Raw genomic sequence first — 72,089 nt, forward strand, 5'->3', positions numbered from 1 at the left:
AACCTCAACTGATTTTTGTGGTTTTGGCTCCTTACTCCACCGTACAATATGTTAACCCCAAAATGAGGGCTTTGAAGGGTTTCTAGGCATTCTAGCCGACAGTGGCTAGTCAAGTTGGTGTTTGGGAATCAAATGGTTTTCTCAAGGCTTCTCCTTGCATTTGAAACTCATTCCCAACTTCATGGACCCCTCCAAAATCTTATATGGTGGTTTGGCATTCACCCCTGCACTTTGCACATCAATTTCACCCTATTTCCTCTAGTCGGGTTGCTCCTGGACTCACCTAGAACAAGGTGACAGTCATATTGAAAATAATCTCTAGCACTTTTCCCTACATAGGTACACTGTACAAGTTGTTAACCTTCATTTCCCAATATTTCATGATGGTAGTGCATGTGGAGTTCATGGGGCAACCATTTTACATAAAACTGCTATATACAAGCCAAAACAGGTTGTGTGCAAACCAAAACAAGAAAACACTAATGTAAACTATCTAAAAAGCTTGAAATAGAACTAAAAACTCTATAACACACCAAATAAACTCAATCCATTTCTGGATTAATGGATTCAATCCATTCGCATTTACAAAATGAGTAAAAACAAGCCAAAATGCTGCCAACTAGTCTGAAAATAAGTAGTTTTAGATTGTTGAACTTACAAAACACATTCTCCAACCTTGGTAACCATGAAAGAGAGGGTTCTTATATCATTTCCCATGTGTAGAGTCTATCTATGGTGTTGAACAATCCCTAACTCCATCGCTAATCAAATTAGGACAAAAGTTGTCATGACAATTTTTTGCAACTTTGCACTTTTTCACTTTTTGGTCGTCTCAACCTATGAGGCCTATTCTAAGTCATCACACATGACTTTTAAAATATTTCTAAGACTAATTTAACCCTCCCTACTTCCTATACCAAGTTTTGACACTTTTGACCATCAAGAAGGTCAACTACCTACTCAAACCACTATTTAGCACAAAATGCAAACCTAAGAAGAATAAACTCAACCTAGGCCTACATTGACTCTAAACACTAACTCTTGGACCCTCCTAGAGTCCTTATTCACTAACTGACTTGGCTAGGTTCAGTACAAGCCAAAATTGAGAAATCAATACTAGCCTAAGTCCTAGGTGCTCCTGCACCATTCTCCCAAACAAAAGAAAATCATGTCACCTCCTTGGGAATCAGATTTTGATCAATTCCTAGCTTCTTAAACTTTGTCTCAAGCACCCATGTAGCTTCAGCATCATCCATACCCTTCCATTTGATTAGTTGCTCCCAATAGGTTTGATGCCTTGTCTTCTTGGCGATCCTTGAACTCAACACCTTCTCGGCCTTTGGATTTGGTTTGGCTGGTAACTGAAGGTTGTTCACATCATATGATACCTCTGACTGACTACAATCTAAACCTTGAATTGGTCCCTTGTAGGCAACTAAGTTTGCTATGTTGAAAACCAGTGATAATCCTATGTCACTAGGTAGATCCACCTTGTATGCATTTTCTCCATACTTGGCTAGAATGGAGCATGGACCTATCCTTCTCATTTGCAACTTGTTAGGCACTCCTTGTTGTAGCCTTGCTTTTTTTACGTGCACCATGACAAGATCTCCCACTTGAAATTGTAGGTTCTTCCTTCTTTCATCAACTTTTTGTTTGAGTTTGCTTGTGTTTTCTATCAATGCTTGCTTGACTGATTCATGGACCTCCTTCATTGATTGAGCAAAGTCTTCTGCATATCCACTTCTTATTGATGCACTTCCTAAGTCTCTCGACTCCAAAATACCTCTTGGGTGCACACCATAGACCACTTCAAAAGGGCTCTTGTCGGTAGTCCTATTCATGATGTCATTATATGAATATTCAACTTGTGAGAGTACTTGATCCCATGTCTAACCATATTCCTTAGTAAGGCACCTTAATAAGTTTCCCAAGCTTCTATTCACCACTTTGGTCTACCCATCTGTTTGAGGATGGCAGGCTAATCCAAAAGAGAGGTTGGTGCCAAGATTTTGCCAAAGTGTCTTCCAAAAATGACTCATTAACTTTGAGTCCCTATCTGAAACAGTGCTCATGGATAAACCATGTATCCTCACTACCTCTTTGAAGAACAAATGAGCTATTTGGCATGCATCATGAGTAGTCTTGCAAGGCACAAAGTGAGCCATTTTGCTAAATTTGTCCACAATGACATAAATGATTTCATATCCATACTTTTTCCTTGGTAAACCTACTACAAATTCCATACTAATGCATTCCCAAGGTCTACATGGTATGGGAAGAGGTTGGTATAAATCGGAATTTGTAGAAGTACCTTTGGCCTTTTGGCAAACTATGCAAGTCTCCACATACTTTTTCACATCTTGATTCATCCTTGGCCAATAGTAATACCTTTGAACCAACTCTTGAGTCTTATTGACTCCAAAATGTCCACTAAGGCTTCCATTATGCTTCTCTTGTATGAGATTTTCTCTCATTGAGCCTCTAGGCACACAAAGTTGCCCACCTTTAAATAATAGTCCATTTTGCAAAGTAAAATCAGAATACTCACTATGGAAGTTATTCTGATACTCCTTACACACCTTGTAGGCGTTTGAGAAGTCTTCATCCTCTGGGTACAAGTCTCTAAAACTGTCAACACCTATGCTTCTCAATTGAATTTCTTGGACTGTCAAAAGTCTCCTACTTAATGCATCAGCTACCCAATTTAACTGCCCTTTCTTGTGCTTAATTGTGAATGTGTAGGCCTACATGTACTTCACCCATTTCATGTGTTTATGACTGAGTTTGTCTTGTGAGTTTAGAAAACTCAATGCTTGGTTTTCCATATAGACTACAAATTCCTTAGGAAGGAGATAGTGTCTCCACTTCCTCAAATCCTGCACTAAAGCATATAACTCAAGATCATAAGAGGAGTACTTCCTTTTGGCATCACTTAGCTTCTCACTATGGAAGGCTACTGGTCTTTTTTCTTGGCTTAGGATAGCACCTACTGCGACATTGCTTGCATCACATTCCACTATGAAAAGTTTTTCAAAACTAGGCAACACTAGCACCGGTTGAGTAGCTATCTTCTCCTTCAAGGTTTCAAAACCTTTGTTTGCTTGTTCACCCCACTGAAACTTTGCCTTCATTCCACCTCTAATGGTGTCTAACATTGGTGCACATATAGCAGTGAATTTCCTAATGAACTTCCTATAGTACTGAGCTAGTCCATGGAAGCTTCTCACCTTTGTTGCTGACTTAGGAGTAGGCCAATTTACAATGGCTTCAACCTTGTTGGGATCCATCTTGATATTTCCTTGAGAAAAAACAAACCCAAGTTAAACCAACTCCTTCTTGACAAATTCACACTTATCCAAGTTCATGGTTAGCTTTTCATCATACAATCTTTGTAATACATCTTGCAAATGATTAATATGATCTGCCCTATCCTTACTGAAAATGAGAATATCATCTAGGTATACCACCACAAATTTACCTATGAAGTCCTTCATCACCTCATTCATGAGTCTCATGAAGGTTCTTGGGGCATTGGATAAGCCAAATGGTATTACAAGCCACTCATAAAGACCCCCAGTAGTCTTAAATGTAGTTTTCCATTCATCACCCTCCTTAATCCTAATCTGGTGGTAATCTCTTTTAAGGTCAATCTTGGTAAAGTACTTGGCTTCCCCTAAACAATCCATTAGGTCTTCTATTCTAGGAATAAGAAACCTATATCTGATGGTGATCCTATTTATAGCTCTAGAATCAGTACACAATCTCCAAGTACCACCTTTCTTTGGGGCTAACACGGTAGGGACAGCACAAGGGCTAATGCTTTTCCTAATTAGGCCTTGGTCTACGAGCTCTTGGATTTGCTTGGAAATATCAACATTTTGTTAGGGAGTCATTTGATAAGTTGCCTTATTAGGAAAGGATGCTTCGGGAATGAACTGTATATGATGGCTTATGGTTCTTTTAAGAGGTAAGGTGGTCGGATCTCCATCACTTACTATGCCTTTGAATTTCTTCAACAAATCTTGCACCTCTATTGGCAAATTTGGCTGCTCTTTCTTATCTTTCTCTTTGGGCTTCATTACTAGTGCAAACCCTATACCTTCACCTTCCTCAAGTGTCTTCAAGAATTGCTTTTCACTTACCAAAAGAATATTAGGACCTGTTGCCCTCTTTTCACCTTCCTCAAGGATAGACTGAATCTTGAATGTGACTCCATCTTTCTTGAATGAGTATGCATTCTTGGCTCCATCATGGATAGCTTGTCTATCAAATTACCATGGTCTTCCCAATAGAAGATGGCATGCATCCATGGGTCGGACATCACATAACACCTTGTCCTTATACCTCCCAATGGTAAAATCCACCCATGCTTTCTCATTGATTAGAACATGTTGGCCTTTGTTCAACTAAGTAACTCTATAAGGATTGTTGTGAGGTATCCTTTGCAATTTGAGCTTACTCACTACCTCTTCTGACACAATGTTGTCTGTAGACCTTGAACCAATGATTACTTTGCAGAATTTGTCCATAATCTTGCATTTGATCCTAAATAAGGACCTTCTTTGGCTTGGCTCTTCTCTGACCAATTCTTTGATCAAAGTTCTCCTTATCATCAAGTAGTCACCTACCTCTAATTCTAAGGCGACCTCTAAAGTCTTGTTGCTTGAAGACTCTTCTTAAAGATAGTTCACTCTTCTTTCACTACCATGTGATGATGCTCCCTTCTCTGGACACCTATATGTTGGATGACTAAGTTGGTTGCAATGGTAACACTTCATTGTTGCAAAATATGAGGACCCTCTACCTTGGCCACTAGATCTTCCTCTAAAACCATTGTTGGACCCCCTTCCTCTATTGAATCCTCCTTTATTAGTGCCACTCTTTTACTGCTCAGTGAGTTTAGACTCTCCTTGTGTTCTTTGTTCAGAACTTCTTCCTCCAAAGCCTCCCCTATGGCCTATATTGTCTTTTCCTCTACCTCTGCCCCTATTGTTGCTTGAGTCATGTCTTCTTTTCAGTTTTTCCTCTACCTTAAGGGAAAGTTGATAGGTTTGATGGACTATTTTTGGACTCATTAGACTGATTTCTTCTTGGATGTTCCACCATAGACCATTTAGGTACCTAGCAATCTTGAGACTCTCTTCTTCCACCGCATGAGATCTAAGGCTAAGTTTGTGAAACTCCTCCATATAGCTACTGACATCAAGGTCTTTTTTTCTTAATTTTTGCCTCTTCCTATGAATTTGCACTTCATAGTCATCAGGGAGATAGACTTCTTTGATTTTGACTAACTTCCCTTTCCAAGAAGAGATGGGTGCTTTGCCTATTTTCTTCATCTCATCTTGCAAAAATTTCCACCATGTGAGAGAAGCTCCTCTCATCCTTGACTTGCCTACCTTGACTCTCTAGGCTTCATTTATGCCTTCACATTCAAAATGGTTCTCCATGCCTTCTATCCATTCTAGGACCACTTCTGCCTCCATCTTACCAGTGAACAATGGCAATCCTTCCAGTAATTTACCACTTAAGGCCTTCAATACCTTCAAGAAAGGTTCTTGTTCTAGGATGGGATCAGGTTTAGGTACTTTGTCTATCTCTGACACTTCTTTACCCTTCCATTCTACTCCTTCTACCTTTACCAACACTTCATCTGCCTTGGTTTCTACCTCACCAAGCTTACTCTCCAATTCTAGCAACTTCTCCTTCAAGAGACTATTCTCTTCCTCCTGATCATCCACTTTCTTTTCCAACTCTGCATTGGTCACCATGTTTTTATCTCCAACAAATTCCACTGAGGACATCTACTCGCCTAGCCCAAATCTTATAAGCTCTGATACCAATTTGATGGGGGTTCACCTAGTTTGCTCAACACTTCACCTAGCTAGTGTTGCTGAATTCCACCAACTCTCTAGGCCTAATGGAATTATAGACCTCCAAGTCCTTCTCAATCTCTTCTAGGGGTTTCTTTTTAACCACTCCAAGGTGTTTAATTCAAGTGTTTTAGCTAGGAAACCTACCAAGTTACAATGTTTCCGATGTGCTCAATTATGGCTTTCTTGGCTTCAACTTATCAAATTGACCTCCTACTATTGTGAGTTGATGTAGAGGTGTGGAGGTGGATACTAACTTTTTTTTAATGCCTTCTGGCTCCATTTGAGGTTTGCAATCTTTTCCCTCCCTACCGATTTCACCATTTTGCCTAGAAAAGGGCTACAAGGAATTAGCCCTATTAGGCCTCGAAAATCCAATTTTCTAGGGCTTGGAGAAAAATGGTCCAAAAGACCCCCTAGCAATTTTGGATTTTCTTCAAAGATACACCTAATCTCAAGTGATTTTTTATTTTGGCTCCTTACTCCGCCGTACAATATGCTAACCCCAAAATGAGGGTTTTGAAGGGTTTTTAGGCCTTCTAGTCGACAGTGGCTGGTCAAGTTGTTGTTTGGGCATCAAATGATTTTTTCAAGGCTTCTTCTTGCATTAGAAACTCTATCACAACTTCATTGACCCCTCCAAATCTTAGATGGTGGTTTGGCATTCACCCCTGCACTTTGCACATCAATTTCACCCTGTTTCCTCTAGTCGAGTTGCTCCTGGACTTGCCTAGAACAAGGTGACAGTCATATTGAAAATCATCTCTAGCACTTGTCCCTGAATATGTACACTTTACAAGTGGTTTCCCTTCATTTCCCAATAGGTTGTGATGGTATCACATGTGGAATTCATGGGGCAACCATTTTACATAAAACTGCTATATACAAGCCAAAATTGGTTGTGTGCAAACCAAAACAAGAAAACACTAATGTAAACTATCTACAAAGATTGAAATGGAACTAAAAACTTCGTAACACACCAAATAAACTCAATCCATTTCTGGAATAATGGATTCAATCCATTTGCATTTACAAAATGAGTAAAAACAAGCCAAAATGCTGCCAACTAGTCTGAAAATGAGTAGTTTCGGATTGTTGAACTTACAGAACACATTCTCCAACCTTGGTAACCATGCAAGATAGGGTTCTTATACAATTTCCCACATGTGGATTCTTTCTAGGGTGTTGGAAAATCCCTAACTCCATCTCTAATCAAATTAGGACAAAAGTTGTCATGACAACTTTTTGCAACTTTGCACTTTTTCACCGTTTGGCCTTCCCAACCTATGAGGCCTATTCTAAGTCATCACGCATGACTTTTAAAACATTTCTAAGACTAATTTAACCCTCCCTAATTCCTATACCAATTTTTGACACTTTTGACCATCAAGAAGATCAACTACCTACTCAAACCACTATTTAGCACAAAATGCAAACCTAAGAAGAATAAACTCAACCTAGGCCTACATTGACTCTAAACACTAACTCTTGGACCCTCTTGGAGTCCTTATTCACTAACTAACTTGGCTAAGGTCAGTACAAGCCAAAATTGATAAATCACTACTAGCCTAAGTCCTAGGTGCTCCTGCACCAGTCTAGCTAGGGATTTTTGGGCGGGGAAAGGCACTAGTGTGATGGTTTCATCTATGAGGTGATTATGTGCCCAATGGTTGACATCCTTGATTCCAAGGAAGCATGCATATAGATGATTGATGGCTTCCTAAGATTGGTCGATGGCCAGGTGGTAGCAAGTGCTATTGTGGACTTGGATTCAAGTGGTTGGACTAGTGTTTTAAAAATGAACTTCAATCTATAACATTACATACTGGATCAACCGAAGGAAGAGTCTGAGTCAGAGGACAAGGATGCTCGGGAGGCCAGAGTTGTGCAAGAAAGGAAGAATAATTTCATGGAAAAAGCTTGGGAGGAGTTCTGGGTGGGTGTCAAAAACCGTGACTTGGAGCCCTTCAGGAGATTCCTAAACTCAAATGATAATTAGCTTAGTGCGGCCTCGGCTGTGTATGTGGTGAAGATTGGTGAAAGGCTCGCTGCAATGTTTTGTTATTTAGAATAGTTTTTTTTTTTTTTTTTTCTACTATGTAGCCTGCATATGGGATGTAAGGGAGCTATCCCCTTTTGATAGCACTTAATAATAATAAAAAAATTATGTAATTGCAATATATGTCTGAGTTCTGATCTTACAGTACGCTTAAGGTTCCTAGTGACAAGACGCGTTGGTCGCCTTGCACATCACATATGATGTCTTCCCCTAACATTCAATTACTATCCATATACAAAAGAAATACTCAAAATAATCCCAACATTCAAAGAACATCCTTCAAAGCCTTCATAAAGCATACAAACCCTTGCAATACCAAGAACAAGTCCCTAAAAAACCCTAAAAGATCATTGGAAATGGAAACAAATAATTTTGATTATGTTTGAAATGCACATAAGATGAAGCTAAGTGATTGCTCAGCTGTAAAATAATTCCCTCCTATGAATCTCCCCTCTTGCACATGAATGAACTCTTCATTCACCACCATCTGCGAACCTGATCCTCTCCTGCTTTGCCTTGCGAGAATGAAGTTTTTCGAAGTCTTTTGCTTTGCAGAGTAATTTGAAATTCAAATTGACCTAGATATTATAATTACATGTAAATGTGATATTTCAATTACATAATTAAATGGGATATTATATGGGTAATTATAATTAAATGGAATATATAATTATATGTAAAAATAAAAATTGACCTATGGGATATTAAACATTTTATATGAAATTATAAGTAAACATTGCCAAGGTATGGGATATTATATGGGATAGTATACATTTCTATATGTAATTATATGTAAAAATCAAAATTGACCTATGAGATATTAAACTATTCTATATTAAAAATTATCTATGATATTTTTCAAAGGTCTATTGCTCACAACCAATTAGTACATTGATGCAATATTTTGTACCACATTCTATGTCACTATGTTATTTTGAGTCTTTTAGTTTTAAAAATAAGTAAGGCTAAACATAAAGACAAATATATTCAAATTTTATAGGGGTGATCAAGAAGGAAAGTTAAAGTTGACATTATGCTCACTATGACTAGTTCGTAGTTTGTTCCAAGGTGTTCCAAATAAATGCACTAGAGTATTGCGCTATGAACTAGATAAAGTGTGTGGATGTTCATGTCCCCCCTCTTGGAGTAACATGTGGGTTTTAGGACCTAGTTGACTAGACATTGTGATTGATAAACTAACTTGTGGATGGCTTGTAGATATCTCTCTCTCTCTCTCTCTCTCTCTCTCTCTCTCTCAGATGTCTCCATCCCATTTTGTCCATCTCTCCATGTCCCCCCTTTCTCTTTCTCTCTCACATCTCTCTCTCTTTTGCCTATTGTAGACACCTAAAAGTTGCACAATGGATTAAGTTAATTTTATTCATTTAATTATCCCTAATTCTTTCAATAAACTAAAATTTGGTTTAATTAATATCCATATTCTTCTAATTAGCTTATTAATCAAACTAAAGATTTAATTAATATTCCCCTTCTTCTATCTAATCCATTTAATTAAATTTACATTTAATTAAATCCCCCTTCAAGCCATTTAATTAAATCCCCCTTCTAACCATTTTAATTGAATTTAAATTTAATTAAATCCCCCAACTTGCAAAAATTCAAAAATTCACATTTAAATAAATCAATATTTATTTAAATCTATCAAATGCAAGTTGCAACCAACAATTGAAATAAATTAATTTTATTTTAATTAAATCCTATTTTTCCTCACCCACTTGCAAAATCCTACATCTCACACTTGCCTCCTAAACCTCTTCTAGAGCCTTCTAAATTCTTCTAAACCTCCTAATTGTGTCTAATATTCTAATCATGTCCTTTCCCTAAATTTGAGAAGGTCGCTTCTCAAATTTGGAAGAAAGTCTTCTAAATGCATTTAAGACTTTATTTCTTCAACAAGCTAACTTGTTGAGTTCCCAAAATTTGGAAGGACTCTTACAAATTTGTCCCCAAAGTCTTCCTAACCATTAAAGGTTAACTCAACCTTCCCACGTGGTTAGAGATTTTCTCTCTAACTTAACCTTCATCTAACCCAAGGGTTTCATCAAGCACTCATGGCTTACCCTGATTATCTTATTAACCCTTGTACAAGAGTTTATCCTTTGGGTAAAGGCTTTATCCATTAGTTATTCACTAACCTAATCATAACCTTAGCTCCTAAGGTAACCACCATGTCTCCTCAGGCATTTAATGCCTCTTGCCTCTCCTCTCAAGCCCTCTCAAGGTGACATTTGTCAACTTGGGATTGGATTGAATCCCTCACATGGATTGATAACTTTCAATCCTAGCCCTTGTTGAGATTATTCAATCTCAATCATTTATTGCCCTATTTTCCCTATAAATAGAGCCCATTCCTTCTTCAAATATCCAAGTCTTGTGTGCATCTAATTTATAGTATCATTTCATCAAGCTTTGTTAGCCTCTCATTGATAATAGCATTTTTAGATCATTTAGTAGCATCATAGCTTAGATTCGTCATGTTTTGCATATCATGTTAGTAATATCATGTTAGCTTCATTTCCAGACTAGCTTAATATCATTTTAATGTTATTTTTATCTTCATATCAATATCTTGTACCATATCATCATCTAGTTTCATATCTAAATCATTCATTAGGATCATAGTTGCATCCATTTTGATCCTGAAATCCTCTAAATCTTGTTCTCTAGGTTGTCATCCAAGAGATCAAGTGCTCTTCCAAGTGAGGGCCACCTTTAATCTTGAGGATCTTTAGAGATAGAGGAGCATGGAACAATTTTCAGAGTTTTAGATTCACTAACTTGTTTTTTTTATTTCTAACCTCTAATGCAATGTTTCATGTGTATGTTTGTGATGTTTTCTCATCTTGTAGGCTGATACCACATTTCCAGCATACACCTATTACTCTCTTTCTCTCTCAAGTCTCTCTCTCCTTCCCTCTCTCTCTCTCTCTCTCTCTCTCTCTCTCTCTCTCTCTCTCTCTCTCTCTCTCTCTCTCTCTCTCTCTCTCTCTCTCTCTAGCTTAGATTCATCCATTCATCTTAAGATGAATTCATTTTAGATACATTTAGTTAATTATATGCATTTAGGATCTTCTTCAATTAGGATTCATTCAATTCTTTTGAAAAGAATAGAAAAATGTCTTAGGGATCTGCTTCAATTAGGATTCATTCAATTAGATACTCTCCAATTGATTTGGCCAACTAATAGAGTGAACCTTTCAAGGTTGCTAACTCCATCACTTTAGGTTGTGCAGAACCTAGGCGGGTGTACCTACTCACCAATTAATTCTCCAAATTGGTGCTTGATGATGTTATTTTTTTCTTGAGTACCCTCTAGAGGGGGCATCATCCTCATTTTTCTATCCTACTATTGATACCCCAAAATCCAATAACAATACCTAATACCCCTAGCATGTCAGTCATCACCAAGATTTTGTATTTGGCATAAGTGAAAGGTTGAAGCTATAGAAGTTTTCTTTAACTCAATAAAAGAAGTAAAAGGATAATTTAAATATTATTATATTTTATCCCAAAGGTATATGCCACTTTGAGATAATCACCAGAAGTAGGAAATACAGTGTGTTAGATATGGTAAAATTTTTGTTTTATGCAGTGCCTATCACCTGAGAGTTAGGATTTTAAGGTTCCTAGGGGTTCTATGTCTTACGTTCTTCTTTTAGTTCTCCCAAGCTATGTTATTTCTTGTTGTTGACTTATGGTAGTAGGTTTCCATATCTTAAGTGATGATTGAAAGGGTTCTTTGTCATTTGATTACCGGCCCCTTGCGTTAGGAATTACCATTCGTAAAGGTTATTTTAATATGCAAAATACTCCTAAGTATTGTTAAAACCTTGGGTCTTGAGTCATTTATTGTCCTAGGAAGGCTCTGCACACAATAACTTAACCCATAAGGTTTTCCACATGTTCTAAATAATCACCTAGGTGTCGACCCCAAGTGACTTGATCGCGTGGGATAATGTTTACAAAGAAAGTGCCCCTTGTCCCTTATCCCGTTGGGTGCTTCAATGTGATTTTCAACCTCGCGAGATAAGGAAATGATAGTTTCCAAAGAGTGCATCTTATCCCATGAAATATTTGCATTAATGATCCGGCACCATAGGATAAGAAGAAGGAAATAATTACAAAGGAATCTTTATCCCGTGACAACTGCAAGGTGAGCAAAGAAGCAACATGAGATAAGGAATGGCTAACAGAAACAAGCAATAGAGGCCTATCCCGCAATGATCCAGGAGCACTGTGAGAGGCTCGCGAGATAAGGGTTGTCTTAGGCACAAAGGGTAAATCTTATCCCGTAGGGTCTCCAAGTTACTATAATAGCATTACAGGGCAATGCGAGACAAGTCAACAAAGAAGGATGTTATGCTTATCTTATCCCATGCGTTCTCGCGGGGATAAGAAAAGAGTCACAAGATAATAAAATAACTAAGAAAAGGGTAAAAGGGCTTATCCCGTGGGAGCAAAGATCCACAAAAAAGGTGAATGAAAGATCAACGAGTAAGACTCAAAGCTGCTCCGTGGTATAAGAGTGTTAAAGGAAAGAAGAGGAAGTCTTATCCTGCGATGTGTTCCTCTTGTTCAGAGAAGGCTAGGGGATAAGAGTTATAAGCTGGAAATAAGGGAAAGCTTATCCCGTGCGTTCCTGTGGGGATAAAATGAGCACTGAGGGATAAGACAAAGCCAGTTCAAAGGCTTATCCTGCAGACGGTAAGAACATAAAGGAAAATGGATTGTAGGTGGAAGGCTAGAAGCAATGCCAGATAAGGCTTCCAAGGTAAAACACATAAAATCTTATCCCGCAAGGATAGAAGGGGTAAATGACATCACAGGATAAATAAAACAAGGGGAATCTACAATAGAGGATTATCCCACAAAGATAGCTGAGATGGCCGAAGGATCTTTAGAGAATATAAATTTCTAAAGTGACAAAGGAGACTTAAGTATTGCTAAAAAATATTGGGTCTTAAGTCCTTTATTTCCTAGGAAGGCCCCACACATGACCAACTAACCCATTAATTTTTCCATTTGTTCTAAATGATCACTTAAGTGTTGACCCCAAGTAGCTCAATCGCGTGGGATAAGATTTCAAAAGGAAGCACCCCCTATTCCTTATCCCGCAAGTGGTTTCAATCTGAATTTCAACCCCCCGGGATAAGAAGAAAGAAAGAATTACAAAGGAGTCCTTATCCCACAACAACTACAAAGCGATCAAGGAGAAACATGGGATAAGGAGCGTTCAAAGAAAACAAGCGGTAAAATCTTATCCCACAATGAACTAGGAACACTCTGAAATGGTCGCGGGATAAGGTCTGACTTAAATATAAAGGGAGTTTTGCCCTGCAGGATTTCCATGCCACTAGAATAGCATTACAAGGCAATGTGGGATAAGTCAACAATGAAGGATGCAATGCTTTTATTTTTTTGTGCGTCCTTGAGGGGGTAAGAAAAGAGTCTCGGGATAACAAAATACTTAAGCAAAAGGTAAAAGGGCTTATCCCGTAAGGTGGAAAAGATCCATAACAACTATGAAACTCAAAAGTGCACCACGGGATAAGAATGTTGAAAGATCATAAAGGAAATATTATCCCATGATGTGTTCCTCTTGCTCAATGATGGTCCTGGGATAAGAATTGTAAACTGGAAATAAGAGAAAGTCTTATCCCGCGCGTTCCCGCGGGGATAAGAGAAATGCTCTAGGATAAGAAAAGACTATTTCAAAATCTTATCTCGCAAATGATAAAAACACAAAGAAAAGGGTTGGCAGGTGAAAGGCGAAAGAAAGGGCTAGGAGAAACGTGGGATAAGATTTCCAAAGTAAGCACATAAAAGCTTATCCCATAAAGATAGAAGAAAGGGTGAATGACACCGCGGTATAAGTAAAACAAGGAAAATTACAATAGAATCTTATCCCGCAGAGAAAGATAAGATGGCCAAGGAAGCTCCAGAGTATGAATTTATAAGGTGACAGAAGGGACTTTATGAGGATGCCACATCACTATTCGAGGAAGGCCAATGACCGATCCTGACCGTCTATTGCCAGATCAATAGATGAAATTCAAAATTGGTGCCAATGACTACCTCTATCCAACACGAATGAATTAACGGTGTCATAATAAAATGAGAATTCAAAGGAATTCTTTCATACCTTGCATACAGAAAGAATTCAGAGCATTACGGAGCGAGAAGAAAAGCGAATTCTAGCGTGCCTTCTAGCAATTTTAGTTGAAGAGAAACCAGTAAGTGTTTTTTCTTGCTTGTGTGCATTATCAAACTGTTGTTGTGGTATTTTGAGTTGTCTATGTGTGTGCCCTAGAAGTGAGTAGGTTTTATTCTCGCATTTTCTTTCCAAGTTTTTTCTCAGTCTCAAGTGTTAATATGGCTTCCCCTGTTGCGAAATTTGTTATTCTTGCTGCCAAGAAAGCCCATGCAATTGAGGCAAGCTCATCAATTCCTATCACTGAGGCTACGCCTATGGATATGGTTCCCCCCACGCAAGAAATTGTGAGTGCCCCTTCTATGCAACCAATGCCTAGAACCGTCCCACAAGTATCTAAGGAGGTCGAAGCTAGCTTCCCTCTGAAGGAAAAGGTCACGAAGAGAAAGAGAAAAATAGTCTGAAAGACCGTCACTGTCATTTTTGACAGTGAGTCTTCAGATGAGCCCTTTCCCACTCCTAAAACAAGGAAACCCACTCCAAAGAGAAGGAAGAGCACCAAGAAGGATTTAGCCAAAGCAACCTCTATTGAAACCCCATCCCCTACACATGATGCCCCTACTCCAATTAACCCATCTGTTGAGGAACCCAAAATTCCTCAAAAGCAAACCCCACAAGGAGAAAACCCTTAGGAGCCAACCAAAGAGGCTGCTCAAACCAAAGAAAAGACCCCCAAGCCTGCAAAGCACTCTAGGAAGCCATCCAAAGGGGAGTCATCAGCTCAAGTAGAGCAGCCACCAGCACAACCTACTACTCATCTTGCTCATGCCATGACCCCTGAAGAGTTGCAACATGAAGTTGAACAGAGATTGGAAAAAATTGCCCGAAGGCCAACTAGACAGACCAAGAGCCTATACCAAGACCTGTTGGAATTGTTTGAGGGATCCACAATGCAGGCTCATTTGAGGACTATTTTCAATGATAAAGAGGTAGGGTGTAGGGATGCTTTCACCAAGGAAAGGGTCTGGGACATTTTCCATTCATTCTATGGAAATAGAGACAAGGCCATCCCAGTATGCAACCCATGAAAACTAAATCTTGGCAAATTGGTGGTACCCAATGTTTTTGTAGATCCTATGCTCATAAGGGAGCTAGAAAATGCATATGATGCTCCAAGTCAGACTGTTGGGACTGTAGAAGGTTATGTCCTACTAGACATCTCTCCCATAGCCATCATTCAATGTTTTGAGCTAGATAAATCTACTCTCACAAGCATAAATAGGGATAATTTGAAGAGGGAGTATGAGAATAAGAGGAACAAGTATAGGAAGGATCTTGTTCCTCATTTCATGAGGAAACTCTACAAGGATTCACACAATTAAGTCATGCCATCTGAAAGGGAGTCTTTCAAGCTTGACTACTTTGAGCCTTACTTTGTCAAGACTTTTTATGCGCTAGGGCAAGTCCTTGGAGTTGATTACGGGCTCACAAAATTGCCCATTGATTTTATGATGAAGGCCATCAACATTCAGCACCCCTCAATAAATGAGTTGTATGACTTTGCAAGTGTTATTCATGAGAAGATTCATGAGGGACTGATAAAGGCTAAAAACAGAGATGAAAAATTGGAATTCATGCATTATTCTTTGGTATGCCACTTGATTCTTCATCAAAACAAAGCCTATTGGGGCCCAGAGTTGAGAATAAGGATCAATAATCCCTACACAGGTCTCCCTTGGCTAATGCAAAGATGGACCCAGGTGTGGGACAAGGGAACTAAATTTGGTGATTTTTGTGTTTTCTTTTATCACTTTGTGATGAAGATTTTGATAAGGCTTGGAGTAGTATTGCCAAGGTTTCCCAAGGAAATCATCAAAATATTGAGAATAAGGAGTTGCAGGGTTGATGGACTAGTATATCCTGAGGGTGCATTCACCCACAATTTTGGGGATTTCTTCTTTTATGGCAATTGTACAATCATTAGAATTTATGGGTGTGAGAAGGGGCCCCATGTGTTGCCAATTGTTGTCTTTCCAAGGTTAGCATTCCTTGAATTCATCTGGCAAATGATGTGGATGGAGAAGGAACAAATCAAATCTGATAGAAAGGGAAAGTTTCTCCCCAAGGTATCAGTTTTCAATGAATTCAGTGTGGGTTGTGATGCCTTGGAGAAGGTGCAAATTTTTTTGGTGAAGAATTACAGATTGAGAGTTGCCCAAGCTAGGCATTTTGACCCCAAGGGGTGTATAAATGATATTAGAGTGCAAAAATTGAAGGAGAAGGGGTATTTTCATTTTTTTGTAGAAAGGGAGGACCTAATTAGAAATGCCCATCTGTGAGGCGAAATAGAGGAGGAAGAAGTGGGACCTCACAAATAAATTTGAAAGAGAAAGGAAGCAAGAGGACCCCAATTTTGTAGGTTCTTTCCGACATTTCATGGATTATTTTGCCAGAATGTCTTTCATGCTAAGAAAGGCAGATGATATAATCAAAGATGAGTTGCAAAGAAGAGAGGTCATGGATAAAGAAGTTGAATACAAAGAAAAGCCAATTGATCCAGCTCCTAAGGCTCAAACTAAGGAAGCACCTGTAGAGTCCTCTAAAGGGGGCATACAAAAGGATAAGGGGGTGGCAACTGAGTACGTTAAGAAAATTGAAAAGGGAAAAGCCAAAATATCTGAATTTGTAGATGTCCAAGAGGATTTTGATACTTCAGTGCCACCACCTTCTCCTCCAAGGGAGACGTTACAAGATGATGTAAATGCTGAAGTTTTTAAAGATCTAGATAGGGCCCTCATCCCAATCACAATCCCTATAGAAGAAGTTGATGATGAAAGGATTGTTGCTTCAAAGAATTTTATGGCAGATGACAATTTTGTAAACTCCCCTAAGTTTAGATCTTTTTGGCTAAGAGAAAAATTGAATAATATGTCTGATGAAGAAATCAACAATTTTGATAGGAACAATTTTGATTGCACTCCTCAAGAGGCCAGAGAGATGGTGATAAACAGCGGAATTCTCCTTGTCCCAAGGTGGAATTTTGAAAGGATATTCTTGCTGGATCAGATCATGTGTCAAAAGGATCCCAAATTTGTAAGAGAGTTTGGAGAACATGGCTCTGGTGTCAATATAAGCTCAAAGGCTTTTCTTGTATGGTAAAAAGCTCCAAGCACTAAGAAGCCCATAGTTTTGCAGGGGGTACAACACAAAACAAGGGATGCTATTGTAAGGACCCTGGAAAATACTACAGCTTCAGAAGTTATGCCAATTTCCAAACATGTAGTCCAATTTTCTCAACTTGTAGTGGAAGATTTGGAGCAAAAACATATAAAGCTAAAGGATATGCATGTTGTTTTGAATACAAAATACAATGAATTATTTGTTGAGAACATTGCATTAAAGGAGCAAATAAAGAAGATGTCAGTTGATTCTTTTGTAGGGATTAGACCCAAGGAACTTGAGAAAATGAATAAAGAAATGAAAAGGGTCAAAGATGAAGCCACAAGCAATTATTTTGAAATTAGGAAAAATTCAATTTTGAGAATTTCAAATAAAATCATTGATAAATTGGATGAAGTTCACACTTCATATTCTTTAACATCTAAGCTCTTGAGTCAACTTGATGAATTCCTTTCATTCTTTCAACCAATTAGAGCTACGTGGCTACCAAGGGGTCAAAGCCTGAAGGAGGTCATGTTGGCAACAAAAAATGTGGCTCAACCACCTCAAATTGTATGGGTAACCTGGAAAAACTATAATTTATTAAATAAAGAGTTACCCAACATAGAGGAGGTGAGAAAAGAATTAATGAGAATGATTGATTCTTTCCAGAGGCTCAAAAAATGGCATGTCCCTACAATTTTGACAGATGATGGGCAGATTAAGAGCCTAGAAGATTGGAAATAGAGCTTCTAAGAAGCAATAAATGTAGTTCTGACATCCTTGGAAGGTGATCCAAACCAAGATTATACATTTCTTAATATTGTTGATAAGATTATGGACGTTGAACAAATTTATCATAGATTTGTTTTAGGAGCTGCAGTTGTGCCCACCCACAAAACAAAGGAAGCTATGAACAAGTTGCATAGATTGAAGGGTTTTTCTTGGCCAGTTGATGAGATTGAAGCGTTGCATAAAATATATTGCTCCTTAGAAGAAGAGTGGTATGAAGAGGAAGACTAGTAACAGTCATTCCATTTTTCCTATTCCTAAAAATTTTGTGTAGGATGTCTATTTTGGGGAGAATGATTAGAGCGCTCAGCCAGTAGAGACCAGTCTCCAAGGTGTCTGTCACCGCATGCTAGATTGCACTTTCGATCCTGACAAGAGAAGATTTAAAGTATAAATGAGAGAACATATTTTGCAAGACCGCAACCCAAGCTCCTAGGATGATGCCTTTTCAATCGCCATCATTCAATGCAGGTTGCATGTAGAAGTCAAAAACCTAGGCTTTAGGTCAATTTTGTAATTAGGTTTTGAGATGTGTCTTCTTCGGTCTGATGCTTGTTTTTCTCTCTTGTGTTATAAAAGGGACTTCAGGACCAAGAAGAAGGATTCCAAACTTTTTGATATGTATGCATTAAAGAAAACTTCAATATAACAGCAGATAGTCTGTTGGCAGTTTTGGGTGACTCATTGTAGCACTTTCATGAATGTATCAGTTTTATCTTGAAAATTAATAAAAAGAACATTCATTTTCTTGCTCATACCTTTTGTGATGTGTTGTATGAATTGTTATGTTAAATAATATTTGCAATTTGTCTTCTCTAATGGAGAATGTGTATTCTTTGATGGATTTCATTTCTAGCTAAATGAATTAAATTCTGTCTTGAATACTACAATAAATTCTAAGAGAGTGTGAGGAGGTCATGAATGCATTCTCAATCTAAGCACTTTAGTCAAATCTTAAATGTTTAGTATTGAACTTAAATGCTGATAATGTTACTTTGTTTTTCACTAGGACTGTGATTTGATTTTCTTTTCCCTTAGAACGGGCAGTGATCATACTTTCTTGAAGTTTGCGGGTCATCTTTATACTCTTATTTCACCTTTTATATTCATTTTTTAGTAGTTCTGTATTAGGAGTAGACATAGATTAGAGCCATTTTTCAATGCAAGCAAAAGTGATAATAAACTAAGGTTCAAGCCATAATTTGTGGTATGTTATGCTTTTCCTTGGTATATTTTTATTGAAAGCATATGTTGCATAGTGCATTGTCAGTTAATATAAAGCCAATATATGGATAACAGTGCAATAGGTAAACTCGCCTACAGTGTCATAAAATTGTGACCCTTGCAATTTTTGACCACATTAGGGTCCTCACGTTGGTGAATTGAATCCCTAAGCCTGATCGGAGACCCAAGACTTGCTCATCCCTGAAAACTACACCTTTTTCTGCCCTTCGCATTGCCTGAACCTGCTTCATGTCATGAGTTAAGTGCAGAACAGGGGCATAGTGCCCCTTCATTAAAATTGTGGATTGAACCTTGTGATTAAAGCAGTAAAACTTCCCCTATGTCGGCCTATGATGAAAAATCAGTCTATTAACCCTAATTGATGAATATATATATCACATTTCCCTCCCATTTGCATAAGTGGAGATAAGATTAAAAAAAAAAAAAGTGCATAAGTTTGAATACATGAGATCGTGCATTCAAGAGCATTCAAGTATTCATTTCAAGCATTAAGCATTCTCAAGTCTCCCTTCAAGGCTACATGTTGCATTCAAGTCAAGGATTCAACCATTAAAGAGGAGATCCCTTTCAACATTCAATTCCATACAAGAATATCTGCCTACATTTATATCACAACCTCCCTTGAGGTGAATTACATTTCAATTTTTCATTTACATTTACTTGCAAGTACTTTCTTTCATCATTTGGTTAATTCCAAAACTGGGGTTTGACCTAAAGGCAAACCCCCAATCCCAACCCCTTTTCCTCTCTTTTCTATGTGTAGGTTGTAGGTGTGCAGCTCTATTTGAAGATTTGGACTCCATTTATAGAGGTGGAAAAACCCTTTTCATTTCGTAGATTTTTTGGAGGACCATGTGCACTTTCAACGCGGTCCTGATAACTTTTCCTTAAATTCATAGGGTGACTTTGTCTCGACATATTATAACCAGATCCAGGTGCACAACTTTGTCCCTCTTGGCACTTGACTCACATGGTCAAGTTGATTTTGCACAAAAGAATATTGAGTAGTTGAGCAGTTTTGAATTGATGTGTGCTCCCCCTGAGAAGATGATCTCTACTTCTGGATTTTTCTCATCACACTACTCTCCCTTTGACATTTGACAAAGGTTGTCATTCACTGTCAGTGGAGTCCTGCCTAGATTCTTGTAACCAGTGGGTTACAATCTGAAAGATATTTGTCAACATCAAATTTATAGCATTACTGAATGTTTTGTTGTCTTTTATTGCCTCTTGAGTTCTCTACACTGTACCGGTGAGTATGTGCATTTTCTCTTCCGATGTCTTCAGTCTAGGAACCAGAGCCTCAGATATTTCTTTTCTCAAAGAAATGAGGTATTCTAGTCTTGGACCAAGTCTGCATTTCAAGTCCTTTGCTTTATCCTTTATTCTTTGTTTGTCATTCTCTAACTTCTTGATTTTCTCTTCTAGCTCTGCAATCTTCTTTTCTATCTCCAAAAATAAATCCGATGATCCTATCAGATTGTCAGTAATATTGTTAATCTTGTCTTGTGCTTTGCTAATCTCCTTGTCAAGGTCTTTTGTTAAGACATTTGTCTTGCAAGTGTCCCTGTACAGTTTCTTGAAGTCAAGAATTATTTCTCCAAGTTCCAATAATAGGGTATCCATTTTCTCCTTGTTCTTCTTCACAATATCCTCAAAGAATTTCTCTTTCTCTTTAATCAGTCTTTCCTTAAATGTATCCTCATTTATTTGATCAACGGTCAATATGTTGTCAGTGATGAACTTAGACAATGTGTCTAGTTGACCGAAAGAAACCTTATTTTCAACAATGCACTTCAGTGCTATCAATTTAAGAATTGGAATTGTATCATCAATAGCCTTATAGGCTTGTGCATTACATTATGTGATCTTCTTTATTGAATCTAATAAGACCTCTGTTACATTTGTAGGTCTGAATTATATCATAGATGTACCAGATGTTTGTCCAACAGTCTTTACAATAGCCATGCTACCGGTTGTGGTAATCACTTTGCTTGATTCGACCTCTGGTAGGTTAGTCTGTGTTTGCATTTCTACAAACAAAGGTTTATGCTTTTTAGTTTGGGTCGGTGGCACTGTCTCTGTCTGAACCTGTGCTTCAACCTGTACCTGTTCTATTTTCTCTAGTTTTGTCTCAGAAGGTTTCTCTGAACTTTCAACTGCCGGTTTCTTAGATGTAATCTCAGTTTGTACCTCTGAACTCTCTTTTGTCGGTTCTTCTGATGGTTTTTCTATTCTGTCTACCAGTTTCTCTGCCTGTGTAGGTTTTTCTATGTTTATCTCAACCTCTGCAGCTGGTGACTCAATAGTCACATTTTTCTTCTTATCCTTAGTGGTTTCTCTGTCAACCACAACATTAACTTCCTGTGTGTCTACATTTACCGTATATAGAATTTTAGATTTAGGATTTGTATCCTCTACCAGAATCTCCATACTCTCTGTGGTTGGTTGACTGTCAATAGTATCTACTGATGGAGTATCTGAAAGAGGTGGGGGCACATTGTCAATTATTTTCAGGATTGGTGGTCCACCTACCTTACCTTTCCCCTTATCTCTATCCTTTTGATATACTTTGATAGTCTTTGGCCTAAGTAATTCTTCCTGTTTTTCTTTTTCCACAAAGAATATATCCCATGCATCTGTTATTTCCTCAGAGACTTCATTTACTCTTTTTGCCATCAGTGCTACATGTCGATGAGTAGTAGAGAATACTGTCTGGTTTGCTTCACTAATAAGTTTATCAATTTCATCAGTTGAGTTGACCAGATGTACTGCAAGTAGTTTTTCAATCTTAATTTTCTTGTCCAACTCAACAATGGCTAACCTTCTAGCTTCAAGTCTCCTATACAAATCATTTGGAATTTCATCAAAAACTTCCATTAAGAATTTCTTGTATATATCTAAGTGTAAAATTACACTATTCTCTATGTTTTCCTTGTCATCTGTAGATAGTGTGTTGTATATTTTGTTGATGTTCTTTAGCTTACCATCCTCTATAATTTCACTAATAAGTTTGTCTATTGGAGCGATATCTTGTTTTACCTTCTTCTTCTTAGGAGTCATTTTCTTTGCTAGAGGCCTTACTGCCTGTTGTTTTTGTCTGGTTCCTTTTGGTGAAGGAGAGGGTACTGGTGTGGGTTTTCTTTTCCTTTCTACCCTTTTAAATACTGTCACTATATCACTCTCAGAAGAAGTTCCAACTGGTGAAAGATGAGTTTCCGGTTGAGGTGCTTCCAACTCACTTTCACTTATACCAGTTTGTCTCAAAACATCTTGATTGCTTTAGCCTGTCGAGTTCCTTTCCTTACGATTTCTTCAACCTTCTTAACCCTTTTCCTTGATTGAATTCCACTTTCTATTGTTTCAGCATTTCCAAAAACTTCCTCAGTAGGTTCATTGGGTGCTTCAAAGAGGGATTTTGCATAAGTTTCAATGATATTGCCATTTGTTTCATAGCCCATTTCAGTTACCCAGATAGTTCTAGGGACAACTGCCTCCATCCAGATTTCATCTTTCTTGATCACAAAACAAATTTCCTTCTGATATTTTTCCACAATAGCTTGTGACAGTCTTACTCTAGTTTTCATTCGAGTCTTCAATGCTTGAAAATATTCATTTAGGTTTTTCTCTCAGTTCTCTTCCATGTTGTTCAATAGATCCAACAGTTGTTTTCCTACCAGAATGTCAAAGCCAAAATCTCTAGCACCAATACCAGGCACTTGTTTGGTTATGTACAGCGTCAAACAAACAAGTAAGTTTCCAAATCTGAATGTTCCTTTCTTATCTCTTTTAATCTTTCCCAGATTGTCTATCAACTCATCTTTAAGCCATTCACATATATCTATTCTTGCATTATCATTGACCATATCATAGGCATTTTTGATACATAGGCTAGAAAATAAGTTCAACCTATTTGCATGTGTAGCCTTATAACCTAAGATCATACTGATAAATCTGACATTTATATCTTTTACATTGTTTACCCTTAGAGATATTTTATCAAACGTTGCACCGGTTAGGTTTATCACTATGTCATTTGAGACCTTCTTTGTTTTGTCAGGTCTGTTACCAATGGAAGGTAACCCTGTTACACCTTTTACCGCTTCTTTTGTGATTTTATGAATTGGATCTAACCAGAAAAATTTGCCATGTACTCTGCTTAACACAATCCTTATGATATCCTTCGGAAAATCCGGACAACTAAGGATTTCAGTAAAACCTAAGGTTTCTACTATCTTATGTTCAGGTTTGATATTTCTAGATTCATCACAAATCATAGTCCTATATATATTTTTAATCTCATCATCACCTAGTTCCTCAATATGACAATGTATATACATCCTAGGGTCTTCAGCATATACTACTCCCTTAGGAATTTGAGAAAATGCACCTATGCTATGATCTTTCTTTGCAATTTTGGGAACCAATTGGAATACGGGTCTAGGGCGCTTAACAACTTCAACAATAGTAGGGTTTGTAATAAATTCAGGAGTGGATGAAGATGCCATAGCTATAAATACCTCAATCTTCCTTAAGGATGAATGCTTTGATGGATTGCTTCAATTCTTCGCTAAGGATGCCTTCGCTGGGAATTTTCGCGCTCTCAAAGATTTGAATGCTTGGTGAATGAAAAAGGAGCCAAAACACTTGCTTTATAATTTTATTTTCTCAAACTACCACATTTAATTCTCGCTCGTTAAGTCACAACTTAACTCATCTGTCGGTATAGAAGTAATTTCAACTTCTCACCATCAACCGAGGGAATAATAGCATGTTTTTCATTTTGTTGCTAGACCCTCAAAGGATTTTCCTTCAGTTAGATGAAGAGTCTCCTATCGGTGGAGTGATACTTTGTTCTGTTGGTGGAGGGGTATTCCCTTCATCATTTTGATCTGACTTTCTGATCCATTGTTTTGAGAATTCTTTCTTTACCTCTTCAACCTTTTCTTTACCTTTCAAACTAGGACCTTTGGTATTTGTCGGTGAGGACTTGCTTCTACAAAATTTAGAAATATGTCCAATCTTGTTACAGGCATAACAAGTCACATTGTTCTTCTGAATAGCTTTCCCATATCCTATGCCGGTATGTATTCTGCATTGATTAGATAAGTGTCCAAAACTTCCACAAATATAACATCTTACATTCATTCTGCAATTTTTCAAAGTTATGACTAACTTTGTTGCATTTAGAACATTGATCGGTGGGTGTGTTAGTTTTCTGATGATTTCTAGATCTACATTTATTTTCTCTATGACCATACTTGTTACAGTTAAAGTATTTGCCATTAAATTTATAAGCAGTAGGTTGTCTTACCGGTTTTCTATGATCATGATTGTTTGCAGTATCAGAGCTTTCACCAACTTCAAAGCCAAGGCCATTTGTATCACCATTAGGTTTCTAATTCTTCAGCATGTCACCAATTTCTTCTGAACTTTTCTTGAATTTCTCCTTGTGTTGATTTGCAGCAGTCAATTCATTCTCCAAGGTTCCTTTCTGTCTTATGAGTTCAGTTCTGTCATTTTGTGTGTGCATTAGATCTGTCTTCAACATATCATTTTCATGACTAAGTCTTGTGTTTTCATTTCCAGCATCATTTAGTCTTCTAACCAAGTCTTCTTCATTCTTCTTTTTGTCTTCAATTTCTTTACAAAATCTCATAGTCATATCCTGCATCTCATTCTTTGTTGTACTGATTTCTTGTCTTAGCTTGTTTACCAAATGATTAAGAGTTTCCTTTTCATTTTCCTCATTGTGCATCTTTTCACAAAGTTCTCTCCTCTTGTTTCTTGCAATAGTAAAATTCTCTTGAAGTGCTTGAATAATATCGTGAGCAGCCTTCAGATCATATTCAAGTTTGATATTCTTCACTTTTTCTGCATCATAGTCTGTAAGAGTTGTTTCCAGTTGCTTTCTCAAGTTTTCCATCTCTACCAGTGAAAAGATCTTCCTCGAGTTGTTAGGCTTTTGAAAATAGAGGACCAGGCTCTGAGACCAATTGTTAGGATTCCCAAAGATACTGAGAGGGGGGGTGAATCAGTATCTGACTGGTATGTATATTTTCTTAACTTATAACATGAAAAGCATATTAAAACTGAGTACCGGTAAACTAGAAATAATGCAGTAAATAAGAACAATAACAACAACATGAGAAGCACGCCATAACATAGTATTTTAATGAGGAAACCTAGTGTGGGAAAAACCTCAATGGGATTTGTGACCCACAATATTCGCTTACTGGCCAATAAGGGAATATTACTTTTACAATAGGGGCCTGCACATGCAGGAAGGCTAAGTGCCTAGAGCTCACTGCTCAAATACAAATGAAGTCACACTGACTTACAAAAATGGATTATACTAATCCAATGTCTTGTACTACTTTAGATTAGCATCTACTATTCCAGATCCAATACCGGTTTAAGCTCTGCTACAACATAAACCCTTAACCAATAATTCGCATATTAGGTCTGCATAATTTTGCATCCTATCTCATCTCTTCTCTCCCTTTCTCTTTTTAAAATGATCTACAATGATCTCATACATATATGAGTCATGTTACAATCTGTCATGTCGGCTTACAAAATATATTAATACAAAATTCTTGTCGACCAAGGTGTCGGTGTTCTATGTGTCGGTGTAGAGTCTACCGGTGCCAGTGCCTGCCGGTATCACATGATTGCAAGGTTGCCATCAATGACAAAACCTTCAATCACCTACAATTTCTCATTGGAGTGTGCATTTGCCAATAGTCTACATGGCAATGATTAAAGACATCGGTCTTGAAGTTTAATGAATTTATTTTTGCTTAGGCCAACATGTAAATAAATTAATAATATCATTGTAAGTCGACATAAGGCATTTATGTTTGTGTTTGGAAGGGTATTTATGTTAGTCTGGTTAGGTTATTTTGAGAATGAGAAAGAATGTAATGGAATATAGTTATGTGATGTTGTCAGAGCGATCTTGATTGACTGAATGAGAATGTAATATTCTATAGTTGGTCTTGGATATTGGTATAGAGGTTTGGGAAGCGAAGCAAGATACCGGTAAGGAAGGACATGGTGTAAACTGATACAGATTGTGCTTTAACCGAAACTCATCCAGCATAGCAAATGCACTCTTAGAGTTTAGAATTTTGTTTGTAACTCCATATGTGGTGTTTGTAGTCAGTGGGGCTCCTTTTGTGATGAGTAGTATGTGCTCTAGGCTATTGGCCTTCCTACATGTGCAGGCCCCTATTGTAATATTTATTCATTTGGCCAGGGATAGATATTGTGGGTCTCCAATCCCACCATGGTTTTTCCTCTTTGAGGTTTTCCACGTATAAATCTCTGTGTTATGGTGTGTGCTCTTATGGTTGCTTCATTTCTATTTGATGTTGTATTCTTTTATGGTTACCAATTACTGAATTGCATTGTGAATAAGATTAAAATTGATTATACTAGCGGAACATTAATCCCCCCCCCTCTCGGTGTTCTTGGATTCCAACACATCCCACACTTCTATCTCGAGTTATAATCAGTTCTTTGCTACTTGCACTTAGTCCTAAAATACATAATTCAACCATTACTCATTCTAAAAGAGGGGTTAACTTGTCATTTCATACCATTATCAATTCATTTATTATTCATTCTCTCTCCTCAAATATTGGATCTAGTGAATTATCCCCCCTCTTTTAAATGTAATGTGCATGAGGTGATTGAAGGGAAGTTCGCAGTGAAACTTTCATCTCTCCTTGGAGGGAAGAAAAGCTTTCCTCTTGATCTCTCTGTCATTCACTTTTCACCCCATTACAATTTGGTGAACCTGGCATCTTGCATGCTTTATTCTGAAAATCATTGCATATTTTTCATTTACAAGTTTAATTTTTCTACAAACTTAGTGGTTAATTCATTCAAAACCCTAGTTTTTAAAAAATTAAAATTGAACTTATGCTTTGTAAAAAATTGCTTGTTATTGACTTAGATCTGAAAATTGCATATTTTGTCAAATTCAATTTATTCATTGTCTTGTTCAATTTGCAAATCAAATTCATAAAATTAAGTGGGTAATGGTCAAAACCCTAATTTTCAAAAATAATATTGAACTTGTGCAAAAATTGGATTTCCATTTAATTTTCAGATTTGTGATTGTTTTCAAAATTATCCTCTTTCTTAAAATTCAAGTTCTCAATTTCCCTCCTTTTTTCAAAATTCAAATTTTTAAAAATTAAGTGGTTAGGTCCTAAAACCCTGATTTTCAAATTTAATTGGATATTGTGTAAATCTCAATCAATTTCATCCATTTTAGTTTTCTAAGCATATTTCAAGGTGTCCCTATCCAATAAGTTTGACCCTTTTCAAATTTGCAATTCAATTCCTCATTTTTTTTCAAAACCCTAATAAGGTCCTATTTTCACATTCAAACCTTAATTTCATCTATCTAGAGATCGTAAATTCCACCAATTTTGGGGGGTTAGCTTTCAAATCATCATAGCTTTCATCCTTGAAAAATTTAGAAAAATATTGGTTGGACCATGTGCACTTTCGGCACGGTCCTCGGCTTTTTTCCCAAAATATCGGGAGATTGTTATGACTGTATTTAATAGCTTAAATCCAAAAGATTGGTTGATTTTGTCGATTTTTTATCTCTCTAAATCAAAAATACCTTCCAAATTCAACATTTCAAATTTCAAGAAAACTTTTGAAATTAAGGGGTTGATTATAATTTGCCCTGATTTTAAAAATTCTGATTTTATCAATTTTAAGATTAAGTGGTATCCCCTTGGCCCTAATTTAAAATTCCAATTTCCTTTCATTTATCATAAAATTATTTTTGGAAATTGTGTCATATTTTTCTTTCAATAAAGTTCAAATTGTTTAATCATTATTTTCTTAAATTTTGCATTATTCAATTTTGTAACTTTGTTCTTATAATTCAAAATTCAAAATCAAAATTTCAAATTTTCCCTCTACTGCATGAGTTTTACCACTATTAGTCCTACCTATACTATCCCCATTAGATGAAGCATTATAATTAAGGCTTCCCAAGGTTTAATTACCGAGGAGATGGAGATTAATTTGGGTAACTTCTTTAATGAGGATAATGCTAATTCTTCCCATCCTAATCAATTCCCTATCTATCCCATTAATGAATCCCATGATGAAGAAGAAGCTTTGACTAGAATTTTCATAGATCAACTTTCAAAATTGGATAATCTATTTGATAACTTTCAACAATGGATGTCCCAAGAATACCCTAATAGTGAAGATCTTTCATTAATTGAAGGCCTTAAATGCATGATTCAAAGTGATAAGAATGAAATTGATATATTGTGTGGCATTTCTTATATTGTTGATTCCAATGCCATGCCTATAAAGAGTTGTGCCAAAACCCTAGGTTATTCACAACCTCCTACACAAGTCAATCCTTCTATTCCTTTGACTACTCCTATGACTAGTGTTCCTACTTTTACTTCAAATATCATGGCTACTTCAACTCAAAATGTCATTCCTATAACAATTAGTCATGGGGGAAATCCCTCTTCTTCCATTCATCCTCCATCTTTACCTATGTCTTCAATAAGCATTCCTATTATCCCCCAACCAATCAATGTGACACAAGGGGGCAATTCTTTCAATAATTTTATTCCTCCTTTAAGTGTCCCTTTTCCTACTCAATCATCACCTATGCCTACTTATCATAATGTCCCACCACCTTATTCTCAATCAACGCCTTCCTTCAATAACATCACACCACCTTCTCAATCAACCATGTCTAACATCAATTATTCTACCAAAGCGACCATTAACAATCTTGCTTCAACTATGTCTTCCTTACAACAACAAATTGCTTACATGAGTCAATCCAAGTTTAGTGGGCCCATGTTCGATGTTGTGAGCCCACTTTCTCTTGATATTGTTAAATTTGTTCCACCTAAGCATGTTGAGGTCCCTCAATTGGAACTCTATAATGGAAAAGGTGATCCTCTAATTCATGTCAAAACATTTCAAACCTTGTGTACTGATTTTGCTTATGATCAAAGATTGCTTGCAAAATTGTTTACAAGAACTCTCAGAGATGAGGCTTTACAATGGTATTGTTCTTTTCCTTCTTATTCTATCACTTATTTTCAACAATTAGAAAATGCTTTCATTCAACAATTTAAAAACAACATTGGTCCTAAAATTACTGACTGATTTAATGCATTATAAACAACGTGATCAAGAAAAAGTGATTGATTTCATTGGCAGATACAAGCATTTGTATGCTCAAATTTCTTTTCCTGTACCTGATAATGATATTCAAATAATTTTCATTTCTAATTTGCAAAAATATATTAGGGAAAAGCTTCATTTGTCTAAGTTTACTTCCATTCTGTAGTTGTGTGCAACACTCCACAATTACCAACTGTTATGAGTCAAATGGAGCAATCTACTCCTATGGCTCCAATTGATAAGGGGGAGAGTGTTCAACAACCATTTGTGAAGTTCAAACCAACAAAAGGCTTCATCAAGTTCAATGATACAATCAACAACAATAATGTGAATGCTACAACAGGTGTGCCTCCTATTTCTAATTTTTTCAAAAGAGAAAGACAATTTACTCTTTGAATGAATCTTTACATAGTATTGTGTCTCAATAATTACAAAGAAATGTTATCAAACTTCCTCCTATAAAACCAGTTGATCCATCTACGCTTGCATCCCCTTATTTTGATAACAATTCCTTTTGTCAATTTCATCATCTGCCTAGTCATGATATTGAGAAATGTTTTGCATTGAAAAGTAAGATTCAAGATTTGATTGATAATAATACTATATCTCTGTCAGGTTTGAATGATAAAGGAAACAAACTAGTAGCTCCTCCTAATCAAAATCTTAATATTTTCACTAATCCTTTACCTTCTCATACCTCTAACGTGATTGAGACTAAACATACCTCTTTTTCTCCTCATGACTTCACCTCTACGGCTCCGAATTTGGTGAACATGGTAGAGAAACAAGTGACACCTAAGGATCCTTCTATTACATTTGACCCTAGTGAGACTATTAGAGCACCGATGGCCCTTTATACATAGTTGTAAAGGTTAAGGACATACCTTGTTGTGGTACTCTTGTTGATCCCTCTTGCATGATTAACATTATCACTAAGGAGTATTTTTCACCTTACGATTGCATAAACCAATATATAATGATTCTAATGTGGTTGTGAAGTTATTTGATGGATTCTCTTGTCCTACCATTGGTTCTATCACCCTTCCTATTGAAGTTCACACTAAATCTATGGATGTCAATTTTGTTATCATTCCTTCTTCCGAGAAATTTCATGTGAAGTTAGGCTATCCTTGGTTATCTTCCATGAGGGCTATTGCTTCTCCAATCCATAAGTGTTTGAAATTTCCCCACAATGGAGAAATCATCACCGTGAATCATAGCTTATTTCGTCCATCCGAAATAAGCCCTAGTGTTCCTATTGATTTCTTGTGGCCTAAAAAATTTCAATCTCTTCCACCAAGGAGTGATGCTCTTTTCCAATCTTATCAAAAATGGAAGAAAGATATGATTTTGTCCTTGAGTCAACCTAGATCCCCAATACTTGACATTCCTATCAATCTTGAAGATGAAGTTCTTCCCCTAACAGATAGAAGTATTCTTCCTCCTAAGGAAGATCCTAAACCTATTCCTATGGATGTATCTATGCCTTATCCTAATAAGACCAACAACATTCCTCTTAAGGTTAGACATGCACCACCTCCTCATGATGGACCTAGCCTCCTTCCTATACCAAATATTCCTCCTTTATATGGTATAGTTCCACCTCCTTCCTCTTATAGAGAGAAGAGTCCTATCTCTCCTCTTGTTCAACCTAAACCTTTAGTTATCAAAGAGAAGAATATTCCTCCTTCAACAAATGTTCCTCCTTCTTCTCATCCTTCCACTAAGACTCGACGAAATCATTGTGAGAGAGAATGCCAATGAAGATGTCGTGTTTGAGCTCATGAAGTTGTTCCTCAAAATATTCAATCTCCTATAACTCCACCAATTGAAATGATTCCCTTTCCTCATGAGCAAGACGTTCAACCTAAATCTTCAAATAGTTAATTGTAAAAAATATGTGATGGTTTTACTTATATTCATGTGAGAGCTCCTCTTTCCATAAATCTTGATGAGGAAATAGGTGAAATTGTTATTCATGATGGAAATACAACTCCTAACACTTCTGATAGTGACTATGAATATGTTGATGTTCACAAGTATTTATCAATTGAATTTTCAAAAACCCTAATCCTAGCTCCTAGAGTCAAACAAAGTGACTTACCACATGAACATAGTCCTTGTTTGGATATTGTGATAGCTCCATTTGTTGTGCTCGATGTCGCTCCTCTGGCATGTTTCTTGCGTTCTTGAAATAGTGATCAACAAGATCAGGAGGTCGATGTCGTGCTAGATTAGCAACATTAGCACAATAGATCTTCTCTCTCTCTCCTTTCTTTCTCTTTTGTGACTATTCTTCTATGTGTATCCATGCTCTTCTAATTTTCCCTTAATGTCTATTTGAGGACGATGCAAAGCATTGCGATATCTTTTGGGTCTCTTTCTTGTTGACTCAAAAGACACCCTTATATTCCCTTTCTTCCAAGGAAGTTTCCTTTCTTTGGGGAATGACGAGTATTCTATGCACATATAAATATGATATAAATGAGTTATCATACAGTATGTTGACCCTAAGAAAATCAAAACTACCTCATGTTTTATGTTCATTATCCTTAGGTTGATTCCTTGATTGGGGGCTAAATCCTTGTGATAACGTGCTCCCTCTCTTTTCTCTCTCTTGGGTGTATCCTACCTTAAAGCAATCGCTCCCGATAAGGCGTATGTGATCGCTTTAACATGGGGGCATACACTCTACTCATATTTTCCTTCTTGATACTTAAATTTACTTGGTGAACTTGGCTTCGCTTTGTAATTTTGGTATCCTTGCTTTTCATGACTCATAATGAGGGGAACCTTTCTACTTGCAGTCATGGTTCTCTCTTCTCAATCTTCCCTTTTACTTTGTCAATTGAAATCTTAAGATCCTTAGTCCACTGGGGGCTTGGTGTATCTTTCCTCCTTGATGTGGTAGAAGTCTTTCAATCTTGTTTCCTTGTACTTTACCGATAGTATGGGTGTATGCTTATACTCCCGCTAAAGTGGGGAAAATGTAGTGTCATAAAATTGTGACCCTTGCAATTTTCAACCATATTAGGGTCCTCACATTGGTGAATCAAATCCCCAAGCCTGATTGAAGACCCAAGACTTTCTCATCCCTAAAAACTGCACCTTTTTCTGCCCTCTGCATTGCCTGAACCTGCTTCCTATCCTAAGTTAAGGGCAGGACAAGGGCATGGCGCCCCTATCCCCCCTAGGATAGGGGCATTGTGCCCCTATCACTGCCCTATCTTGGGGCCCCTTCATTCAAATTATGCATTGAACCTTGTGATTAAAGCTAGAAAACTTCCCCTATGTCAGCCTATGATGAAAATTCAGTTTTTTAACCCTAATTGACAAATATATATGTCGCAATTTCCCTCCCATTTGCATAAGTGGGGATATGGTAAAAAAGAAGTGCATAATTTTGAATACATGAGATCGTGCATTCAAGAGCATTCAGTCATTCAAGCTTTCCTTACAAGCATTGAGCATTCTCAAGTCTCCCTTCAAGGCTAGGTGTTGCATTCAAGTCAAGGATTCAACCATTGAAGAGGAGATCCCTTTCAACATTCAATTACATACAAGAAAATCTGCCTACATTTCTATCACAACCTCCCTTGAGGTGAATTACATTTCAATCTTTCATTTACATTTACTTGCAAGTACTTTATTTTATCATTTGGTTAATTCCAAAACTAGAGTTTGACTTGAAGGCAAACCCCCAATCCCAACCCCTTTTTCTCTTTTTTGTGTGTAGGTTGTAGGTGCGTAGCTATATTTGCAGATTTGGACTCCATTTACAAAGGCAAAAAAACCCTTTTCATTTCATGGATTTTTCGAAGGACTGTGTGCACTTTCAACACAGTCCCAACAACTTTTTCTCAAATTCATAGGGTGACTTTTTCTCGACATATTATAACTAGATCCATGTGCATAGCTTCATCCCACGCTTATATCTTGATTTATAATCAATTCTTTGCTACTTTTACACTTAGTCCCAAAATACATAATTCAACCATTACTCATTCTAAAAGAGGGGTTAACTTGTCATTTCATACCATTATCAATTTATTTAGTATTCAATCTCTCTCCTCAAAGATTGGATCTAGTGAATTATCCCCCCTCTTTTAAATGTAACGTGCGTGAGGTGATTGAAGGGAAATCCATATTGAAACTTTCATCTCTCCTTGGATGGAAGAAAAGCTTTCCTCCTTATCTCTCTATCATTCACTTTTCACCCCATTACACCTGTTAGTCCCAACCGGTGCTGAGAGGGGAGGGGTGAATCAGCACTTTACCAGTTTTAGCCAATTGTAACTTTTACTTTAAGTTTGAATTAATTCACCATTCATCAATGTAAACATTTACTACAGAATATTAAGCATACATGAAAAGATATACAATGACACATAGATTTATCTCGTGGAAACCCAATAGGGAGAAAATCATAGTGTGAGTAGGAACTCACAAAATTTGTACTCTTATGAAGTACGCCCAGTTAAGAGCCATCCCTATTAGGAGATTGCAAAGACATTGTTAGGTGCCACCCAGTTAAGGGATTTTGAACAAGGTCGGTTAGTGCCTTTACCTTGTTAAAGGTAGCCTGGTTAGAGGACTTAGAACATCAGTTAATATGTCACCCGATTAAGGGATTTTACAATAGGGACTTGTTAAAGTCCACCCAGTTAAGGGATTTATGTTGCAGTTGTTAGAAAGAAACAGATGGATGATCTGCTAAAACTGCTACTCATTAGCTTGGTCACATCACATTGAAGAATCACACTAGATCTGCATCAATTGTGTCTCTTCTACACAACTCTGATTTGTTGAATGCTCAATCAACTCTGCCTTATGCTAATTTCTTGATCCTAGAATATCACACTGTCGATCCTCTATTACTTGAGTCATCACTCTGTAAAACTCCACTCTACCGATCCTCTATCATTTGTCTCTATAGTCTCTTAAACTCCCCCTGAGTCCACTTTCACACTATCTTCATTCACCTTGACAACAACAACTTCAAGAGCAAGATATGTGTATTTATAGACCCTTTAGTCTATCGCCATCTTTCCCTCCAAAGCATAACATTCAAAATTCCATTATTAGGCCTTAAATTACTCCTCTGAAATCATGCAGGAATCTTTGTCAATATAGTCGAACATGACGATAAGTTTGTCGGTTGACTGGAGAAGACTCCCGATTTAGTTGGATGTAACTAAACGTTACCAGTCTATCGGTTACCGACACTTCTGATGAACCGATCAAAATATGTCTAGTCAGTTTCCTCCTGAATATTGGTCTGTTCTTTGCTTAGCCGATGGACCTCTTCTGTGCCGATCTACTCAGCGCTACATGATCTTCTTACTGTTTGTCGGTCTACTCACTGTTTTCTAGTCTACTCATTGCTTGTCAGTCTGCTCATTGCTTGTTGGTCTAGTAACTACTTGTCGGTCTACTCATTGTTAGGTCCTAGAAACAACTGAGAGGGGGGGGTGTGAATCAGTTGTCTACTAAATTCAAACCAAAAACAACTTAACCAACTTAATGCTTAATACCGGTAAACCAGTTCAGTATGTCGATAGATAGTTTTAACAATTAATTGCTATACCGGTAAAGATTAATGCATGAAACATAAACACAAAGTCATCCACAACACATAGAACCAATATTTGTACGTGGAAACCCTATAAGGGGAAAAACCATGATGGGAAACCTTACCCACAATCAGATGATACTACTACAGATAGTAAGTGTACATAAATGGGATCTGCACATGCAGAAAGGCCAACAGCCTAGAGCTCACTGCTCAATCACAAAATGGGAGTCACGCTAACTACAGTTGGATGGTTAAATCCAATAAGAATGTACTGCTCAAAATAGCATCTTCATATGTTGGATTCAGTACCGATGTAATGCTGATATGCTTCCACAAAAACCTTGCTTCACCTTCAAATGATGTCTTCATTTATAGCTCTGCTTAATCTCGCATATACCTTCACACAATTCTTTTTTGCATTCCACATTTGATCTTACAAATAAGATCTTACATTTATACCATAACCTAAGACCAATTTTAGTAGGTCGCCTCTACAAGATATTACAATAAAAACATTTTACAAACAATATAATATCTGATGCAATAACCAATTGAACAAGTTGGCTTAATGCATTTACAACAATAATTAATCATCTCCATAGCGTGCCATGCTGATCTGGAAAAGATAAACTTGTCGGTGTAACCCTAGACCTATTTGTCGGTAACAGCAAATATGCAACTGTGAATATACCAATGATTAATTCATTAATACAAGATATCCACATGATGTCTTTGATATTTCCAAGTGTCTTCCATATCATTCCAAGTGTCGGCAATCATTATATCCTGCCAGTGAACCATATACCAGTAACTGTGCAATAGTTACTTGCTTGTCGGTGAATGCTGTTGGATCTCCAAAGTGCTAGTGTTTTAGTAGGTGTTGACATAAATGAAAAAACCATACCAAAATACCAACACTCACTACTTATCTTGTTTACTTATTACTTAGTCGGTGTATCCTAGTCTACTTACTACTGATGGATTATGAAGACTTAAGAGATGATGTTGCCAACAATGACAACCATATCATTAACCAATCATACAAAACTACATCATAATGCCAACAAACTCCCCCTTTGGCATGGGTGGAAAATACTACTAGCTGCTACACAACTATGTTGGTTCTGGCCCCTATTCATGACAAAATTCCAAATTCCCCCTTTTGCCATCAATGGCAAAGACTATCCAAAAAGAGATCAAAATAATGTAAAAATCTCTTTAAAGTTTTCTTGAGCCACTTTCAAGGAAGATTCCCATGAGGTTTGAATTTGTTTCATGGTGGTGAAATGGCCATGTAAAACTACAATGAAGACCTCCATATCATCAAGTGTCTTGCAGTCAGGTTCACTAATTAGGCGGTCTGCTTCTTTGATATTTAGTTGCATGAAGTCAATGATTGGTGCTAGATAGCACTGGAACTCTAACAAACTAAGAATTTTTTGGTCTTCTTCTTCTTTCAACCTTTTGAATTCAAGATTGAGTAGTTTGACTTTTCCAGTGAAGTTTGATGTTGAACTGGTAAGAGGATCAAAAGAGCTTACCACATCTTGAATCTCCTTTTGAATCTGATGTCTTTTATCTTCTAAGTCTTTGATTAAAGTAGGAATACTTGAAGATTTCACCAGTAGTTGACCAACTTGCTGCAGTATATTTTTAACTTCTTATGTTCTGGTGGAAAGAGAAACTTTTCCAACTATGATCTGCTCCATTAGGTTATCTCCTCACTTTGTTTCATATCACCTTACAACTGATTGCTTTAACTAGAGTGTCCAATTGATCAATAATGGGTGCAGCATCATCAACTACAATGTCTGGGATGAGATTAGAGAGAATTGTTTTGGTAGAAGTAAGGATTCTTGCCTTCGTTTTCTTTTCTCTCAGTTTTACCTTTTCAGCTTAGATTCTCAGTTTTTCTGAGAGTTTCATCAACTGCTTGGGGGTCATTTTCTTTGTATCAATGACCGAGTCACCTTCTTCTTCCTCCTTTATTCCTTCTTCCTTTTCTAGAGTCTCAACCTCTGAGCTAGTTGTTGTGATGATTCTTACCTTTTTCTTTTCACTTTCATTGTCTAAGTTTAACTTCCTCTTTGCCAAAGGGGTATTCATCACTGGTGTAGTATCCTTTATTATCTTCTCTTCCTCTTTTCCTTCCTCTGCTTTCTTCTCTTCCTCTTTTCCTTCCTCTGCTTTCTTCTCTTCCTCTTTGCCTTCCTTTGTTCTCTTCTCTTCCTCTGTCTTCTTTTCTTCCTCTTTCCCTTCTTGAGATAGAATAGGATTAGGTGACAATAAGGTTCTATGAGGTGTATCTTCATATGGAATGTCTTCAATTAACACTTCATCTTGATCGGAAAGATTAGTTTTATCATCTTCCTTCACTTGTGAAGTATGAACCGGTTTTTTGATGCCCTTTGTCAGATTGGGGATGTCTGACACAATAGTTCCTAAGATGTCCTCAACTATGAAAGAATCAAATCCTTCATTCAAACCTTTTTCTTTAGCTTTTCCTTTGTCAAGAACAGCTGCACCTTTGTCCTATTTTGTTTCTCTTTCAATTTCTTCTTTAGCCTCCTTTTGCTGGACCATAATTTCCTTACACATGGCAACACCTTCAATGTGCACTGCTTCAACTTCGCCAATTACTGCTCTCCTGGTTCTATTCTTGATTTTGAAATATTGAACACATGCTTCAGCCACTAGTGAATCTTGATCAACATCTAACTCATGTTGTACTTCCATGAGTGCTTTTATTATGAGCTCCTTTTCAAGAGCTAGAGCTGACTTCCATCTCCCTTTAATTTGATCTTGCAAATCTGATGGGATTATGCCATACAATTCACTAGGGGTTCAACAAAAATTATGTAAGTTCCAGATCAGGACTTCCTCTATTTTTCTTTTGTCTTCTTCATTGCAGAGGGAATTGTAGACACCTAAAAATGTCTCATTGATAATGTACTAATTATTCTTTTAATTGATTAAATAATTCTTTAATTATTTGATTAATTTAATTAATCTTATTCTTCTAATTTCATATTTCCTCATCATCTTACTAATTATTCTATTTCCTATTCTATCATCATTTAATCATTTTAACCATTTTCTAATGTTAATTAAATATTTATTATTTAATTAATTCTGATTAATTCCCCAATTTAAATAATCTTTATAATTTAAATAAATTAATTCTCGATTTCTATCTCAATCCTATCATCATCTAGTCATTTAACCCTCTTCTAAATATTAATTAAATATTTATTATTTAATTAATTATGATTTAATCATTTAAATTAAATAGTCTTTATTATTTAATTAAATTTCATTTCTAAATAATTAAATAGTTTCTTTAAATAATTTAATTAACTAATTATTTCTTTTAATTTCATGAATTCTTCCATTTCTACATAATTAAATAGTTTCTTTAAATTATTTAATTGACTAATTAATTCTTCCATTTCCAAATCCCCAAATTCTAATTTTATTTAATTTCTCATTTCTTCTAATTTCTTCCAAATTCAATTACATGTGCATGATTTCAAAAACCAAATTGAAAATCAAAGTCAAGTTCTAAATATATTCAAATACTAAATTGAATTAAATAAATTCAATATTTGAATTAAAACCTCATGCAAAGATTAAATTGAAAATATAAGTCTAAATGCAAGCACATGCTAAATTAATTAGCTAAATCATTTATCTCTCCAGTCTCTATTTTCATCTTCTAGTTCTCTTGGTCATCTTCTTTATTTCCTCCAATCATTCTTTTTCTTCCTTCAGATAGCTTTTTCTCAATCAGTTGACTCCTTTAATCTATTCAATCTATTTTGTTTCACCTCCAAGTCGGCAGTTCAACTATCAATCAGCATGTGAGCTCACCTGAGTTCCACCTCTTGATCAATTTGTTCCACCTCTCAATCAATTTTCTCCAAAAATCTATAAATTGAACATTCAATCTCCATTTTCAATAATCACGAACTTTGAATCTTTGTGTCACTTGCAGGTTACCAGCGCAATATCTGAGAGTCATCATACCATAGAGAAGAGAAGAGAAATGGAAGCTATATGCGATCTTGGAATAGGGAGTTTCATTGAATGATTTTAATTCCTCTTTGTTTGATATTGCATTATTTAATTATCTATTTGTTAGAATTCTTTCATTAGATAGGGATTCGTGATTTCCCTTTGTTTCTAATTGAATACTTGTTTTCAAGATGAATTTTACTTGCACACATTTTGGTGAACCCGACGTGTAAAACAGCTAATTAACCTTCTTTGTTTCTGTGTGATTTTTGCAGGTCGTACGAATTTTTTCATTTTTTGCAGGTTTTGCATGGATTTCAAAGCAGATCTCATTATCACTCAATCGCGTTTACAGAATCACACAATTGCATAGATAGATTTACGCACTCATGTAGACACCAATAAACATTCATAGTTTTTCATTTTCTGGTTTGAGTCACGCATTCGCCAATATCTTCATGCATTTGCCAATATCTTCATGCATTCACCATATGTGTCACGCATTCGCCATAAGTGTCACGCATTTGCCAAAACTATCATGCATTCGCCAAAAGTGTCATGGATTGGTCCTGATAGTATCGCACAATTGTCCTGTCACTGTCACGCATTTATCCGAACAGATCACGCAAGTGCTCTATCAGAATAACGCAATCACCCTGTCAGAATCACGCGTTCGGCCTGACAGAATTACGCAATTGCTTATCTAGAGTCATGCAATCGGGTAGGTATAATGACGCATTCGCTTCTGCCAATTTTTCATTCTCTGTTTTCTATTGATTTGATTTTACTTCTAATCATCTGTTTGTAGCCTGTGGCGAATTTATAGAAAGGATCGGATTAGTAATAGATCAATTGCACTCATAATCTCACACTTCATCTTTTGGTGCTTAAAATTAACATTGGCTAAAATGGACATGCATGTAGAATCTCACACTTCATCTGTTGGTGCTTAAAATTAACATTGGCTAAAATTGACATGCATGTATAACACTTCAATTTGGGCTTAAAATCAACAATGGTTAAAATTGACATGCATGCCTTCATATTTCAATTTGGTATTTAAAATGGACATGCACATGCGTATTCAACACCTCAATTTGGGCTATAAAATGAATGTGAATCAAGCTGCATTAGATTAAATCATATTTGATTTTCTTAAGGTAAAGAATTTTTATCATGTTTGGGGTGGACCTACTATTGCATTAATTAACTTTCCACCCGCCTTCGGAGTCTTGGGAGAAAGGAAGGAGGTGACAGCGACATCCAATTTTATTTTATTCCACGTAGTGAGGGGTATCTTTGACTAGGGGTTTCATCACCCCACAGAGGTATTTTGAATTGCAATGCGTTGGGGATATCATCTCTCCCTGTGTACTCTCGAGCGGATTTTTTGAGCCATTATATAAATATACTAGTTAGGCGGCTAGAATTTGAGTGAATTCGACGTATGCAGGGGCCTTCCCTGCATCGATAAGCTCAACTAAAGTCTTAAGTGGCTTGCTCTAAGAATCCGTCGTTGGATCGGGACCCCTCGAAACCTTATACTATGAACCAATTTAGTAGCCCAAAATCCTACATTTAGAGATTTTGGGAGTGTGGATCGTACCCCATAGATACCCTTCATGTACCTTACACTATGATATAGGAATCCCTTGGCTATAAGATCCTCAGATCTTCGGGGTAAGAGAGACTAGCATGCCCGAGAAGTGTGTGTCATGGAGTGGAGCCAGTGCTGCCAGACTCTCTATCTGTTCATTTTGTCTCGGTATTCTGTAAGGGCCTCATTGAATGGTGTCCACTTTCCAGCCTAAGATTGTATTATGTGCTTTTTTATGTATCGTTGTGTCAGACTGGTATTGAGTCAATCCTTTGGGCTATTTCAAGCCCTATCCTATGTATCTCTAAATTCTCTGAGATTGTTTGAAAAACTAGTTCAATCAGCTATATCTACCTCCAAACAATTGTTCTTAGACTTGAAAAACCACAAAACTTGTCCTACACACAGAATTACTAAAAAAAAAAGGGGTCCATTTTTGAAATGTCAAAAGTCAAATGTTTATACACTTGTGACCATAGGAAGTCCTTTCATAGTCCTCATTTACATCCTTATTATCATCCATAGTCATTGCATAGTCCTCATTTACATCCTTATTATTGTCCTTAGTCCTTGCAAAGTCCTCATTTATGTCCTTTTATCATCCTAAGTCCTTGCATAGTCCTCATTTATGTCCTCATTATCATCCTAAGTTATTGCAAAGTCCTCATTTACGTCCTTTTATCATCCTAAGTCCTTGCATAGTCCTCATTTATGTCCTCATTATCGTCCTAAGTCCTTGCATAGTCCTCATTTATGTCCTTATTATTTTCCTTAGTCCTTACATAGTCCTCATTATCGTCCTAAGTCCTTGCATAGTCCTTATATAGTCCTCATTATCATCCTCATATACGTCCTTGTCTAGACCTCATATACATATGTCTTAGTTCATCATCATTTGCATAATCATCTTAGAAAGTCATACCCCAAACATTCAAAACACAATCAGATGATCAATCAAACTTAACCTCAACTCAAACAAGTTGGTCAAGTTCAATCAAACGTTATCACATCCAGAGAAATGGAGAAAACTGTGTATGGTGAAAATGGATAACAATAATAACAATATTGAAAGGCTAAATGAATTCAACCACCAAACCCTAGCCTAACAATCAACAAAGATCCACCATAACATATGAAGATTACCTAAGACAATGCAAATCAAACGAAATCACAAAGATTATACCATCACATGTCCAATAGGGTTTTGATCTCCATTCTTCCTATCTCCATTGATCTTGCCTAATATATTTGCTCTCAGATTTTATGTGCATAAGAGCTCAACAAAGAACGGAATGTGGTTGTAAGTAGGATCGTAGTGTAGTCAAGTCCTCCAAATTGTCGATTAGGGTTTGATAATGAGGGAAGCATCTCCTTATATAGAAGACACAATATGAAATGGAGGGATAAGATTGAGAGGTGTAAAAGGAGGTCGGCTAGGATTAGAGGGTAGGTAAAAGAAATAATAAAATAATGAGAGGGGTAGGTAGTGTATGAATTAAGAGATGAATGACATGTGTCATGTGTACAAAAAGCTAATGAATTAATTAAATAAATAAATATTTATTTAATTAATGGAAGAAGTGGGATCAATTAAATAAATAAGATATTTATTTAATTTAGGCAAAAGGATAATTTAAATAAATAAATGTATTTATTTAAATGAGAAATAAGGCTAGAAGAGGATAAATGAATTAATTAAATAAATAAAGATTTATTTAATTAATAGAAGAATTAAGCTTAGATAATTAAATAAATAACATATTTATTTAATTAGACATGACAATTTTAGGTGTCTACATTTTGCCCCTCTTTGAGACAATGCGGCTTGTCGCGTTGTTTCAAAGAAGATAAGATGAACTGATACAAAGTTGCCCCAGAATGGGAATGATATGCCCCCTCGAGAGATTGGATGAAAATGCCTGAAAAGATTGCAGACAATCTCTCGATAAGAAAGACGGGATAGAATGGACTGACTGGATAAAGTGACAAAGTCACGGGATGAGGAAAACTGACTCGGGAAATGAAGGCTAAGGCTAGGGTAGGCTATAAGATAGACCACGGGCAAAAGACATCCTCATTGTCATCTACACCTTCACGAGATCAAAGTGCAGAGCAAGAAAAGAGCAGCAGCAGTTAGCAGAGATGGCTTCCATGCACAAATTCGACCGCGTTCGACGATTTCAGAGGCCAGCAGAGGCAGGAGAGTCGGTAGGTACCACCAAGCCTCCTCGTACTTTGACGCATTTATTTCTATCATTAATGCATGCTAGTTAGAGAAATAAATGCGCTTAGGAATAGGGTACAAAAAAGTTTGAAAACGTGCAACCGCGTCTGCGTCGGTGCCAGGCGCGTCTGTGTCCAACAAGCGCATCTGTGTCGGTGCCAAGCACGTCTGTGTCTGGAACCGCGCCTATGTCGAATGCGGGCACATCTGCGATGTGCAAGGGCGTCTGCGATGCGCAGGGGCGTCTGCATAGTAAAGTCGCGTTTGTGCACAGCTTAGGCACGTCTATGTCATACAGGCGCGTCTATGTTTTTCAGGCGCGCTTGTGCAGTCTGTAGGCGCGTTTATGTCAGTCAAGCGCGTTTGCGTTGAAAAAAAATGCAAGTTTTGGTCTTCGAGGTCAAATCGGCAGTTCTGTGATGAACATACGCTGTCGATTGGATAAGCTGCTGAGAGGATACACTCAAGCAGGTCCTCTAGGAAGACTAGGATAGATCAAGGCACTTTGTGATGAACAGTGAGTACCAAGATAGAGTACTTTGTGATGAATAGTGAGTACCCAAAGTATGAGCAGCACTTTGTGATGAATAGGGAGTGCAAATGTGAGTAACACTTTGTGATGAACAGTGAGTGTCACACACGTAGTACTTTGTGATGAACAGGGAGCACTACTAGGATAGAAGCAACACTTTGTGATGAACAGTGAGTGTCACTAGGATAGATAACCATATGCATTTAGATAAAGAAGTAGAATTTTGTGATAAACAGTGAATGCCACCATGACTGACATGATTGATTTGCTTGACTACAGGAGTACTTGCCTATGTTGGAGTCACGGGAGAGATTCCCGTTGACACAGAGATTGCGACCAGAGCTATCATTTCAGGATAGAGCTGCCATCGAGGAGATGGGCTTGAGACATGTATTGTACGTGGCTGAGTTTCGGGCAAACATGGGTTTGCTGACTGCACTTGCCGAGAGATGGCATTCTGAGACATGCACTTTCCATTTGCCGATGGGTGAGATGACAGTCACCCTTGAGGATGTCTATAGGATTCTGCGGATACCGATTGATGGAGAGTTGATTCCATATGATCGTGACGGAGACAGGGAGGCATTGAGATGGGTGTTCCAGGATCCCGGACTAGAGATGAGGGCAGGACACGTGGCATGGGACACCATGACCGCCACAGGGTTAGCATTGTCGGCCGTGATCGGAGGAGCGATCAGTGGATTTCTATGCCCAGATAGGGCAACACGGGGATTGGCTGTGGGCTGGGGGGGAGCACTGGAGACACTGATGACATAGCATACCAGATACGCTTGGGGACCATGTGTATTGGCCCACCTGTACTATGAGCTTCACCAGTTTGTATACCATGGGTCAGTGGGATTGGGCTACAGGGTGACACTACTGCAGGTTTGGGCCTATGAGCATCTGCCAGTGACGAGGCCGATACACTTCCGAGGCAGGGGACATGGATGCAGTTTTGTTCACTTATACGACATGATCACCTCGCAGCCGCGGATTGGCAGGTTGGAGCATTGGTGGCGAGTGCTGGATGATATTGATGCGGTCATCTAGAGACCGTATCTAGGATGCGAGGAGTGGGAGGATGACGCCGTGGAGCTACCATACACCTTCCAGAGCAGGTATCTGATTGGGTGGATGCCCTATGTTTTAGAGAGGCAGCTTGTGGACAGGGTATGTAGGCAATATGGCAGGATCCAGAGGATGCCACGAGGCTCGGGTATGTATGCCTGTACAGTTAGGGATCAGGTGCAGTTTGGGCCTCTATTGTCATATGATTAGGTGGTCACTCAGCTGGTCGAGATGGTACCCCTACCCTGGGATATGTGGCCAGAGGTCGACGATGCCGGGATGGATGTTGAGTATTCAGCATATTGGGCAGAGCATCCATTCCCACGACTGACAAATCCAGGGGAGCTGGTGGAGGGAGATGGAGGAGGAGATGAGGATGATGATGGCGGAGGTGATGGGGGGAGAGGCCGACGGAGGTGGAGGGGAGTAGTTGGGGAGAGGAGGGTTGCACCTCAGAGAGAGGGTGGAGAGGAGCAGCAGGCTCAGGTGGTGAGGGGTCGCGGTGGCTTACCCCTACAGGTACCAGCAGCACAGGGTCCCAGGCAGAGATAGGGACAGAGACAGGTACAGGGACAGGTGTAGGGACAGAGACAGGTGCATGTACAGGCACCAGCACAGGTACAGGGGCAGGCACCCGCTGAGGGAGAGCCACAAGCAGCGGCAGAGGGTGGGGATCCAGAGGAGGATGAGCTGATTGAGCTCAGGGAGATCTGCCAGGGTCAAGCAGATGAGATACAGGAGCTGGAGCGGGAGAGAGACCGACTCAGGATGAGGCTCAGGGATACTGAGCGGGAGAGAGACTAGGCGATTCAGCACTACACAGAGGCTGAGACAGCACTGAGGGCAGGGAGGTAGGCGGCGGAGGACACAGGGGCAGGCTACGCATATGTCCTGCGGGCTGGAGAGGAGATAGGGTACTGGAGGGACCTCTACTACGGTGCAGTGCCGATAGATCAGCGAGCAAGGAGCTTCCATAGACCATCACATACAACGATAGCTACGGGAGGGAGTCGGAGGAGGCAGGCATCGAGTGGTGGGGTCATGGGTCCTCCACCACCACCAGATAGAGGAGATAGGTAGGGTGATCCTGGGGCGGGTCCCTCAGGGGCTCAGATTCCACTGAGGCGAGGCGGCTCCGAGGGAGGGAGTTCATCATAGCCTTAGAGGGCCCCCATTGTATCAGTTTTGTACCATTATTTTGTATTGTAGACACCCGCGGGTGCTTTTGTAGCCATATGATTTTTTTGACATCATTGTATCATGACACTTTATATATATATGAGATGATTCATCTTTGCAGCAGCTATATGCATGTGTACCTATGTGATGATATGTTTAATGATGTATGTTTCTATGTGATGCTTATGATATGGATGCAAATATGTATATGATGCAATGCAATATTTATTTTGTTCTTTTATGTTTTATATATGTATGCATGATGCAAATGTGAATGTAAGTAATGCAGATGAATATGATAATGCAAATGTAAATTGTGCTAACAAGTGTTGTGTGCAGAATGTGATGCAGTTGTGGTATCTATATGTGTGTATGAAATACTTATATGTGGTAATGCAGGTGCAACTACATGAAATGCAAATATTTTTGGTGTGTCATTATACTCAGTCATGTGATAGCAGGCTACGTGGACTCGAGAAGGACAATGGAAGTCAATCAAGAAAGGGGGATGGAGGACAGAAGATATGAAAGTGAAAGAGCTTCTTGTGCATTATCATCATTGAGCTTTATTATGGCAAAATAGGTTATGACAATCGAGGCATATGTTCGACCCAGAAAGTCATTGTACCTGTTTGCATGGAGATAAGACAGTCACAAACAAGGAATGCCCCAGTTCATACTAAACTCACAGTGTCCTCATATCCTTGGACAAGTCATAGCATTACTAAGAGACAATCCACAGACAGCAAAATACAAATAGGTGACGATACCCCATCCTCGCCTTTCTAGTCAAAGACATCCTGGAGATAGAATATCTAGTTAGAGACATCCTGGAAAAGCTAAAAGACATGTCACCAAAAAAGATGAAATCAAAAGAAAACCAAGACTCGACACCAACACCCATTGTAGTCCTCAAGTTTAGTGTCTCTTGTCACTTGTATAAGTCTTATTTGATTGTGGTCACAATGTTTACTTTCACAGAAAGGATAGATAGCACTGAACCATAATGTTGTCTGAGTCTGTTGAAATATTTGATTTGTTGAAGCCCATTGTTGCTGCTGTGTCTCATCTGAAACTGACTGAATCCATGAAACTGATACTTTATTGCGGAGAAGATGAAACTTTATTGCGGATCTGTGATGCAAATGTTGCTTTATTGTGAATTGTGCGCGGATAGACTGAAGGAAGCTGGAAGAAACTGTACTCCTTGAAACATGTGATGTTCTCAGTTCCACACCCATCACTAGACGTAGGATTTTGCCTTAGCCACAGATAGGATCTGATTTATTATGGATGGAAAGGGAGGCGAAAAGGGAGATTTATTATGAATGGCTAACCAATCTTGGGTAGATCAATAACAAGCCATGATGGGAATGGGTAAGTTTATTATGGATGAATAGGTTGTGAGTGTGTGCAAAGTGAAAGGATGAAAGTGAATCCTGAAAGAGGGAGGAGCAATGTCTCTACGCATGGCGCTGGTGACCCAGTTTTCACCATGGTACTTGCCCAGGGTGCCACCGAAGTGGTTTTCACCGTTGGACGAAATTATTTCTCTTTACTTTTTTCGATTTTTCAATGTTTTTTGTGTCACAAGGCGCCTGTTTGTCAGGTTTTCACCAAGTAACGATTTTTTTGTTTTATGATTTTTTTTGTATTTTTGAATTAGGATACTCTGAAGAGCTATGTGTAGAACCTGCGAAGGTGCATGTTGTTGATAGGATCCTCCAAAGGTTCACCTTCTGTAGTTGAGAGCTGATATGCCCCAGATTCATATGTTGCTGTGATGATGTAAGGACCAAGCCAGTTTGGTTCGAACTTGCCCTTCTTCTCTCTGTCTTGCTGATTCTTGGGGTTTTCTTTGAAAACCAAGTCACCTACCTCAAATGTGCGAGGCTTGACCTTGTGGTTGTAGCTGCAACTCATTCGTTGTTGGTAAGCCTTGAGATGATTAAAAGCAGTTTGTCTCCGTTCATCCAGCAGTTCTAGTTCTTGTAAGCGAGAGACCCTGTAGTCTTCATCAGCGATGATGTTTTGCAAAGAGACCCGTAAAGAAGGTAACTCGACCTCAATAGGCAAGATGGCTTCAGAACCATAGACTAGTGAATAGGGTGTAGCTCCTGTAGGTGTGCAGACACTTGTGCGGTAGGCCCAAAGTGCAGGATTGAGTTGGATATGCCAATTACGGCCAGCATCGTCGACTGTCTTCTTGAGGATTTTAAGAATTGTTTTATTAGACACCTCAGCTTGGCCATTACCTTGGGGGTAATATGGTGTGGAGAAACGATGGGAAATATGGAAGCAGTCACAGAGTTCACGAACATCCTGATTTTTGAAGGGACGCTCGTTATCAGTAATAATGGAAACAGAAATACCATATCGGCATATGATATAGTTAAGGATGAAGGTAGCAATCTGTTTTCCAGTGACTTGTGTGAGAGGTATGGCTTCAATCCATTTTGTGAAGTACTCTATGGCTGTGATAATGAATTTATGACCATTGGAAGAAGGACGGTGAATCTTGCCTATGAGATCGAGTCCCCACTGACAAAAGGGCCAAGGAGATACAAGTGGTTGTAATTCTTGTGCTGGCGCATGTATGAGGTCTCCATGAATTTGACATTGCTTACATTTCTTGACAAACTAATATGAGTCCTTTTTCAAATTGGGCCAGTAATATCCAGTCCTAATGAGTTTCTTGGCCAAGGTAGGACCACTAGCATGTGGACCACATATCCCTTCATGCACTTCATGTAACGCAATCTGAGCTTCGTCGCTTTCTAAACATCTAAGAAGAGTGTCATCTAGACCTCGTCGGTATAGGATATCAGCTAAAATGACATATCGAGAGGATTGGCGAATGAAGGTGCGACGTTGGTTATTTGATAGATCGAGAGGTAAAGTATTGTCATGTAGGTATGTGAAAATGGAACCATATAACTGGGATTCGGGACCAACAACACATATCATTTCAGTTGGAGTAATCTCATATGAAGGAACCAAAAGTTTATCCACCAAGAACTCATAGCAGGTCTCATTTTGAGGTAGATCAATCAGTGAGGCAATTGTAGCCATGGCATCTGCGGCACAATTATGCTCTCTTGGTATCTGCTCAAAATCTATCTTTGTGAACTGTTGTTTCAAATCGTCCACCATTTCCTTGTAAGGCAGTAATTTTTCATCTTTTGTTTGGTAATCATCAGTTGCTTGACGGATGACAAGTTGGGAATCCCCAAAAACATGAAGTTCCTGGATCTTCCACTGAACTGCAATTCGTAATCCTGTTGTTAATGCCTCATATTCCGCTATATTGTTAGTGCAAGGAAATGATAAGCGGTATGATTTTGGTATAGAATCGCCTTGAGGAGTTATAAAGAGAATACCAGCTCCTGCCCCATGCTGTGTGTATGAGCCGTCAAAATACAGTTGCCATGGCTTTGCATATGATATTGTTAAAATGGATTCATCTAAAATTCTGAATTTAGAGGAACATCATCAATCATGGGGGCATCTGCTAATTGATCCGCGATGGCTTGTCCTTTTATTGCTTTTCTGTCCACATACTCGATGTCAAATTCACTAAGGATCATTACCCATTTGGCCAGCCGCCCAGTAAGTGTTGCTTTATTGAGGAGATATTTCAATGGATCGATCCTTGCAACTAACTTAGTCTTATGAGTAAGCATGTAATGTCGTAATTTCTGTGAAGCAAAGACCACGGCGAGACATGCACGCTTGATTGGCATGTAGTTTAGCTCATATCCCACCAGTGTGCGACTGATATAATATACTGCTTTTTCCTTTCCGTCAGCAATTTGTTGTGCTAGGAGTGCCCCCAGTGCTGTTGGAGTAGCTAATATGTATAGTAGCAAAGGTTGATCTGGAACTGGTGGCATCAAAACTGGCGGATTCAAAAGATAATCTTTGAGCGTCTGAAAAGCTTGTTGACAGTTATCATCCCATTTAAATTTGATATTTTTATGTAGCAGGTGTTGAAAAGGATTGCACTTATCTGCCAGTTGTGCTATGAATCTTCGAATGGACTAGAGTCTTCCTTGTAAGGATCGAAGCTGACTGATATTTCTGGGTGGTTGCATGTTCAAGATAGCCTTGACTTTTGCTGGATCGGCTTCGATTCCTCTTTTGGACACAATGAATCCTAGGAGCTTCTCGGAGGTTACTCCAAAGACACATTTCTTGGGATTTAATTTTACTTTGTATTTTTCCAACCGATCAAAGACGACTGACAGTATGTCCAGATGCATATTTATGTCTACTGATTTACCCAAGAGATCGTCAACATAATCTTCCACAGTTATGTGCATGAGATCATGAAAGATAGTGGTCATTGCTCTTTGATATGTAGCACCTACATTTTTCAGCCCAAAGGGCATGACGTTCCAGCAGAAAGTTCCCCACGGACAAGTAAATGATGTTTTGTGTTGATCCTCGGGTGCGATTCTAATCTGATTGTAGCCAGAGAATCCATCCATTAATGATAGCATTTCATGACCTGCTGTAAGATTAACAATCAAGTCAATGTTTGGTAATGGGAAGTCATCCTTTGGACAAGCTTTGTTGATGTCTCTAAAATCTGTACAAATTCTGATGCTGCGATCTAGTTTACTGACAGGTACTAAATTGGAGATCCATTCAGGATAATCAATTGGGCGTATGAATCCAACATCCAATAACTTCTCCAGCTCTGCTTTGACTAGTAATGCCACTTGTGGATGCATTTTTCTTAATTTCTGTTTTACTGGTTTTGCCCCAGGTTTGACTGTCAGATGATGCATTACCAAATCCGGATCCAATCCAGGCATGTCAGCGTATGACCATGCAAAGTTGATTTGTCTTTCCTTGAAGAATCTTATGAACTGTGACCTTTCAAACTCTGTCAATGATTTAGCCAGGAATATGTTGTGTGGAACCTCTTCCGTACCAATGTTTGTCTTGATAGTCTCTTCTACCAGCATGGATGACTTTTCCTCATACGAAGCTGGGAGAATGTCGAGCCTTCCATCTTCGGGTGCCTCAGAGAGGTTTTCACCCTCAAATACATCCTTTCTTTTTACTTTTTTGGGATCAGATAGCGCCACAGTGTGGTTTTCACCATAAGATCCTTGATTTTCTCTTATTTTCACATTTTTGCGACTGGAAGGTCCAACACCCTCACCAAAATATGCCATGTTGTTGAGTTCTATAGTGTATCCTGCTTTATGGTCCCCTAGGGGAAGATCATCTCATATGCCAAGATAGTCAATAACAGCTTCATCATTTTGAAATGTGTCAAACTGTGTTGGCCCTTCATAATCCCAGTCAATGAGTTGGTGGTGAACAAGGGGAAGGCCTTTAATGTTTTCGGAGTTTGCGGGGTTAAGAGTGAAGATGTGGTTATATTCGGGCATGTTGAGGTAATTATCGAGGTCATCGATGGCACTCTTCTCATCAGTCTCGATCACGAGCGAATCCAAATTATCATCACTAGTAGCGCATTCCAGAACAGGTGTTCTCATCCTATGTGATTTCAACCTAGAACCTTGAGACAAGGACTGTGTAGACTCCTCATGGGTTGTTTCTTGACCAACTCTGAATTTGTTATAAAATTCCTCCTCTTCTGTGGCTTTATCTGGCTCTCTGAATGTCTCGGTGAGCTCGTAGTCACTAGAAGACTTGTCGGAACCCCATTCCCATTCGTTGGAATCTGTGGAATAGCAATTCTCTTGTTGAATTTTGGCAGCTTTGATTTGTAAGGCTTCTTCTGTCCTTTTAGTATGGATCTTGGAAGTTAGAAAACCAAGTCCCTTTGAGCGTTCCCTTTTTACAGTCAATTCAGGTTGTAAGGGCTCCATAACACCTTCTTTGCGTAACCCAAGGGGGCTTTTTCCATCATACCCGAATTTTTGTAGAATCTTGAAGCCTTTGCCATATTTCTCACAAGGTATATTGATCTATTTTTGTGTGTCATCTTCAATGTCTTTGTAGAGCATTTTGTATAAACTTTCCTCTTCCAGTTCGCCCCATCTTTGAAAGGTAGTAGGATCCCATTTGAATGCCATGATGGATATTTGCTTGTTAGGATGTGGCCTTCCGTATTCTTTTGGAGAGCTCATGACTTGTCGTAAATACATGGTCTAATTTAAAGTGTATTCTCCCATGCCTTTGTCCTGAAATTTGCCTTTAAGTTCACCTTGTTTTGATGTTGAAGGTTTCAATGACTCAGGATCAATGTATGCCGAAGAAGGAACAGCTTCACGATTACTGGGAATGATGGTCTCAATATGTGATCTCAAGTTATTGCAATATATGAATGGATTAGGATCACTGTTAACTGTTACCTCGACTCCGTTGTGAGGAAACTTAATGCATTGATGATATGTCGATGGGACTGCCCTCATTTCATGAATCCAAGGACGTCCTAACAATATATTATAAGTGAGATCTAGATCTAGAACCTGACAAACCACATCCTTTGTGACTGGCCCAATTCTTAGAGGTAAGGTGACTGTGCCCTTGGATGAGCATTCTTCATCATCATATGCCTTGATGGTGATTTGATTTGTTGAATTCACAGCTTTATCAGAATATCCCAATTGTTTAATGGTGCTCAATGTACAAATGTTTAGACCAGCTCCTCCATCTATCAGGACTCGCTTTATTCGATGTTTGTGTATGAAGGCTTCAATATGTAATGGTGCATTATGTGGCTGACTTACGAAGGCATCATCAGCTTCTGTGAATGTAAGGGAGTGTGGAATGGAAAGGTATCCCACCATGGCTTGAAACTGGTCCACGTTCAGATCAGTAGGAACGGCGGTGTCTCTTAAGATTGTGTCAAGAATAGCTTTATGAGCGGGGGATATGCGTAAAAGCTCAAGTATGGAGATGAGCGCGGGTGTCTTCCCTAACTGTTCCACAAGGTCATATTCAGGTTTGGTTGATGAAGAAGCGGTGTTTTTAGTTGAAGCTCCTGGCAAAGTAATTTTACCTCGACGGGTTGTAACGTGACATACAGAGGTAGGTTCGGAAGAAGATCCAACACCTTTTAGGACAATCTTGGGTCGCTGAGGAGGATTCTCAGGGTTTTTGTTCTTGATGGTAATAGTAGAGATATGATTATCCATCGAGATATGATTGATAGTTGAATCATAGTTGTAAGGTGCTCTAGTATAGTTGGCTTGATCATCTGTGACTTTAGCTTTTCCATTATCATGCTTTGGGAATGGTTCCTTAAACATCTCATGTTCTTGATTGGATGAGTGTCCCTCAATCTCAATGTCACCTCTATCAATGAGATCCTGTATGATGTTCTTCAGTCGATGACAATTTCCTGTCTTATGACCCTTGCTCTTATGAAATTCACAATACTCATCATCATTCCACCAATTCGGCTTAACCTTTGGTTCATATGAAGGAAAATCTGGAACTGTGATTACCTTGTTTGCCACAAGCTTCTTGAAAACTGAATCAAGTGGTTCTCCCAATGGGGTGTATTTCCTTCGTGATCTGGGAGTTGTTTGAGTATTTACTTGATTGTTTGTAGAACTTGATCCTGAAAAGATGAATTTGGGTCACACCGTGTTGGCATCAACAACACCATCATTGACTGTGTTCTTGTTTTTATTCCAAAATCTTGGCTTGTCTTTTCCTTTAAAGTCATCTTTGTTTTCCTTGAATATCTTGATGACTCCTTGTTCAATTAGGACCTTTTCTGTCGCTAAGCCTTTTTCAATGACATCCTTGAAGGTGGACAAACAAGCTTTCCTTAGATCATAGCCAATGTCCTTGTTAACGTTTTGGGTGAACATTTCTACCATTTGTTTTTATGGAATCTCACAAGAGCATCTGTTGGATAGATTTCTCCATCTTTATAAAAATGATGCAAAAGATTCTCCCTCTTTTTGCTTGGTGTTGTACAAAGTAGTGACTGATATGTCTGTCTCTATATTGTAGGAGAAATGTTGAATAAATGCTTCTGCTAGGTCACCCCATGACTTAATACCAGGTGGAAGTTGGGAGAACCATTCCATAGCTTGATCACCTAAGCTTTGTGGGAATAATCTCATCAAATATGTCTCTTCTACTGCTACCTCAATGCAAGCTATGAAAAACTGCCTTATGTGTGCCTTAGGATCCCCTTTTCCTCTATACTTATCAAATTTAGGCATCACAAAGTGTGTAGGAAAAGGAGGCATTGGAATGCTCTTGTCAAATGGATAAGGACATATGTCTCTCATTGTGTATGTTGGCTTCAGTGTATTTATGTCCTCCATTTTCTTTTGTAAGTCCCTGATTTGTTGTTCCAAATTGCTCTTAGGTGGAGATCGACTTCTTGGACCATATCCTATGTTTGAGGTACCCATTAGAGGAGGTGCATGTTGCATATATGGATGATATTGATCATACACATGTTCATATGGAGGAGGTCTGTAATGATGTTGCATATATGGACCACTTGGTATAGATTCATGTTGAGGAACACCATATCTATTTTGTGCATGTATACCATACTCTACAGGCATGTCATGTTCTATTGTGTTACCCCCAAATTTGACATGAGGTTTCCTTATGTCCAAATTTTGAGCATGCCTTGGAATATCCCATTGCTTTGGTGGTTGTTCCTTAGCATTCGTATGTGATTGAGCATATTTGTCTGCATAAGACTTCCATAATGGTCTACGAAGGTAAGTATCATATGTTTGACCATGTGTATGTGGGACCTCTGGTTTTTGAAGCAAAGCTGATGGTGATTCAGGTACCATATGTGGTCCTCTATTTCCTCCACTATTAGGTCTCCTTTGATCCATATTGGAGTGCGGTTGTTGCAAAGGTCTATGTTCCATTATTTGAGACATGTCAAAATCATGAGGTATCTTGGCTCCACTTTGTGCCATCATGTGTAAGAAGTATTGTCTATCTCTCCTCATTATTTCCTCAACCAATCGATTGAAATGGGGATTCATAATGGATTCTTCCACATCTGCTGAATGTACTGAAAAGTTGTCCACATGGTCATTTCGTGTAGCATTGTTGTTTAGAGTGTCCATGTTCTCAACATTTGGATTATTTCTATAGACATCCATGTCAGGTAATGTAGTGTGCTCAGGATTGAAAAATAAATCGTTGTCATACTCATAAGAACTCATGTTTGCGGACTCTTGAGCCTCTTTAGTTTCTCTCCTAGATTTTTGAAGACGGGTTTCAACCATGAACTAGGTATTGACCAAGATGTGTGAGACTAGATGAAAAATGGAAAGAGTATGGAAGACCAAGAGTTGAATGGAATGTAAATGAGTCTGAAGTGTACTTGTAATGTCCAAAGTGTAAGACCAAGTATGTATGTAGTAGAGTAGGTGTGACTTCCAAAGAGAGGATAGTTTCTCTTGATGAGGTAAGTTGACCTTGACTCTAAGTAAAACCAAATGAGACCCAAAGGTAAGAAACCTTGATGAGGGACCACTTAGCAAAGTGTTGTTGTATGTAGTGTGTTGACAAAGTATGATGAGGACAAGCAAGTGACCTTTTGACTCAAGTTTAGACAAATGTGAATGTAAAATGAGATGTGAAGCAATGATGGACTATGTGAGACCCAAAGACAAGTTGAATGCTAGATGAAACCTGAAGAAACAACCTAGGAAGCTCAAGTATTCTGAAACTGATTTCTTGTGTTTGCTGGACTGTGAAATTTTTCTTGCAATTTTGAATACAGACGCGCCTGTATACTGCACAGACGCGGTTTCCTGACCCAGACGCTACTCTGCCCTTCACAGACGCGCTTATGATATTTTTCGTGTTTATGTTTGTTGGACTGTGAAAATTTTTTGCAATCCTGGACACAGACGCGACTGTATACTGCACAGACGCGATTATCCGACACAGACGTGTTTCTATTCAACACAGACGCTGTTATAAACACAGACGCTATTCTACACTTCACAGATGCACCTAGACAACATAGATGCGGTTAAAACAGACACAGACGCGTTTCTGTAAACTTTGTGCAATTTTTCCAATATGTGAAGTCGTTTTGTTGTGACCAAATCTGATTGTTTGACTGTTTTTCGTGACAAGAGGACTCAATGTTGATGAGGACTCAATGTTTGCAAGTGTTTAGACTCCAAAATGACTCCAAGAAAATTGTGTTGTTTGATGTAAAAATGTTTTGCATACACTTGAAGACACAAAAGACACAATGTTTTGCTGTTTGGTCTTGAATGTGTGAATGTTTTAACATAAGTCAAGCACAATTCTTATGGCTGGCCAAGACAATAGTTGTTGATCCCACATGGGGTTTTACCCCCGAGGCTACGCTATTCAGAGCGGATACTTAGATGCTTGACCTCACTGGCTCCACCCTCGGCACTCACTTCTCGGGTCAGCCAAGCATCAGTCCCCATGAAAACTCCCCATGGCGAACTTTGTATCTCTACTAAGAACCGTATGTGTGTGGGCCGCTACCAGAGGTCCGACCTCCTGCCCCAACAACTAGAAGGATTTGGGCCTCTAAAACAAAATGGTGCTAGTAAGGGCATCCGCTCGTGTGGCCATACATGCGGCACTTTCAGCTCTGTAAATACAGAAGGCTCCCAGCCGGTAGGGGTTACGCCCTACAAATGATCAAATAAATTTGATCAAACGGGTTTATGGGGAGACATAGTGTCGGTATGAACTAATCAGCACACGTTATTCATAGCTTTCACCATGAATACATTTGATTATAGTGGTTCGGATGAGGTGGGTTTTCCTCGCTACCACTTGGGTCATTCTCTTCTCACTAGTAGTCCTAATGACCACACGGGAAGACAGGCCCTCTAAAGATTAAACAAAAAGAGCCTATTGCTCAAGACACAAAAGACAATGACTCAATTTTAGTGCACCAATGGAAGTGTTTGCTAGTCTATGAAAACAAGGCACACAATAAAAATCCAAAACCCTAGCCAAGGACCTGCAACAAAGAGTTGTTAGTAGTTTGGGTTGTTTGAAATAATCACCCCTTCCTGCAAACACACAAGTTAGGTAAATTTTAAAACCCAAAAGACTTTGTAAAAATAGGGGCCTTCAACCAAACGATTTAGCGTCCAAGGCAAGCTGCACTAATGTTAGCTAGATCTGAAAGTGTTAGTCCAAAAATAAACCAGATCTGAAACCCTAAATGCAAAAATCCAAAAACTGAATCACTAAAATTTCAAAATTTTGAAACAGTAAATACACAGATGTCGTTACCCTCAACACAGACGCATCTGGAGCACACAGACGTGATTCTGTGATTCACAGACGCACTTAAAAGTCACAGATGCTCCTTTTAGACACAGACGCAGGTAGAAATAACACAGACGCGCCTCCCTGGAACCTGCAAAATGAAATATTGACAAAACACAAATGCGGATCCCGTTGTCGTAGATGCGCCTGAAAATCAAAAACGCGTTCCGAAAGTGCGCAGATGCGAAAATACCAAAAATGCTGCCGAAAATGTCCGATCTGCAACTTCAAAAACACAAGATCTGCAACAAGGAGGTTAAATGCAAAGGGACAAGTGTCCCACCGGGAGTGCCAAAATGTGTATGGTGAAAATGGATAACAATAATAACAATATTGAAAGGCTAAATGAATTCAACCACCAAACCCTAGCCTAACAATCAACAAAGATCCACCATAACATATGAAGATTACCTAAGACAATGCAAATCAAACGAAATCACAAAGATTATACCATCACATGTCCAATAGGGTTTTGATCTCCATTCTTCCTATCTCCATTGATCTTGCTTGATATATTTGCTCTCAGATTTTATGTGCACAAGAGCTCAACAAAGAACGGAATGTGGTTGTAAGTAGGATCGTAGTGTAGTCAAGTCCTCCAAATTGTCGATTAGGGTTTGATAATGAGGGAAGCATCTCCTTATATAGAAGACACAATATGAAATGGAGGGATAAGATTGAGAGGTGTAAAAGGAGGTCGGCTAGGATTAGAGGGTAGGTAAAAGAAATAATAAAATAATGAGAGGGGTAGGTAGTGTATGAATTAAGAGATGAATGACATGTGTCATGTGTACAAAAAGCTAATGAATTAATTAAATAAATAAATATTTATTTAATTAATGGAAGAAGTGGGATCAATTAAATAAATAAGATATTTATTTAATTTAGGCAAAAGGATAATTTAAATAAATAAATGTATTTATTTAAATGAGAAATAAGGCTAGAAGAGGATAAATGAATTAATTAAATAAATAAAGATTTATTTAATTAATAGAATAATTAAGCTTAGATAATTAAATAAATAAACATGACAATTTTAGGTGTCTACAAAAACATCTTACATGTTGTGATCCTAGGTCCAAACCAATCAAGAAAATATCATGGTTTGGCATTATACATTTTGTAGGGAAGGTGGAGGATTCATGTCTTCCATTCCTATTCCATCACCATCCATAGAAACATTAGCTCAACAGATCAAGACTTTGCAACAATAAGTGACAGACATGACTAGTCCTAACAACCATATGGGCTGGTTAGAAAAAATGATGACAGAAGTGATGGCCACGAGGGGATCAGTATCAGACCAACCTTCTTCTTCTTGTGAGACCATTCAAACGTGCCAACCTTCATTCTTCAACAAAATCATTCCTACCTTAGTTCAACCAACATTAGAATCATGTAAACCTTCTTTTTCTTTAAACCCACTATATCAATCATACCAATCATATCAACCCAACAATCAAACCCCTTTCAACCAAAGTCAAACCTCATTCAACCAAAGTCCAAAACAAAATTCATATCAACCCAACAATCAAACTCCTTTCAACCAAAATCAAACCCTATTCAACCAAAGTCCAAATCAAAATTCATATCAACCCAACATTCAAAGTACCCCTTTCAAGCAAAATCAAACCCCATTCAACCAAAGTCTGAATCAAAATTCACACCAACCTAGCATTCAAACCTCTTTCAACCAAAATCAAACCCCTTTCAACCAAAGTCCAAATCAAAATTCATTCAACCAAAATCAAATATCTTTCACCCAAAATCATACTCCTTTCAACCAAAATCAAATCCCTTTCAACCATATCTATCCACCATTTCATCATCCCCTGAAGTCACACAAGACCAATCCATGCCATCTCTATCTAATAACACAACCTCCCAAAGGCTATCCATCATAAAAATCCAATCTAATTCAAGTCATGATTCAGAGGATCTCATTCAAAATTCTTCTTCATCAAGCCAAAATGTTGAAACATTCCAACAATCTCCCATGCATTTCCAAACTCCTTCCCTGTGTCAAGAGAATGATCCAAAATCAGAAGAAATGAACCCTGAAACAAATAAAGATCAAGAACAACCACTTTCATCTTACCCAATTTTTTATCAAGATCCCACCAACCAAAAATCTTATGATGATCCTCTCGCTCTTTTCTATTCCATTCATAATCAAACCCTTCCATCTCAAGAACAAAGTGTCCTTTCAAGTCCCATTCAAAATCCACCTCCTAAGCAAGATCAAGACATCCCTTCCATCCTCTCTAATAATCCCTTTACAAACCAAGATCAAATCATACCTTTAACTTCATGTCCTAAACAAGATCCCATTATTTCTCCAAATCCTAATCAGGATCCCTCCATCCCTTCATCTCCATGTCATAATCCTCCATGTTCTTCACAATATTCCCTCTCAAACAAACTTACCATTTCTCCTAGTGATCCCAATCCATCTACACAAGTTGTTCATGAACCCCTTATCAATGAAATCACCAATCCAAATCATACTACACAGAGCAACTTGTCATCAATTGTATGTGTGCCATCATCAAATGCTATTGTAGGGAAAAAAACAAGCATAACACCCGCTCATGTCACAACTTCAGAACTAGAATCAATTTGCCTCACACACCCACACTTGAAAGACCAAGGGCAAGAGAATATACCATGGTTGGATTGCTTTGAAAATGATAACACTATAGGTGAATTCAGGGGTTCTATAGCTATATTTCCCTCTGATGGTCCACAAAATCCAAAAACTAAAGAAATCAACATTGGAGATGTTGAACATGTACACTTAGTTGAGTCCTTATATCCTATTGGAAAAGACATCTTTATCCAACTCTTCAAACAAAGACCAATGAACTACCTACACAAAACTCTCTGATCCTATGAACAACATGCACCTTACAAGATATTATATCTAAGGGTTGGGTTAGTTTAGGTTTTACTTTCCATATTACATCTCATTTTACTAGAAAACACTGCATTATATATAGTTTCTTTTTCAAGCACATCATATTCATAGATTTCATGGCATATAGTTTCTACATTTTCATATAGCAGCATCAATAAAACAAGGCAACTGTCCAAGTTTATCATTCATTTGCATTCAAGAGAAGCAAGGGTCATCTCCTTTCTTAGATATTCAGACATGAAGTCTTTGAGGTTCTAAGGTCGTTCATTTTCAACATTACCATGTGATGACGATTTACTTATGGTTGGGTAGTGATTTCACTATTTGAGACGTGTTAACCCAAAGTCTATCAATTGCTATATCTCAAACATATTAAGAAGATCTCTAATTCATTCTAGACACCTAGTTGATCATATGACTAGTGAAAAATCTAAAATTCTACTTCAGCGCCATTGTAATTGACACACCCAAGTAGGTTTCATTACTTACAAGTCAAGGCAAGAAAAAAAAAGAGCTATGCCAAATTCATCTCAGGGAAAAAGAGCAATGATATATAACTTAAATATCATGCATACAAGTGCGATAAAAAGCTTGACTATGGGAACATGCAAGTAACTCCATCAGGACTATGAACGCCTACCGACAATGGAGCAATATTTGAGAAATATCTAAAAGCTTGCTAGCAGCGAGGCTCTATTCAGGATGCTTTTAAAGTTAGGATAATCCATGTAGCTAGTCATATAGGATGCTAAGGATCTTTAGTGAACACAAGAGAAGGAATTAACTCATTTGCACACACATGGGCAAAAGAAGATCAAAGTTTCAAGAACCAATGGGGAAGTTTTCCACGTCTCCATTTGTAAATCCTAGTCACTAAGTGTGTTGAGTTGAATGTTCCAAAGGGCCTTAGGAATCGATTGACTGCTTAACTATGAAATATTTTACACCTTCATTTCAATTGGTGTATTACAAATGCTAAAACAAACACAATCAACCTTGTTCGAATAGGAAAGGCATCTTCATCATGTCTATTGTATTAACATAGGTCATTTCAAAAATTCATTTGTCTCCACATGCATTCTGCAAATCATCATGTCATACAGGTCTGCACACTAGGGGCATAACTGAAAAAATCCAAAAAAATCATATAAAGTCCTAAAAAAAAATCCTAAAAAATATATAAAGTCCTGAAAAATCCAAAAAATCGTATAAAGTCCTGAAAAAAATCCCAAAACAATGAAAAACTCAAAATCCAAAAAAAAATGAAAAACTCAAAATCCAAAAGCAGTGAAAAACTGAAAAATCCAAAAACAGTGAAAAAAAAATACCAAAAAATCCATATAATGTTCGGAAAAATCAACCAAAAACATCTACAAAATATCCTGAAAAAATCAATCAAAAACATTCAAATATCGATCTACATAATCCAAAAACATCGAAAAGGCTCTTGGAAAAGAACTAAAAATTGAAAATCAATCAATCAATCAAAAAACTTGCAATTAAAATTTCGCAAGAAACAAATACCCTAGCAGATATCCAGCAAACGCTTTGCACGAAGTTAACAAAGGATACGACTATCCAGTCAAACATCTACAATCAACTAATCAAGTTGTCTTATCAATCGTATCATATCCATATCAAAGTGATCATTATCTTGTCTTAAATAGAAGAGGATACACTCAAAATTAGACAGGTCAATCTTAAACGGGGTCCGCAACTTTCTGAGATCAGACATTATCAACTATCACATCAAGCAACTAAGAACAAAGGCACAAGGTCAGTATAGCTACTAAATTTTGTTCGGGTTAGTCTTTATCTTTTATCATTTGGCGACAGATATTGTTCCTATGCTATTCAATGATGTCCACAAGTGACTAGAGGAGCCATGATGGGCATTATCTTTTTCTTTGTTTGTTGCTTGTCTGCTACGTGTTTGTTTCTTCAATGAGATATCTTTACATCTTGGTTCCTTATACCCTAATGTGCTAAGCTTCATTGTTACATAATAAGGCTCAGTGATGAATATATATTGCGCAATAAATAATGACACAGGTTTGTGATTCATTCAATTTCATTCTCATCTCATTTGCTTATTGCTAATTTGTTGGTTCTTTTCTCATCGGCTCTTTCTACATCATTTTCTATCATCTAACATTATTCTATTTCATTATAAGGTTCATTCTCTCAAATTCTATCTCAATATCATCTTCACATCACCTATCTCTATCTCTAATCAACTAATTGTTCTTCTATCTCATATTCTTCTTTTTTCGAGAGATCATTCACCCCTTTAATGCATTAACAATCTCTCGAGGGGGCATTACACCCTAAGCGTCGCTGGGCATACCGGCACAGAATTTTTTTCGTTTTCTTCCTGGTTTGCATACTGGGGCAGAATTTTTCATTTTCTTCGAAACAATATCATTCTGACTTTGTCTCAAAGAGGGGCAAATGTAGACACCTAAAAATGTCTCATTGATCATGTACTAATTATTCTTCTAATTGATTAAATAATTCTTTAATTATTTAAATAATTTAATTAATCTTCTTCTTCTAATTTCATATTTCCTCATCATCTTACTAATTATTCTATTTCCTATTCTATCATCATTTAATCATTTTAACCATATTCTAATGTTAATTAAATATTTATTATTTAATTAATTCTGATTAATTCCCCAATTTAAATAATCTTTATTATTTAAATAAATTAATTGTCGATTTCTATCTCAATCCTATCATCATCTAATCATTTAACCCTCTTCTAAATATTAATTAAATATTTATTATTTAAATAATTATGATTTTATCCTTTAAATTAAATAGTCTTTATTATTTAATTAAATTTCATTTCTAAATAATTAAATAGTTTCTTTAAATTATTTAATTAACTAATTATTTCTTTTAATTTCATGAATTCTTCCATTTCTACGTAATTAAATAGTTTCTTTAAATTATTTAATTAACTAATTAATTCTTCCATTTCCAAATCCCCAAATTCTAATTTTATTTAATTTCTCATTTCTTCTAATTTCTTCCAAATTCAATTACATGTGCATGATTTCAAAAACCAAATTGAAAATCAAAGTCAAGCTCTAAATATATTCAAATACTAAATTGAATTAAATAAATTCAATATTTGAATTAAAATCCCATGCAAAGATTAAATTGAAAATATAAGTCTAAATGCAAGCGCATGCTAAATTAATTAATTAAATCATTTATCTCTCTAGACTCTATTTTCATCTTCTAGTTCTCTTGGTCATCTTCTTTATTTCCTCCAATCATTCTTTTTCTTCCTTTAGTTGGCTTTTTCTCAATCAGATGACTCCTTTAATCTATTCAATCTATTTTGTTTCACCTCCAAGTCGGCAGTTCAACTATCAATCAGCATGTGAGCTCACCTGAGTTCCACCTCTTGATCAATTTGTTCCACCTTTCAATCAATTTTCTCCAAAAATCTATAAATTGAACATTCAATCTCCATTTTCAACAATCACGAACTTTGAATCTTTGTGTCACTTGCAGGTTACCAGCGCAATATCTGAGAGCAATCATACCACAAAGAAGAGAAGAGCAATGGAAGCTATATGTAGTCACGGAATAGGGAGTTTTTAACTGATTTGATTTATAAAACATGTTTTGATGTTATTGTGTTATTTCATTGTCTATTTGTTAGAATTCTTTCATTAGATAGGGATCCATGATTTCCCTTTGATTCTAATTGAATACTTGTTTTTAAGATGAATTTTACTTGCACACAGGAATATCTCTTCTAACACCTGCTAGACCTCCAAATTCTTTTATCCCATGCACCAACTCATCAACTGTTGGGGCTTTGTTTCTTCCACTTCTTCTAACCTCCGTTATTTCTACATCTGATGGGTTGTTAGTGATATCACCCTTTTTCTCATCCTTTTTAAGCTTAGGATCACTCTTTTTCTTTATGGTGTAAGTTACTCCTACCGGTCTATCTTTACTTGGTGAAGACACAGGAGTATCTAGATCCTTTTCCTTTGAGTATGTTGCAGGCTTAGTTGTTGCAGTCCCCTTAGGTTTTATCTTTGGCACTCTCTTCTTTCCACCTATTGATTCTTCATCTTTACCAGGTGTGACCCCTATTTGCTCACTAACACCGGTGAAGGTAGTGGCACCGGATGCTTCACCTCCATATTTCTTATCAAGTGTATCAATCATTTTCCTTACTTTTATTTTTATGATAGGCACCTGAAGTTCTTGTTTAATTTTAGAGCTTGCCTCCTCATAAGTTCCAAACCTCTTTGCCTTCGAGTCTACTGGTTTAGGTAGAAGCATATTAATATGAATTTTAACCAAATTTGCTGCAACCTCATAGCTCATAGGTGGAACCCAAAAGGTTCTGGGTTGAACTGCTTGAATAATACAACAATATGTGTCTACAAGAAAATAAATGTTGTCTTTGTATTTCTGCACTATTCCGGTTGGAATTCTTTCTCTTTTGTGCATCCTTATTTAAAATTTCTTAAAATATCCCCACATTGCTTCCCCAAATTTATTTACCAAATCCCTAATCATCTCACCTATCTGAACCATGATAGGCTTCTCCTGTGACCATACTACAATACCCTTACCAGGAAAATATTGTTGCACATAGAAAAATATACATACTAGTAGAGAGAGATATTTGAAAGCCTCCTTCTTGTCCTCCTTTATTCTCTCCATGTTCACCATGAATTGACTTTGAATCGTCTCGCATATATCATACGTTGCATCTTCTTTGATAATTCGGTATCCAACATGGAATGGATGGCACCGCTCAACACACTATTCATCCAACTCAATTGGTAAACCCTATAACTCAACACTACAGAGGCAAATCTTACTTCAACATCCTCAATATGGGTGATTGTCATTGCTCTACTATCACACTGGGATTTTGCTAACCGGATGACTTCATTTGATGAAATTGTTCTTAGGGTTAATGCTTCACTGGTTGCACTGAACCCTGTCACTCTTTGAATCACCTCCTTTGTAATCTTGACCGATGCATTAGCTTCCAGCCACAAAAATTGATCATGAACCTTGCTCAATACATATCTAACCTAGTCATCATGAAATTGATCAGGAAAATCAATCACATTAGCCAAACCCTTTGTCTTCAGAGATAGAAATTTTGGCTTCAATTGATTATTGTCACAGAACCCTTTGAACTCATTTCGAATGAACTTGTCTCCAAGTTCTTCGATCTTGCAGTGAATGTAGGAGTGAATATCTTCTATTGACAATACACCGAAGGGCACAGATGATAAAGCACTTGTCTTATCGATTTCACTGGCTTTCATCAGGTGCAATTTGAATTCGATTTGGGGTTCTTTGATAGCTTCAACCAAAACAGGAGTCGACAACAGAACTTCCATGATGACCTTCTAACATGATTTTCTCAGACGAGGATGAAAACATTTTCTTAGGGAATATCAAACACTACTACCACTCAACTTGAATTTTTGCACAATCAAAACTTAGCAAGTTTCAAATTGCCTTTGATCACACAGGAGCTCAAGCAAGTTCACAAGAAGTCAGTGTGAATGAGAATGTGCTAACATTTCCCTATTTATCCGTTGAGATTTATCGGTGCTATGATCCAACGGTCAGTTTTGAAACTTATAACTTAAAGTACACCGATTTGACTTTACTAGTTATTTGTTGCCGAACTGACACACAAATAAATAACTCACTAGACATACTTCAATTAAGAACTTTTAGACCAGCTTTTATGCATCACATCTATGCAGATAAACATATCCTTATATTTGTTAAGGGGATTCAAAAGTAATCTTACCATATGTGCTCACCCTGGGCATCGATATGCCTAGTTAGAAGAGGAATCGTCATCATAGATGGATTATGACTTGGTTTTAGAATGTCCTTCTCCTTCTTTTCCTTCACCCTTCTTGATCCATGTTCTTTTCATTTCATTTCTTACTTCTTCAGTTGTCTTCTTACCTTTCAGGTCATTTTGTTCTTTCTTTTTGCTAACTGATTCTTATCTATAGACCGGTTGTAGGATCGGCTCCTGCATTCTCTGGCTAAGTGACCGATCTTATGGCAGTTAAAGCATGCCATACTAGTTGTCCTCCATGGTCCTGAATTGTTTCTTTGACCCATTCTCATTCTGCAGTTTTCTACAACATGACCAAAATTACCACACGTGGAACAGGTGGCATTCAATTGATTACTCCTTTTGTTAGGACTGACCGATATAAAAGATGATCTTGATACATTTGTCTTGAACCTGCATTCTTCAAATCTATGTCCAAACTTGTTGCATGTGAAGAAATGTCCATTAAATCTTCTTCCATTTGACATGCTACTATATTGAGATCTACACTCATAAGTAGTGTGGTCATACTTATGGCAATTATGGCAATAACCATCAAAGGTGAAGGTCTTCTTTTGACTAGCTGGTTTATTTCTATAGTCATTGCTCTTATGACCAGATTTACCACAATGATTACAAGAGAATTTGGAAGACTTTATACCTTTAGCCTCTGGATGGTTTCTTTTATCATTCTTCATCCTTTTTTTATTTAGATGATTCTCCATTTTCTATAGGACTTGAACCGGGGTAACCAAGACTAGTTGTATCCTTTGTTCTTCTCTGAGCTTTCAGTTGTTTATCTACCTTCTCAAAGATTTCATTGAACTTTATCAGCTTCTCATTTCTCTCATTCTCAGTTTCAAACTCACTCTTGATTTGTTCAATGTCTTTCATCATCTTCTCCTTTTCTTTTGCATTTTCATTTGGATTTCTTCATCTTTCTCAATCATGATTGCATCATTTTCTCTCAAGGCATCTTTAGCAAGCCTCATGGCTCTTTCAGCTTTTGACAGTTCTTCTTCTGCCTCCCTTTTTCTTTCATCAGCACTTTTGTTGGCTTCTAGTATCTCAATCATTCTTAGGGCTTGACCTTCATGTTCTCTTTTGAGATGTGTGACTTCTTCGGTTAGCTTCTTGTTCTTTTCCATGAGTTCTGAGACTGCTTCTTCAGCTTCTTCATATCCACTCTGTTCATAGAGTTGATCTATGATATCCTGACTCTCATTTAGCTATTGAGCTAATTCCTTCCTTTTTGCAAGAGATTTTCTTATTCTCTCCTTCAGTTGAGCAATGATTTCATTGGCTTCATCAATCTGCTTCTAATACTGGTACTCTTCCATGATCTTTTTCCTCAAGCTATCAAGCTTCACTTCAGAGGAACAAAGCTCTGATACCAATTGTTAGTCTCAACTGGTGCTGAGAGGGAAGGGGTGAATCAACACTTTACCAATTTTAACCAATTGAAACTTTTACTTTAAGTTTGAATTAATTCACCATTCATCAATGTAAGCATTTATTGAAGAATATTAAGCATACATGAAAAGATACACAATGACACATAGATTTATCTTGTGGAAACCCAATAGAGAGAAAACCACGGTGTGAGTAGGAACTCACAAAATTTGTACTATTATGAAATACACCCAGTTAAGAGCCATCCATGTTAGGTGCCACCCGGTTAAGGGATTTTGAACAAGGTCGGTTAGTGCCTTTACCCTGTTAAAGGTAGCTTGGTTAGAGGACTTAGAACATCAGTTAAGATTTCACCCGGTTAAGGGATTTTACAATAGGGACTTGTTAAAGTCCACCCAGTTAAGGGATTTAAGTTGCAATTGTTAGAAAGCAGTAGATGGATGATCTGCTAAAACTACTACTCATTAGCCTAGTCAAATCACATTGAAGAATCACACTAGATCTGCATTAGTTGTGTCTCTTCTACACAACTCTTATTTGATGAATGCTCTATCAACTCTGCCTTCTGTCGATTTCTTGATCCTAGAATATCACACTGTTGATCCTCTGTTACTTGAGTTATCACTCTATAAAACTCCACTCTACCAGTCCTCTGTCATTCAGCTCTACGGTCTCGTAAACTCCCCCTGAGTCCACTTTCACACTATCTTCATTCACCTTGACAACAACAACTTCAAGAGTAAGATATGTGTATTTATAGACCCTTGAGGCTATCGCCAACTTTCCCTCCAAAGCATAACATTCAAAAATCCATTATTAGGCCTTAAATTATGCCTCTGAAATCATGCAGGAATATCTATCAATATAGTCGAACATGCCGATAAGTCCGTCGGTTGACTGGAGAAGACTCCCGATTTAGCTGGATGTAACTGAACGTTACCAATTTGTCGGTTACCGACTCTTCCGGTGAATTGACCAAAATCGGCCTAGCTAGTTTCCTCCTAAATACCAGTCAGTTCTTTGCTTAGCTGATGGACCTCTTCTGTGTCGATCTACTCACCACTACCCGATCTTCTTACTTTTTTCTGGTCTACTCACTGTTTATCGATCTACTCACTGCTTGTCGGTCTGCTCACTGCTTGTCGGTCTAGTTACTACTTGCCGATCTACTCACTACTTATCCTATTTACTTATTGCTTAGTCAGTGTATCCTAGTCTTCTTACTACAGAATGGATTGTGAATACTTAAGAGATGATGTTGCCAACAATGCCAACCATATCATTAATCGATCATACAAAACTGCATCACAATGCCAACAACACCGCCTAGGTCTTGCAGAGCTTGAAGAGTAGAAGATTGTAGCCATGTTGAATCTTGTTCATTGGCTAAGTCCAATTTTGAGTTTGTTCATGAGTTAGTGGCTATTTCTCTAGGATTTAGGATATGTTGATAAACTATATATGTATTAAAATTTTGATTTTTGGGTGCCTTTGGGGGTCACTAATGGAGTAGAAGAACTAGGAAAATATATGTACTAAACTATGAAATTCACTGTTTAATAGGAGGGTGAAATGTATGTAAAGTGTTTTAGTGTGTATGCCACAAAACACGTGCAAAGGGTAAATATGGGTAGTTTTGGTATTATCTACAACACACATTCCCTAAGGTATTATCTACAATAGTTCATGTAAATATCATAGACTTGTTAAAACATCAAGATTGGAAAATATCATCTCCTCGAATTAGATTAAGAGAATAGATACAAAATAGTATCAAGTGCATCATACATCATAATAGGAATCATTGTGTTATTGCATAACAAACCATTAAAAGGATTCATCCATTAAATTTTCTATAAATATCTAAGTAGGGAACACAACATGATTCAAATATTTGTAATGTAAAAGTATAAATGACTTGACATGTAAAGATAATCACAAAGTACAAGTCCTCCCACATAATCACAACATTTAGATTTCACCAAAAAATATCAAGAAATCGATATCAAATAGATAATATACTAATCGCATACATCATACATTTAAATCATGTCATTGATCTTCTTCTTCATCCAACTCTTTATTTGTATCTTCCGATCCAGAATCGACATTGTAAGGATTATTGGTCATATCATCATCATCATCATTGATATCATCATCATCATCTTCATGAACATCAACTCCTACATCATCGTGATCTTGTTCCTCTTCTTCGATATCTTCGTCGAGCACATCATCAACTAACTGTTGATCCTTATCATCATGTACGTCATCTTCTAGTTCTTTTGTATCTTCTTCTTCCATTATATTATACTTTACCGGTCTTCCTCTAGGATCATGTCTAACAACAAATGACCAACCCGATTTATGTGGAACCTCTAAGTAAAATACCTGCTCACATTGGCTTGGAAGAACATAGGGCTCATTTCCAACTCGCTCAAACGAACTTGTATTGACCATTGTAAATCCATTATCATGTTCAATAACAGTTCTGTCAGGATCATTTTCATTCAATTGTAGCATGTACCATTAGACGATGAAAAGAACTAATTTGAAGGACCCAAAGTCACACTCAAGTATATCATCCAAAATCACATAGTATCGATTTTCTGAGACTTGAGGATGTATGTCGCTTCTAGATGAAACAATAGTCACCTGAAATACTGCAGTTATCCCAGAATCACAAGTTTTCTTCATGTCATCCAATTTTTTGATGCAAAATTTATGACCATTGCACCACATAGCCTTGTGGTGTTTCACCTGCAATATGTCAAACATGTAAAATTATTGCATCTCCAGTTGATAAATATATTTATTCTTGGTCGAATGTATGCAAAAAACAACATATATATATATATATATATACATCATTAATATTGAAAAAAAATAAAAAAATATGGGTGATTAATATATTTATATGTACCTGTTTATCTCTTAAACCATATGCCAAATCAATTTCCCTTGGTGTAACATTGGAATCTCCATTACGATGAGCTTCTTTAACCAATGAAGCCACACATTCCCATGTTAATGCATGACCAAAATGTTGACATCATTCAATCCATACCATCATCCAATCAAGATTATTTGTGACATACAAATTTAATGCATCCCACTCTCAAGCAACTGTAGAAAAAATAACTAGAAATTTACAACTGATGTATATTGAAGATTAAGAATTAATTAACTACAATATATTAAAACCGAATGTAAAATGTATTCAGATTAATGTCCATGAACATCCAATAATTACCTCTCACTTTCCTGAATCTACCTTTCCCCATCAGGTACTCCCCTTTGAATTTGTTAATGGAGTTGGGATCCCAAATGCCATCTACATGGATCTTTGTCGCAAACTTAGGAAGATATTTAGTAATGTACACTATAGTCTGGTATACCATATATCCCTCCACAATAGAACCCTCAATATGTGCTCTTTGTCAAACCAAAGCCTTCAAGAATTTAAAGTGCCTCTCAACTATCCACATTGACCTTGTGTGTACAGGTCCACACAATTCAATCTCCTCAACTTGGTGTATGAGGTAGTGTTCTTGTGCATTGAAAAATATCAAAGGTAGACACTTTTGTATTTCACACATTAGACGAGGAATTTTTGTCTTCCAATATTTTATATCTTCTTTATGAATTTCTTTACATGACAACCATCTACAAGTGATTCGAGACGCAAATATATTAACAAGAATTAACAAAATAATATATAATATATTACATAACAAGTAAAACAAATGGAAAATATAATACCTATACAACAAATTGAACAAATAACACTACTTACCTCATGTATTTTCCAAGATCATATATAACTTGCTTGACATTATTGTCGAAGTGGTTTGGGAGAGATAGAGGTAGAACGTACTGCAACAATTATAAAATGATTCTTTCATTGTTTTTCCAAAACTAGTACTAAATGTAATACAATAAAAAGTACATGCAGTATACAAATATATAGAAAATATACAAGAACATGAATTACATTAATGAATGTATGCCAATCATGTGTTTTCATCCCTGGCCCAAATTCACTTTTCTTTGTTATGAGATTGTTTATGTTTGCAGCAAATCTTGTAGGAAAACACATTTTTTGTATGACCTCTTTTATAGCATTGCTTTGTTGCTCTATTAATAACCAAGGAAGGGCACTTATATTAATTCAGTCAACATCGCTATTTAATTGAATGACATTTTTATTGCATGATTGGATTCCTGAATGTCACTACAAATTTTGACAATTTTTTCTTTGTCATGCCTTCCATCCAATATTTTTCATAGCGTCTCTATTATATTCTTTCCAATATGCATAGTATCAAACAAATGCACAATTTGTAGCTGCTCATAGTAGGGCGACCTACTAAATTGTCTGGGATAACTTTTTAGTCCCTTTGGAAGGTGGTAATTAATGCCTTGATGACCTTCATGAAGCATATAAGTTTAAAAAGTTAACAATGACAATCATCGTCAATTGCAGCATGAGTAAACAAAACACAATATAAAAATATAAATTCCAAACATATCATATATGATAGATAAACAATTAGATTGAATGACATTACATTGACGATTAATTCTATTATATTCCAAATTCCATAGGCGAGGTGTCATTCTTCGTGGTTTTGATGTAGTCTTTGCTTCCCCATTGAAAATACATTTTTTAATAGTTTGATACTTATGTTTTTTGTGGAGGAAGTGCCTATACTCATCAAACACCTACTTTCCTAAACTCGTTGAATGACGAGATTTCACCTTTGAACCACAAACTGGACATGCAAATTTTCCCTTTGTTTAAAGACTTGCAAGATCATGTATAATTGGATTAAATATGTTAATTTTTAAAATTATATATATTGAATGGATTTTTAAAAAAAAACCTGATTTATACTTTAAAAAATTAAACATTATTAAAGTGCGCAAGTTGAACATTATAACATACCACAAAAATGTG

This window comes from Cryptomeria japonica, chromosome 6, assembly GCF_030272615.1.
Source record: "Cryptomeria japonica chromosome 6, Sugi_1.0, whole genome shotgun sequence".
In the NCBI taxonomy this organism is placed as follows: domain Eukaryota; kingdom Viridiplantae; phylum Streptophyta; class Pinopsida; order Cupressales; family Cupressaceae; genus Cryptomeria; species Cryptomeria japonica.